Source organism: Erinaceus europaeus, unplaced genomic scaffold (assembly GCF_950295315.1).
Source record: "Erinaceus europaeus unplaced genomic scaffold, mEriEur2.1 scaffold_281, whole genome shotgun sequence".
In the NCBI taxonomy this organism is placed as follows: Eukaryota; Metazoa; Chordata; class Mammalia; order Eulipotyphla; family Erinaceidae; genus Erinaceus; species Erinaceus europaeus.
In genome coordinates, this window is record NW_026647672.1 from 1,543 (window position 1) to 70,597 (window position 69,055).

At 55.0% G+C, this 69,055-nt stretch overlaps 2 protein-coding genes across 3 annotated transcripts in view; both read left to right on the plus strand.

Annotated features, from left to right (window-relative positions):
* The first annotated feature begins 9,356 nt into the window (after positions 1–9,356).
* On the plus strand, positions 9,357–58,278 carry ZDHHC3 (zinc finger DHHC-type palmitoyltransferase 3). Of its 2 annotated transcripts, none has more exons than XM_060184227.1 (6): positions 9,357–9,706; positions 23,895–24,019; positions 29,891–29,987; positions 30,603–30,684; positions 35,347–35,477; positions 55,148–58,278. In XM_060184227.1, the coding sequence occupies exons 1-6, from the start codon at positions 9,401–9,403 to the stop codon at positions 55,400–55,402; spliced, it is 996 nt and encodes a 331-aa protein (XP_060040210.1). In that variant the 5' UTR covers positions 9,357–9,400; the 3' UTR covers positions 55,403–58,278. The 2 variants fall into 2 exon arrangements, with proteins under 2 accessions (XP_060040210.1, XP_060040211.1); XM_060184228.1 differs by lacking the exon at positions 55,148–58,278 and adding an exon at positions 37,462–39,075.
* Positions 58,279–67,340: 9,062 nt separating this feature from the next.
* LOC103128295 (zinc finger protein 197-like) overlaps positions 67,341–69,055 on the plus strand; it is a 101,052-nt gene continuing 99,337 nt past the window's right edge. The window contains 1 exon segment of the mRNA XM_060184230.1: positions 67,341–68,066. Within this exon segment, the coding sequence (XP_060040213.1) occupies positions 67,341–68,066 (726 nt within the window).

Sequence of the window (69,055 nt, forward strand, 5' to 3'; positions counted from 1 at the left end):
CTGTGGGCCTGAGAGTCAAGAAGGAAAGAACCAAGTCTGAGTTTCCCCCCTTATGCTCACCTCGGTTGAGAGAGACTCACCAAGAGGTTATCTTCTCAGACCTCCATCCAAAGATGGGGGTGGTTCTCCCTAAGCTCTATCAGGCTCACACATGTTCCCAACAGGGAACTTCACAAGTGCTGCGGGTATCTCGCCCTCTCTGTCTCCCCCTTCCCTCTCAATCTCTGTCTCCATCCAAAATTATAAATTAAAAGAAAAGAAAAAGAGTATCTGGGTCTTGGGATACTTGTGAACTGCGAGCAGTGAGCTTCAAGCTGAAGCAGATCTGTCCGTAGAGCTTGGATGTGCTGCGTGCCTTGCTTTACCCACGTAGCAAGTGTGGGCCTTTGAGCAGCTTTTTAGGCAAGTGATAGATGCCTAAGGTTTCTCCCTTATTGTTTCTCTGGATTCTGTTGTGGGTAGTCCTGTGGGCTGTGCGCTTCACCTTAGTTTTTATTTTTATTTATTTTTTATTTTTTTGAGGAAAAGGAGTCAGTGTTTGCCTTTTCGATGGGGAGGGCAGAGTGTAAAGAATGTAGTTTGTCTCAGAGTTGGTTTCTCTCACATTTCTCAGGCTTTCGGAACAAGCTCCTATTGGAACGCTCACTCCATTGCTTTGGGAGGGCCGGAATATTAAGTGCCACTCTGGCGGCACTGTTCCTTGCTTGGTTTTGACTGTTGTCTTAAGACTTTAATCATGCTGTTTGGTCAGGTGCACGCCTGACTGAGTCCTCTCCCTGGTCAGAGACTGTCATTCAACAGAGAAAGTAAATGGGACCTCTGTACACTCCTGACTGTGATACTCAAGGGTGGAGCAAGCTGGCTGACTGAGAGAGTCCCAGTCCGCCTACCTCCTAATCCTCCGTGACGCAGCGGCCGGCATCTGGAGTGTGGTCCAGGCCCCAGGAGGTGGGTCTGGGACCTCCGAGCTCATGCGTGGATGGAGTGAGCACACACAGTCCAAGTGGCCACTTTCGCCAAGCACCGGGGCTTCTGAAAAGACAGGGCTTCAGCCTCAAGGAGCGTGTGGTGGGGAAGCGGAGTACCGACAGATGCGCCTAACAAGATCTCATCTCGTTGGCCCTTCGAGCCCACAGCCAGTCAGCAGCAGCACGTGGAAGCTCCCTTGGCAGGATTGGAACTGTAGACACCCAAGGGGTCATCGCCAGGAACAGAGAAGGAAGGCGAAGGCAAAAGCCCGCACGAGGAGAACCTGTAGTTGGTGCTCCTGGCTGAGTCCGGCAGCCCAGTGAAGCTCTCTGCTCACACCCTGAGGACATCACTACCTGACGCTCAGTCACTCCAGAGAAACAGCTGGTGCACTAAGGCAGGGACTACCTGAATACTCTGCAGTGCTCTAATCTTACCTTTTTTAAATGTTTACTTATTTTCCCTTTTCTTGCCCTTGTTGGGTTTTTTTTGTTGTTGTTGTTGTTGTATTTATTGTTGTTGTTATTGATGTCATCATTGTTGGATACGACAGAGAGAAATGGAGAGAGGAGGGAAAGACAGAGAGGGGAGAGAAAGACAGACACCTGCAGGTGGGGAGCCGGGGGCTCGAAGCAGGATCCTTGCGCCGGTCCTTGCGCTTCGCGCCATGTGCGCTTAACCCGCTGTGCTGCCACCCAACTCCCCTGGCCTTTTTTTTAAATTAAGGTTTCCATCTTAACCATCCAGGTGACTGAAAGTTGTTTCTGCTTACAGAAAACCCACAACTCCCTAAGAAAACTCACTGGCTTTTTGTTCTCCATATAAAGTATTTTAACTTGTTAAAACGCATTGATTCTCTTGGAAGATTTACACAGTTAGCACAGATAAAGTCACTGCAGAATCTGTCCTCATTCTGCTCCGACCTCCTTTCACTGTTTGAGTCCTTTTTTCTTACACAGCCCCTGAGAGGCTTCCCAATCCATGTTGGGGGTCATCTTCCTTTGCCATAGTCCAAAGAATCTTAATTATTCTCAAAATCACTTTGTCTTTTGTTGTTGTTAATTTAATTTATTTATTATTGGATAGAAAGAAATTGAGATGGAAGAGGAAGAAAGGGAGACAGAGAGATGCCGGCAGACGTGCTTCAGCACTCGTGAAGCTTTGCCCCGGCAGGTAGGGACCAGGGTCTTGAACCTGGGTCCTTGCGCACTGTAGTGTGTGCCTTAACCAGGTGCATCCCTGCCCGGCCCCTCAAAGCCACTTGTCTTACTGCCACCAAAATGGATCCCAAGTCCAGACGCAAGGGTGACACTTGGGGCTCTTCTGCGCTCTAGCTGGTCTTCCCCAATGTCTGTCTGAGTGCTGCGGCTTTCCCAAGGTGAGGGGCTCAGGTGAGCAGTGGACTCCAGGGTCCTGGTAGTTACTGCGTCATCCATCATGGCGTTGTGTCATAAGGCGGCTGGAGAGCAAGAGGAGGAAACTCGCTTATGTGGAAGGGCCTGTCCCTCAGCAAAGCCACAAGTAGGAAACATAACGGATTCAGCCAAAAGAAGGAGCAGCTGTCAGAAGGTAGAAGACAGCTACTCTGCATGTACCTTGAGCAAGATTTAACCACAGGAAGTAGCCAGCTGGAAACTGCTTTGAAATTCAGTTCCACTGTCTGCACTCCCCCAAAAGAGGCTCCATCCAGCGAGTGCCATCTTGAGCCTCTTCTCAGTCGCTGTTGTTGCTCCAGAGAAGCCTTGGAACTGTCCACAGCCATGATGCCCTGCCCTCAGACTCCCTGCAGCAGAAGCCTTGTACTGTCCGTGGCCGTGATGCCCTCAGACTCCCTGCAGCAGAAGCCTTGTACTGTCCGTGGCCGTGATGCCCTCAGACTCCCTGCAGCAGAAGCCTTGTACTGTCCACGGCCGTGATGCCCTCAGACTCCCTGCAGCAGAAGCCTTGTACTGTCTGCTGCCGTGATGCTCTGCCCTCAGACTCCCTGCAGCAGAAGCCTTGGCACTGTCCACGGCCGTGATGCCCTCAGACTCCCTGCAGCAGAAGCCTTGGCACTGTCCATGGCCGTGATGCTCTGCCCTCAGACTCCCTGCAGCAGAAGCCTTGTACTGTCCGTGGCCGTGATGCCCTCAGACTCCCTGCAGCAGAAGCCTTGTACTGTCCATGGCTGTGATGCCCTCAGACTCCCTGCAGCAGAAGCCTTGTACTGTCTGCTGCCGTGATGCCCTCAGACTCCCTGCAGCAGAAGCCTTGTACTGTCCGTGGCCGTGATGCCCTGCCCTCAGACTTATTTATTTATTATTGGACAGAGATGGAGAGAAATTGAGAGGGAACGGGGAAGGGGAGAGATAGGCACCTGCAGCCCTGCTTCATCTCTTGAAGCTTCCCCCCTGCTGGTGGGAACTGAGGGCTTGAACCTAGGTCCTTGTGCACTGTAATGTGAGCACTTAACCAGGTGCGTCCCCACCTGGCCCCTACATCCTCACTGTGAGGAAATCCTGGAAGAAGCGCCAGCTGGGGGCCAGGCGGTGGCGCACCTGGTGGGCACATGTTACAGCACAGAAAGGCCCGGGTTCGAGCCCCCAGTCCCCACCTGCAGGGGATGCTTTGCAAGTGGTGAAGCAGGGCTGCAGGTGTTTCTCTGTCTCTCCCTACCACCCCTTTCTCAATTTCTGGCTGTCTATCCAGTAAATAAAATAAAGATAATAAAAAAATAATAATTTCTTTATTCAGGAGTGCTGGCCACTGTGACCTCCCCCGGGAGTGCTGGCCACCGTGACCTTCCCCGGGAGTGCTGGCCACCGTGACCTTTCCCGGGAGTGCTGGCCACCGTGACCTCCCCCGGGAGTGCTGGCCACTGTGACCTCCCCCGGGAGTGCTGGCCACCGTGACCTTTCCCGGGAGTGCTGGCCACCGTGACCTCCCCCGGGAGTGCTGGCCACTGTGACCTCCCCCGGGAGTGCTGGCCACTGTGACCTCCCCCAGGAGTGCTGGCCACCGTGACCTCCCCCGGGAGTGCTGGCCACTGTGACCTCCCCCAGGAGTGCTGGCCACTGTGACCTCCCCCGGGAGTGCTGGCCACCGTGACCTCCCCCGGGAGTGCTGGCCACCGTGACCTCCCCCGGGAGTGCTGGCCACCGTGACCTCCCCCGGGAGTGCTGGCCACCGTGACCTCCCCCGGGAGTGCTGGCCACCGTGACCTCCCCCGGGAGTGCTGGCCACCGTGACCTCCCCCGGGAGTGCTGGCCACTGTGACCTCCCCCGGGAGTGCTGGCCACTGTGACCTCCCCCGGGAGTGCTGGCCACCGTGACCTCCCCCGGGAGTGCTGGCCACTGTGACCTCCCCCGGGAGTGCTGGCCACTGTGACCTCCCCCCGGGAGTGCTGGCACTGTGACCTCCCCCGGGAGTGCTGGCCACTGTGACCTCCCCCGGGAGTGCTGGCCACCGTGACCTCCCCTGGGAGTGCTGGCCACTGTGACCTCCCCCGGGAGTGCTGGCCACTGTGACCTCCCCCGGGAGTGCTGGCCACCGTGACCTCCCCCGGGAGTGCTGGCCACTGTGACCTTTCCCAGGAGTACTGGCCACTGTGACCTCCCCCGGGAGTGCTGGCCACCGTGACCTCCCCCGGGAGTGCTGGCCACCGTGACCTCCCCCGGGAGTGCTGGCCACCGTGACCTCCCCCGGGAGTGCTGGCCACCGTGACCTCCCCCGGGAGTGCTGGCCACCGTGACCTCCCCCGGGAGTGCTGGCCACCGTGACCTCCCCCGGGAGTGCTGGCCACCGTGACCTCCCCCGGGAGTGCTGGCCACCGTGACCTCCCCCGGGAGTGCTGGCCACCGTGACCTCCCCCGGGAGTGCTGGCCACCGTGACCTCCCCCGGGAGTGCTGGCCACCGTGACCTCCCCCGGGAGTGCTGGCCACCGTGACCTCCCCCGGGAGTGCTGGCCACCGTGACCTCCCCCGGGAGTGCTGGCCACCGTGACCTCCCCCGGGAGTGCTGGCCACCGTGACCTCCCCCGGGAGTGCTGGCCACCGTGACCTCCCCCGGGAGTGCTGGCCACCGTGACCTCCCCCGGGAGTGCTGGCACTGTGACCTCCCCCGGGAGTGCTGGCCACCGTGACCTCCCCCGGGAGTGCTGGCCACCGTGACCTCCCCCGGGAGTGCTGGCCACCGTGACCTCCCCCGGGAGTGCTGGCCACCGTGACCTCCCCCGGGAGTGCTGGCCACCGTGACCTCCCCCGGGAGTGCTGGCCACCGTGACCTCCCCCGGGAGTGCTGGCCACCGTGACCTCCCCCGGGAGTGCTGGCACTGTGACCTCCCCCGGGAGTGCTGGCCACCGTGACCTCCCCCGGGAGTGCTGGCCACCGTGACCTCCCCCCGGGAGTGCTGGCCACCGTGACCTCCCCCCAGGAGTGCTGGCACTGTGACCTCCCCCGGGAGTGCTGGCCACTGTGACCTCCCCCGGGAGTGCTGGCCACTGTGACCTCCCCCGGGAGTGCTGGCCAGTGAGCTGTGCTGAACTCTGCTGCTGCCACTGGAACTACTGTTGACTCACTCCTCCCTCACCAGATCCAGGAACCAAGACTTGCTGTGGTTCTGAGCCCCTTGTAACCCGCCCCCTGTCGCAGTGTGGGGTGCTCTCCTCTGTGCAGGGTGCACGTTGCTGTCCCTGCAGCGGGAAGGGGGCTCACTTGGTGGGTCCTGCATGGCAGAGACTGGCCTGGAAAGCCCTGTACCTGCATAGCGCTGCCTCCTGTGAACACCTCTGGGGGGTCATGCCTCATTCTACAGCCATAGAGACCCTGAAGAGGAAGATAACGAGCCTTGCTAGAAGGGCTGTGGCCAGGCCGGAGTCTGAGGGTGAATGGTAACTGCAGCTCAGCCCGAAGCTGCAGACCTGTCTGATGGGAAGCCTGGGTGCTCGGCACCTACTCAGCACTGCCTGCCAAAGCCTAGGTGCTCGGTACCTACTCAGCACTGTCTGCTGAAGCCTGGGTGCTCGGCACCTACTCAGCACTGCCTGCTGAAGCCTGGGTGCTTGGCCTGGGGTGCTGGCCTATAGGGAAATTGTGAGGATGTGGTTGAGCCTGGCAGGGCTTGACCTGAGGGGACATCCATCCTGTCAGTCTCTCTCTCTCTCTCTCTCTCTCTACTGAGAGGTCGAGCGAGGAGGACACAACCCCCAAGGTTTGCCTCGTCTCAGACTCCCTGCCTCACAAAGCACCCTGCACTCCTGATATTATGGCCTGCTCCCTTATTATCTACATAATCACTGTTTTGCCTGAAAGATACCCCCCCATTTCTCTACCCATTCCATTCCTTCCATCTATCTTCTTTCTACCCTCAAGACCCTCCCTGCCTGCAGGGTATTATTAATCCTACCAGTTAAAACCCTCAAAACAGTTGCTAAGGAAGTTCCTACCTTTCCCAGCCCCTTTGCCTTTCTCCGCCCCTTTCCTAACCATGTGCGTTTCCAACTTGCCACTTCCGGGTCCAACTTTTAAAAGCCTTGGCTCTCTGATCAATAAAGAATTGAATCGCCTCACCATCACAAGCTCTGTTCCTGGGTCATCTCTCGCGTCGCTGAGTAGCAGCCCAGGCTGGCTCCGATCACGTTCTTTCCAACCCAGAGAGTACACACTGAGAAGAGGCACCCCCACGCTAGCCCGGCACTGGCCCAGTCAGCACTGCCTGCTGAAGCCTGGGTGCTTGGCCTGCCTTCAACACTGGCTCCCAGCCCCCACCGTTCGGGACAGGAATGAGTAGGACAGCTGCTCATTGGTCTTGAGCTGTTCCTCCCTAAAAACAGAAGATGGCAAACAGTTCCTATGTGATGAAAATAAGTTTGTTTTCAGTGACCGGCCAAGGCTGGAAAATCCTCCATGTGTGACCAGTCTGTAGGGTGTCCTGCTTGGGGCCAGAGGTGGATCACCCAGTAGAGTCCCTGACCACCACGTGGATAACTGCAGAAGACTAAGAAACGGCGGCGTGGTGTGGCAGTGTCTGCCCTGTCTCTCATGCTCCGCCTTAAAAAAGATGGGGGTCTGCTGGATGGCAGTGAGGGCAGGGAGCCCCGGGGTAGCCATGGTGGCTGCAGAGGGAGAGCAACTCGTCACGGTGAGATCCACCACAGGATGCAGGCGACGGCAGGTTCTGTCACCAGACACGGGTGGTATGACTTGAAACTGCCATCTCTTTCACACCAGCTGCTCTGCAGGGAGAGCATGAGTCGGGGTTGGTCTCAGTTAGTTTCTTGCCTGGAGCCAGGGCTCAGCACCCTGCTGTAAAAAAACAAGCACAGAGTCGGGGAGGGCTCAGGTCCCAGAACATGACGGCAGAGGAGGACCTAGTGGGGGTTGAACTGTTATGTGAAAAACTGGGAAATGTTACGCATGTGCAAGAAGTGACTGTCACTGTCCTGCTCTACCATTAGAATGTGAAAGCAGGTTTTGACAGTGTCTGACTGAGTCCTGTGACTGTGGTCCAGTAAAACTATGGGTTTCCAACCTAAATGGGAGTTGTAGAACCATTGAAGACAGACACACAAAGTGGGTGGCAGCAGGAGAGGCCAAGAGAATACTTGCATCTGGAAACTGTCAAAATGTTGGACTTCGGTCCAGTTTTGAATCATTATAGGATTTCAGTTTTTCTGGAATTTGTCTGGTTTTGTATGAATGGAGTTTAGAATTTATGGGTCAGGACTAGGTGGTGGCACACCTGGTTAAGCACACACACTAGAATTTATGGGGCAATTAGAAGATGACCCTGCAGAGAGAGAGAGAGAAAGGGGGAGAAGGGAGAGGCACAGGGCAGTCGCTCTGGCTCGTGCAGTGGGAAGGCTAATCTCGGCCTCTCGCCTAAGAGTCCAGGATCTCACCCGCGGCGCCATCTCCCAAGCTGCTCTGCCATTTTCAGTGTCTCTGGGTTGGCAGTGAGGAGCACAGTTTTGTTTATAAATTCTCGGAGAGTGGTTTCCTCTGCTGTAAAGTGACCTGGGTTCTCAGAAGACCGAGAGATGTCTCCTGCCTGCCGTGAACTGTGCCGCGGTGGCTTCTCCATGGGCCCTTTCTCTCCCTGGTGGTGGACTTGGGAGCTACCACACTTGGTGACTGATGGCTGGTGATGCGGCACCCGCAGGTTGTAAGACCAAACTAGAGGAGGAAGTGTGCCGTGGACAGGTGGGCTTGGACACCGCTGCCTGGTTAACTCACTGCTGTCTCCAGAGACTGGACTACAGCTGTCCAGAAGAAAGGGCACATTGCAGGGGTCGGGCGGTATGCAGCAGTTAACTTAAGCCCACATGGCACAAAGTGCAAGGATCCGGGTTTGAGCCCCCACCTCCCCACCTGCAGGGGAGTCGCTTCACAGGCGGTGAAGCAGGTCTGCAGGTGTCTGTCTTTCTCTCCCTCTCTCTGTCTTCCCCTCCTCTCTCCATTTCTCTCTGTCCTATCCAACAACAAACGACATCAACAACAACAATAATAACCATAAAAAGGCTAAAACAAGGGCAACAAAGGGGGGGGGAAGTGGCCTCCAGGAGCAGTGGATTCATGGTGCAGGCACTGAGCCCCAGCAATAACCCTGGAGGCAAAGGGGGGGCACATTGCTCAGCACTCCTTTCTGAAGGGGTGGCGTGCGTCTGTCCTGGGGAGAAGACTTGAGCACGGCCTGTGCCTTGTGCGGGGTATTACAGTGCACCTTCTGCTCCCTTGACCCTGACTCAGGAGGTGACTGGCTGGAATGTGAGAGCAGAGGGGCTCACAAAGCCCCACGACGGGTTGGTGATGAGAGTTACTTGGGCTCCTTGTTCAACATTCTCACACTTTGCCCCGTCACCCGTGAGGAGAGCTGAGCTCAGAGAGTCTCTGGTCCCTGGAGCATCAATCATTCTGGCCGTCAAGCTGGAGAGCCTGGCTTGTTGCAGGCACTTTCCGCTGCAGTGACCGTGTGATCCTTACCGTCAACTGCGGCAGCCTGGTGGCCTGGAGTGTCCTTGTGGCCCCAGCAGACACTAGCCTAGGTGACCTCTGCTTCCTTCCTGCTCACCATGTCCACCTCGGTCTCTGGTTTTGTCCATGGAATGGAGGCTGAAAAGACAGTCTGTCTGGTAGCAGCAGCCCTCATAAAAGAGCAGACCCGGGTTCTAATCCCACTTCTGAGTCAGTCTGCTCTGTGCTGCTGCTTCTGAAGGCCTCCTTGCCCTCACTTGACAGATAACTTCAGGTTATCTGCTACACAAAGGCCAAGTCAGCTCTCAGAGATGGGGGCAGGCGGGGCCCACGCTTTAAACAGCCCACCGCAAAAGGTTCACACGGAGATACAGCTCCCCTTGGAGAGGTGATCGGTCAAGTCTCCTTGATGACAGGGTGACGCCAACGTGGGGTCTTTCCTCTGTCTCTTGCAGATGCCAGTATGGACAGAATAGTCTATGATGCTCACCCCCAGCCACCACTTCCGAGACATTGAGCGCAAGCCGCAGTACCTCCAGCCAGACAGGTGCGTGCCACCTCCCCGCCTCAGTGCCGTGGGAACCATGTGGTTTATCCGCGACGGCTGCGGCATCGCCTGTGCCATCGTCACCTGGTTTCTGGTCCTCTACGCCGAGTTTGTGGTTCTCTTTGTCATGCTGATCCCATCCCATGACTACGCCTACAGCATCATCAATGGAATCGTGTTCAACCTGCTGGCCTTCTTGGCCCTGGCCTCCCACTGCCGGGCCATGCTGACGGACCCCGTGAGTATGTCTGGGCCTGTTTGACCAGCCCGCACTCTCCTCCTCTGGGGTCAGCCACCACCCCCAACCCTGACCTGGGAATGCGGAGAACGGGGGTTTGCATGGGAAGCGGAGCCCAGACCCCACTGAAGGGACACGTCTGAGCCAGAGACTCCCTGTTTTCGGTTAAGTAGTACACGCGAGTAGACATTCGAGCTGCCGTGGAAAGGGCTCAGTGTAGGGGCAACCTGACCTCCGGTTAGAGACGCAGCCATAACCATGGAGACCGGGGCCCGGTGACCAGAGCAGAAAGGGGAGGCCTGCAGCTCAGTGGACTTGAAATCCACACCATAGCCAGTTCCAGGAAGCTGCACAGAAACGGCTTTCACCGTGTTTGGGCCAAACTCACCTTTTCCTGAAAAGCTGGCCTAGCCCATTTCAGGCCGTCGCAAGTCCCCTTGGTGAGCGTCTGTGGGTAAACAGTGCTGTGCCCGGGTGACTTAGCCAGACAGCGCGCCGTGGAACACTGTGTGCCCAGCATCAGACCCTGCGTTCCTGTCTGTTACCTCGCATGGGGAAAGTGAGAGTGTGCCGTTTGATAAAGACCTAGAGCTTCAGGGTCTCGGCGTGCTGAACGCCTGTGCTTACGCTGAGAGGGACGGCAGTGCGTTTGAGGCAGTACGAGTGGGAACAGGAAGCGGCACAGAAAGGATTACAGGGGTCCAGACACTGTGATGACTTAGCCCTCGATGTGAGTGGAGAAGCTATTGAACTTAGGGGTTTTTAATATTTATTTATTCCTTTTTGTTGCCCTTTTGTTGTTGTTGTTGTTGTTGTTGTTGTTGTTGTTGTTGATGTCAGATAGGACAGACAGAAAAGGAGAGAGGAAGGGAAGATGGGGAGAGAAAGACAGACACATGCAGACCAGCTTCACCACCTGTGAAGCGACTCCCCTGCAGGTAGGGAGCTGGGGGCTCGAACCGGGATCCTTACGCCGGTCCTTGCGCTTTGCGCCACCTGCGCTTAACCTGCTGCGCCACCGCCCGACTAAACTTAGAGTTTTTTAAGACCCTGAGTTTCAAGTCTGGCTACACATTAGAATCCCTCGGGGAGCTTTGAAAAAGTGCTGATGCCCAGGCCCAGGAGAGTCTCCTCCGGTCGGCATGTGCACCCAGGTCTGAGAACTGCCTTCAGAATCGCTGACGGGAGAGTGATCCCTCAGTCGGAACTTGAGCAGAAGGGGGTTGCTAGCACTGGACCTGTGGAGTGGGGAAGTCTGAGAGGAGCAGAAGGGGGTCGCTAGCGCTGGACCTGTGGAGTGGGGAAGTCTGAGAGGAGCAGAAGGGGGTCGCTAGCGCTGGACCTGTGGAGTGGGGAAGTCTGAGAGGAGCAGAAGGGGGTCGCTAGCGCTGGACCTGTGGAGTGGGGAAGTCTGAGAGGAGCAGAAGGGGGTCGCTAGCGCTGGACCTGTGGAGTGGGGAAGTCTGAGAGGAGCAGAAGGGGGTCGCTAGCGCTGGACCTGTGGAGTGGGGAAGTCTGAGAGGAGCAGAAGGGGGTCGCTAGCGCTGGACCTGTGGAGTGGGGAAGTCTGAGAGGAGCAGAAGGGGGTCGCTAGCGCTGGACCTGTGGAGTGGGGAAGTCTGAGAGGAGCAGAAGGGGGTCGCTAGCGCTGGACCTGTGGAGTGGGGAAGTCTGAGAGGAGCAGAAGGGGGTCGCTAGCGCTGGACCTGTGGAGTGGGGAAGTCTGAGAGGAGCAGAAGGGGGTCGCTAGCGCTGGACCTGTGGAGTGGGGAAGTCTGAGAGGAGCAGAAGGGGGTCGCTAGCGCTGGACCTGTGGAGTGGGGAAGTCTGAGAGGAGCAGAAGGGGGTCGCTAGCGCTGGACCTGTGGAGTGGGGAAGTCTGAGAGGAGCAGAAGGGGGTCGCTAGCGCTGGACCTGTGGAGTGGGGAAGTCTGAGAGGAGCAGAAGGGGGTCGCTAGCGCTGGACCTGTGGAGTGGGGAAGTCTGAGAGGAGCAGAAGGGGGTCGCTAGCGCTGGACCTGTGGAGTGGGGAAGTCTGAGAGGAGCAGAAGGGGGTCGCTAGCGCTGGACCTGTGGAGTGGGGAAGTCTGAGAGGAGCAGAAGGGGGTCGCTAGCGCTGGACCTGTGGAGTGGGGAAGTCTGAGAGGAGCAGAAGGGGGTCGCTAGCGCTGGACCTGTGGAGTGGGGAAGTCTGAGAGGAGCAGAAGGGGGTCGCTAGCGCTGGACCTGTGGAGTGGGGAAGTCTGAGAGGAGCAGAAGGGGGTCGCTAGCGCTGGACCTGTGGAGTGGGGAAGTCTGAGAGGAGCAGAAGGGGGTCGCTAGCGCTGGACCTGTGGAGTGGGGAAGTCTGAGAGGAGCAGAAGGGGGTCGCTAGCGCTGGACCTGTGGAGTGGGGAAGTCTGAGAGGAGCAGAAGGGGGTCGCTAGCGCTGGACCTGTGGAGTGGGGAAGTCTGAGAGGAGCAGAAGGGGGTCGCTAGCGCTGGACCTGTGGAGTGGGGAAGTCTGAGAGGAGCAGAAGGGGGTCGCTAGCGCTGGACCTGTGGAGTGGGGAAGTCTGAGAGGAGCAGAAGGGGGTCGCTAGCGCTGGACCTGTGGAGTGGGGAAGTCTGAGAGGAGCAGAAGGGGGTCGCTAGCGCTGGACCTGTGGAGTGGGGAAGTCTGAGAGGAGCAGAAGGGGGTCGCTAGCGCTGGACCTGTGGAGTGGGGAAGTCTGAGAGGAGCAGAAGGGGGTCGCTAGCGCTGGACCTGTGGAGTGGGGAAGTCTGAGAGGAGCAGAAGGGGGTCGCTAGCGCTGGACCTGTGGAGTGGGGAAGTCTGAGAGGAGCAGAAGGGGGTCGCTAGCGCTGGACCTGTGGAGTGGGGAAGTCTGAGAGGAGCAGAAGGGGGTCGCTAGCGCTGGACCTGTGGAGTGGGGAAGTCTGAGAGGAGCAGAAGGGGGTCGCTAGCGCTGGACCTGTGGAGTGGGGAAGTCTGAGAGGAGCAGAAGGGGGTCGCTAGCGCTGGACCTGTGGAGTGGGGAAGTCTGAGAGGAGCAGAAGGGGGTCGCTAGCGCTGGACCTGTGGAGTGGGGAAGTCTGAGAGGAGCAGAAGGGGGTCGCTAGCGCTGGACCTGTGGAGTGGGGAAGTCTGAGAGGAACAGAAGGGGGTCGCTAGCGCTGGACCTGTGGAGTGGGGAAGTCTGAGAGGAGCAGAAGGGGGTCGCTAGCGCTGGACCTGTGGAGTGGGGAAGTCTGAGAGGAGCAGAAGGGGGTCGCTAGCGCTGGACCTGTGGAGTGGGGAAGTCTGAGAAGAGCAGAAGGGGGTCGCTAGCGCTGGACCTGTGGAGTGGGGAAGTCTGAGAGGAGCAGAAGGGGGTTGCTAGCGCTGGACCTGTGGAGTGGGGAAGTCTGAGAAGAGCAGATTTCAGGGCCACAGAGGCTTCGTTCTGTTCTGGCCTCCGTGTTTCTGCAGCACACAGAGACGGATGGCTGGTGAGCCGTAGATAGCCGCGCTGGGCTGGGGGAGAGGGGCTCAGGGTGGTCCTGTGGAGGGTCACTCTAGAAGGTGTGTGGTGCAGGAACTGGTACTGGGCAGAGAGGAGGTTCTGTCCTGGCCTTCCCACTGCACTCTCTCACCTCAAGTTGGTGCGTTCAGTCTCCAGGGGTCTCCTCAGCCTGACCCTTTGCAGCAGAGAGAGAGAGAGAGAGATGCTCCCTGTAAGGTGTTGACTTTTGACCCCAAGTGGGTAGGACTGTATCCTCAATGCGGCCAACTTCTCAGGCGTTTGTGTGGCGGCTCCAGAGCAAAGGGCCACGACAGAGCAGCACCCGTCCCCTAGCATGCTGAGAGGGAGCGTTGGAAGCACGTCCTGCCGGTGTGCCCGGCCCAGCACCTGTGGTGTCGCCACCTGTCTGGCCCTGCTCCCAACCCTCGAGATCGCGTGCAAAGCCCGCATGTACAGCGGACAGCGGGGCTTCAGCGGCCGGGGCTCCGGGCCACCGGGCCTACAGGCGAGTCAGGATCCTCCGTTGCACACTGGAAGCAGGTCGGTCGGGGGTTCCTTCTCGCACTGTGGGGACGTCTGCTCACAAAGCTGTCTCTGTGGGATCTTGGCACTTCACTGGTGGGGCTGCAGCGGTTTCTCTCAAGGATCCATGTTGCTATAACTGCTCAGGAAAGCCCACCTCCTCAGGCTATGCACCATGTATGAATAACGGGGTGGGCCATGTGTCGCCTTGACTGGTTAACAGTACTACTTTAGAAACAGTCTCTGGCTCCTCTAGTGACTGTGACACTGCCAGTGTTGGCGGTTGTCACTGCAAGTGTGTCCTCGGCACTTGCCACTAGCACGGCTCTGCACCCTTCAGCCCTACTCGCTCCACCTCTGAAGGGAGCGCATTCACATAGCACTTGCGCAGAGAAAGGAAGAGGTGAAGAGGCCGGGTGATAGCACATGTGTTACAGTGTGCAAGGTCCCGGGTTCAAGTCCCCGGTCCCCACCTTCAGGGGAGGAGCTTTGTGAGTGGTGAAGCAGGGTTGCAGGTGTCTCTCTCTCCCTCTGTCTCTCTATCTCCCCCTTCCCCTCGATTTCTGGCTGTCTCTGTCCAATAATAAAGATAATTTTTTTAAAAAAGGGGAAGCAGGGAAAGACTCGTAATGTGCACGCAGCCCCTTGGGATGAAATTCTCATCTAAGATGAGGGGCAGGTGTTGAGAGAGGGGGACAATGTATCAGGTGCCCAAGTCCACGTGTCAATGTAGCTCATATTGGTGACCGTAAACCCCATCGATTTGATGTGATCTGGGGCCCATATTCAGCTTAGGAAACTATGTGACTTCTGCATCCCTATGGATCTCAGCTCACATTCTGTGGTCATGAGTAGGAACGTTCCAAGCTGCCCCAATTTCAGGACCCATCTTCCTTAGGTGGAGCATAGAGTATGTTGTCCAGCCTCCCTTCAGAGGATGGAACATTCTCTACTGTTGTTGATTCAAGTTGAGGGCAAGGTCCTATGAGGGCCCACAAGGGGTCTGTTGTGTTGTTCCTGATAGAGATGGCTGGTAACATTGGAGAGAGGGATTTTAATCTTGAAGGGTTGATTCCCTTTAGAAGTTAGATCTGAGATGGTATCTATCTCATCGAAGATGCAGCCAGGAAGCTCAAAACCAAGTAGTGCAATCACAGCAACTGTGTCAACACTATAACAAGTGGTTGGCCTTTTTGGGTTTTGTTTTTCATAGCTCTTTCTTTGGGCCTAGTAATTCCCTAATCTCGTAAGTCCTCAGCTAAGATTCGCAGTGAAATGTAAGCCTACCAGCATGGCCGTTGCTAAAGGCAAAGCAAATTCATCTGTCTGCACACTGCCGCCCTCCCTCCTCGGAGTCCCACCTGGTAAACACCTCGATGGAAGCAGCCCTCTGGGCACCACTGCAGGCTGCTGGCTTTGGCTCCACCTGCCAGAACCGACCAGAGGCGGTGGCAGTGCTCCCTCCATCGTGCAGCTGGTACTGCCTTCTGGGTTCTTGGTCAGCCTATTGGTCACACCGCAGATCAGCTGACAGCTGTTCCCTTGCACCTGCAGGAACACAGAGGACGAGTAACACCGGATGCCCCCACAGCATGCTGGGTAGCAGACAGGGTGCTGGGCGCAGCCAAAGTGAGCTTTACCCGTCTTGCCTAAGGCACTATTAACAAACGCATCCCGAATCTGGTCAGGGGCTTGCCACCAGGCAACTCAAATGCCTACGGAGAAAGGCTTCTGATTCCAGGGAGAGAGAAGTGATTGATTTGGAGGCTGCCCCCCCCCCACACACACACACACACACACACACTTTTCTATAGAGGAGGCTGGTGGCCTGTGACACAGGTCTGGGACTGGTAGCTGGACTCCGAGCTCTTAGAGGGAGAGCTTCTGTCTGCCCGAATGTGTGCTGGGTACATTCCTTGACCCTGAAACACTCTTTTTTTTAAATCTCTATTTATTTATGGATAGAGACAGCCAGAAATCCAGAAGGAGGGAGTGACAGAGAGGGAGAAAACCAGAAAGGCACCTGCAATACTGCTCCACCACTTGCAAAATCCTCCCTTGCCCGTGGGGACCAGGGGACCGTGTGCACCCAAGCAGCTGTGCCACCACCCAGCCCCGACCTGAAACTCGAAGCAGACTTCCATCTTTGCTGACTTCTCTCGCTAATCGCCTCCAGGCTTGTGGCTGGCGGTGGCGGTTGGTCGGTTCCTGCACAGTGACTCCCCCCACTCGGAGATAGCTTTCTTTTGTTGTCCCTTTTCCTTTCTTCATCTTCATCTAGAGACAGAGAGAAATTGACAGGGAATTGAAGAAAAAAGAGAAGCACCTGGGGGCTGGGGAGACAGCATAATGCTTCTGCAAAAGACTGTCATGCCAGAGGCTCTGAGGTTCCAGGTTCAGTCCCCAGCACCGCCATCAGCCAGAGCTGAGCGGGGCTCTGATTTTTCTCTGTGTCTCTCATTAAAATAAAAGAAGTAAAATATTTCACAGAGAGGGACCTGCAACACTGTTTCACCACTCAAGAAGCTTCCCCTACAGGTGAGGGCTGGGGCTTGAACCCAGGTCTCGGCACATGGTCGCATGTGCTCTCGGATGTGCGCCACCACCCTTGCTGGTTCTGTGGTGAGAGCAACTGAGTGCGGGGCCGCTGCTACTTCAGGCCTTTGCTTGCACGCTGTCTACACGTTGCTTCCCTCATCGCTTGATTCAAACAGGCGGCATTGTCACACATCTGTTTCAGTCTTAATGGTAGTATGGTGGCAACGGCCGTAAGATTGATTTAACTGGGAGCCGGGCGGGGACACAGTGGGGTAAGCGCACGTGGCGTGAAGCGCAAGGACCAGCATGAGGACCCCGGTTCGAGCCCCCGGCTCCCCACCTGCAAGGGAGTCGCTTCACAAGCGGTGAAGCAGGTCTGCAGGTGTCTGTCTTTCTCTCCCGCCCCCTCCATTTCTCTCTGTCCTATCCAAACACGACAACATTAGCAACAGCAGCAGTAATAACTACACCAACAATAAAAAAAAGGGGGGCAACAAAAGGTAAAATAAATAAATATAAAAAAATTTTAAAAAAAGAAATGAAACAATTAAATCAGTCTTTGATTTCTTAAGGGGGGGGGAGTACCGTGTCAGTGTATGAAGTCCTGGGGGTGGGGCCTGGGGGCCTCAGACAGAAAAGCCCTGTCCTCCAGGGCTCATGCCCACTACATCACTCTCCCGTTGCAATTTTTGTTTTATGTCACATTTTATTTTTTTTATTATTATTATTACCCTTTTATGAGTAAGAGAATGAAAACAAAGAAGAAAAGAAATAGATCAGAACACCACTGAGCTCGGGCATGCTGCAGTGCCAGGACCAAGCCTGGGCTTCAGGCTTTAAAGCAACATTTTTACAGACCTCTTCAGGTTACTTAATAGGGATAACCAGTAAGTGCAGTTTGTAAACTATATCTGTTTTGGGACAGACAGAGGCTCTAGACTTGGATCACCTGGGTGGGAAGCTGGAGTTCCTCTGCCACCAACCAAGTTGAAGTCACTTCCATTCTCTGCTCTTATTACGTCATCTGTGAAACAAAGATCTTCAGAACTCAGTGAGGCCCTCGGAGCTGTGCCTGGCATACAAGCACTCAGTCACTGCCTGTCATGTCACCACTATTCACTCACCTGGACTTCACTGAACAGATGTTTCTTGCCAGGCCCAAGGCAGTTCACAGGCTTCGGGCTGGAAGGCACTGCCTCTGCCCCAGGAATGTGCAGCCACTCGCGAGGTGGGTGTGTGATTAGACAGCTGGTGTCCTGGGACAAGTGCTAGCCATGGTGGCGGAGGCCAAGTGGTGGGTTTCTTGGCTGTAGGCCTGAGGCCGTTAGGGAAAAGGCAGAGAAGGTGGTTCCTGGTAGCTCTGGTGAAGACCCAGAGCAAAGGAAGGACCTGGCAGCAGGGAGAGGGGAGGGGGCCCTGGAGGAAAGAAGAGGAAGACTCAGAAAGTGCGTGCCTTCTGGAGAGCCCAGGTGGTGCAGAGGGCTGCAGTGCCAAGGGAAGCATTTGTGGACTGGTGGCCCACAGCAGAGTGGTGCAGGTGCAGGATGCCTACTCAGAAGCTGAGATGCGGGGGCCGGGCGGTGGTGCACCTGGTTGAGCGCACATGTTACAATGTACAAGGACCTGGGTTCGAGCCCCCGGTCCCCACCTGCAGGGGAAAAGCTTCACAAGCAGTGAAGCAGGGCTGCAGGTGTGTCTCTCTGTCCCTCTCCCTCTCTATCTCCCCCTTCCCTCTCGACTTCTGGCTGTCTCTGCCCAATAAATAAAGATAATTTTTAAAAGTTTAAGTAGTCCAGGAGGTGGCGCAGTGATAAAGCTTTGGACTCTCAAGCAGGAGGTCCTGAGTTCGATCCCCGGCAGCACATGTGCCAGAGTGATGTCTGGTTCTTTCTCTCTCCTCCTATCTTTCTCATTAATAAATAAATATCTAAAAACAAAAATTTTAAAAAGAAGCTGAGATGCTGAGTCATGTCTGACGCTGGACATCAGCTGAGAGTCCCAACTGCCCTCCTTTATGTGAAGCTTCCTGCATCCACAGCAGGTGCGTCTCCCGGGGGTGATGGTGTCCCCTGGTGCTTTTTCCTGTATTCACGACAGTGGTGGCTTCTACTTGTGACACAGTAACCCCAGTTTCCTTGAAGGTTGCCCAAAGTCAATTACTTTGTACATTAAAGAGAAGTGAAACAATTTCCTCCGAGCTCTCGTGCTGCCTTTGCTGTCTGGGAGAGTACTCTTCCTAGGGCCTTTGGAGTACCTTCATCTGGAGGCTGGGTCTCCCCTTGCCTTTGGCAGGATTTCCAGACCCTGGTCCTTTGTGGTGCGTGTGGGAATATGGGGGTGGGGGGACAGCAGAGAGATGACAGTCACAGCTGTGAGATGACAGGCTTCAAGAAAGTTGGTCATGTCTGTCTTGGTAACACCTTCCTAAGTTAGGTAACCTTTTTTTGCTTTGCATTTCTAATGTTTTTTCTCATTGCAATATCCATGTGTTCAAACTAGAACATTTGAGCAATAAAGTCCCAAAACCACCCAACCACCCATCCTCCTATTACATGCACAACCATTATACGGTGTGTGTGTGCGTGCGCGTGTGTGCGTGTGAAATCTGCCGCAGTAAGTCCGAGTCGGATGACAGATCTGCTCTCCCCAATAAGAATCCATCGTAGTAGTTTCCGGTGTTAAGAGCTGTGTACTGTTATGACCTAGTCAATGACAGTTAATGTTAAGAGCTGTATCCTAAATGAAATTTCTTTGCCTACTGAAGTTTGTTTTATCTGTTTATTTAATCATACAAGATAGCCCAAGAATCCTAGTTCGAGTCCCCGGCTCCCCATCTTTCTCTCCCTCCTTATCTTCCCCTCCCCTCTCAATTTCTCTCTGTTCTATCCAAAAAAGAGAGAGGGAGAGAATGGCCAAGCCCTGGATAATCCTGGAAACAATTAAACAAAAACATACAAGGTAGAGGGAAGGAACCAGAGCATCACTCTAGCACATGTGCTCCAGGCTCAGACTCAGGACCTCAAGCTTCCAGATTCAGTGCCCAACTCACTGCACCACCTCCTGGGTCCTGCCTTTAATATTCCTGCCATAGGCTTTTCTGGCATCTATGTATTTCAGACCAGAACTTTTTTTCCTACGCTTAAACTTCTAGAAATAATCCTTTTTTTAAATCGTTTTATTATCTTTATTTATTTATTGGATAGAGACAGCCAGAAATTGAGAGGGAAGGGGGAAAATAGAGAGGGAGAGAGACAGAGAGACACCTGCAGCCCTGCTTCACCACTCGCAAAGCTGTCCCCCTGCAGGCGGGGACCGGGGGCTAGAACCTGGGTCCTTGTGCGCTGTAACATGTGCACTCAACCAGGTGCGCCACTACCCGGCCCCCCTAGAAATTATCTTAATGAAACATTTAAGACAACTAAAAGGACATCCCATCTAGTGTAAATGGGACATTCCACAGATAGTTTCCGCCTTTATAATGCACCTGCCACTTCGTTCTGCCTTGGCCATCACTGTTAAGGTGACTTATTCTGAGTCGCATTTGTCTTGGAGTAGTGTGTGTGTGTGTGTGTGTGTGTGTGTGTGTGTGTGTGTGTGTATATGTACACCCACTTCTAGAAGTATCTTCTTGGGGGTGTCATCTTCATTACATAAAATCCTGCCCCTCTTCCAGTGAGCTGAACATTCCTAGGGAGAAGGGGGCTTTGGAAGGATAAAACTCAGGGCCGGGTGGTGGTGCACCTGGTTGCAGCACATGTTACAGTGCGCAGGGACCCAGATTTGAGCCTCCAGTCCCCACCTGCAGGGGAGAAGCTTTTCGAGTGGTGAAGCACGGCTGCAGAGGTCTTCTCTCTCCCTCTCTATCTTGCCCTTCCCCTCAACTGATCTGTCTCTATTAAATAAATCAAATATATATATATATATATATATATTTTTTTTTTTAAATGGCTAAGTTCCTTCCTCAAGCATCTTTGCCCCCATGACAGATTGGCCCAGGGCTGTCCGTCCCAAGAGTGGAGGGTTCCCACCCAGATAGGAGAGAGGGCTAAGGAGCTGTCCAGCCTGGTTGAGGCAGAGCAAAGAGCCACAGGGAGGACAGGCAGGGGCCGGGGAAGAGCCCAGGGCAAGTGGCCTGTACGTGCACCCTTTCTGGACCCCCCCCATGGGGAGCCCCAAACTTCTGAGATAAATCGAAAGTCTTTCCAAAGTCTTTTGGACTTTAGATTTTTTTTCCGTCCACTGCTGAGGACACACCCTTGCACAAGCCCTGATTCGCCAGCTCTCCTGCCCCACCCCATTTCCCGAGGGTCACCCACAGACACCCCCCCCCCATAGCTGTCTGCCCTGGCCGAGGCCACCAGTCCATCTTCGGCCCTCTGACCTGCCACGGGGTCTGCTCACCCTGCCGGCTGGGCTCCCAGCTCTGCTTTGCTCCCCACTCCTGCACGGTGTAGGCTTTGCAGAGAGCTCGAGAGCTTGTCTTGTGGTTCCCTCGATGGAATCATCATCCACTGTGACTTGTTTTCCCAGCTAAGGCAAAGCCTGCACCATGCTCTTGCATTCTTAGCTTCAAATCCTTTTTCTGTTCTTGACTGGCTCCTCCTGCCCCAGAATTCTCCTTTTAGCAGAAACATCTGCGGCCCAGTTCACAAGCCTTCTGTTCTGGGAACCCTTCATTTGCCCTGCCTTGTCTCCCAGCTCCACTTTGGGACAATGTTTGGCTGTGAGAATAAAAAAATTCCTCTAGAGAGTCGGGCGGTAGCGCAGCAGGTTAAGCACAGGTGGCGCAAAGCGCAAGGACTGGCGTGAGGATCCCGGTTCGAGCCCCTGGCTCCCCACCTGCAGGTGGGGAGTCACTTCACAAGCGGTGAAGCAGGTCTGCAGGTGTCTGTCTTTCTCTCCCCATCTCTGTCTTCCCCTCCTCTCCATTTCTCTCTGTCCTATCCAACAACAACAGTAACAACAATAACTACAACAATAAAAAAACAAGAGCAACAAAATGGAAAATAAATATAAATATCTTCTCAGCCCAGATTGTCAGGTGACTGGAAGCTTTTAGGAAACTGCCGTCTTGCTGTGGCTGAAGGGAGACTAACGTCGGACCGAATGTCACTGCCAGTGGTCCTAGGGGCGAGGGAGCCAGGACGGTGAAGCGAGGGGAAAGTCAGAGCTCTGAGTGAAAGGAGTTACCCCTCTGAGGGTGTGAAAGGACTGTGAGCACCAGGAAGCTTTCCCTGTTCAGTAGCTGGGAAATGGTGACACCCTTAGCTATCGGGGGGACACGAGAGACACTGAACCAGGGAAAAGAGATGCCCAGTCCACAGCTTGGATATGCCAAGTCTGAGGTGTCCGTGAGGCAACCCCAGGATGGTGTCAGCTGGCTGGGGATACGGGCCCAAGACGCAAAGGAAGAACAGCCAGTCACACCTGGTTCCAGAGCCTGCCAGCCCTGCTGTGAGTCTGAGCTCCACATCTCCAAGTGGTGCAGAAGGTAGAGTGCTGGACTTGCACGTCTCAGGTCCCAAGTTCAGTTCCAGCAAGTGCATCATTTATCAGAGCAATGTTCTGGTTCCCTTCCTTTCGAGGCCGGGTGTTTGAACCAGGATCCTTAAGCCGGTCCTCGCACTTCACGCCACGTGGGCTTAACCCACTGCGCAACCACCCAACTCCCTAGAGGAATTTATTTATTCTTTTTTTTTTTTTTTCTTTTTTATCTGATAGGATGGGAGGGGAAGACAAAGAAGGAAAAAGACAGAGACACACCTGCAGATCTGTTTCACCACTTGTGAAGCTTCTCCCCTACCAGTGGAGAGCAGGGGCTTGAACCTGGCTCCTCACACGTGGCCATGATGTGCACTTAACTCATACAGCACCGCCCAGCCTCATGTGTATATGACTTAACAGTGATTTCACAAGATCGTATGATAATAGGAGTAGAACTCCAGGCCTGTGTACTGCCGGTTTTCCTTCCATCTGGGTCAGTGCAAACCTGAGTATTCTGGTGGCTCTGGGATTCTGCTGTTGACTCCACCTAAAAGTGCAGATGGATAGAGTAAGGATGAGAATAATACAAGCACCTTAGTCAGCTGGAATAACAAAGCAGAGGGCCTTCTGATCAGAGAGCAAGTCAAGTGTCTGAGAGCAGTGACTCCCAGACTCACTGGCAGCTAAGCTTAGGCTACTATCTTGTATAACAGCAGCACTGGGAGTTCAGGGCTGCAGATCTTAGTATCTGGAAACAGGACTACTAGGTTACCCGGTAATGAAGACTCAAACAAAGGCCAAAGCCATTCTTGGAAGAATCAATGTAGAGATTCCAGCCTGACCTCCCTGGGCAAGCGACCTCGCCAGTGTGACCTGGAACCCCCCCCCACCCCAGAGCCCTGCCCCACTAGGGAAAGACAGACAGGCTGGGGGTGTGGACCCACCTGCCAACACCCATGTCCAGCGGCGAGGCAATGACAGAAGCCGGAACTCCCACCTTCTGCTCCCCATAAAGAATTTTGGTCCAAACGCCCAAATGACCCCAGGGCTGTGAACCCCAACCCCACCAGGACCTGGAATATTTGTAACAAGGTAAATAGGTTTTTATTCCATCACCAAGAGGAAAAACACCAGAGGAAGTCAGGCACTGTTTCTCTTATCTGAGAAGGGAACTAGTAGTAGGTGTGGGTGTGGCTTAAAGAAGAAGTGAAGGCAGGGCTGCAGAAGTGAATAAAAATGGGCAAGAGGGGGCCGGGCAGTTGAGCAGCGGGCTAAGCACAGGTGGCGCGAAGCACAAGGACCGGCATGAGGATCCCAGTTTGAGCCCCCGGCTCCCCACCTGCAGGGGAGTCGCTTCACAAGTGGTGAAGCAGGTCTGCAGGTGTCTGTCTTTCTCTCCCCCTCTCTGTCTTCCCCTCCTCTCTCCATTTCTCTGTCCTATCCAACAACGATGACATAATTACAATGATAACAAGGGCAACAAAGGGAATAAATAATTTTTTTTAAAAAAAAAAGAATTATACCCCTATTGTCTTGTAGTTTTGTAAATCACTATTAAGTCACTAATTTTAAAAAGATAAGCTTTAAAATAACTAAAGAGAATTTGTGGTCCGGAAGGTGGCACAGTGATAAAGCTTTGGACTCTCAAACATGAGTTCCCAAGTTCGATCCCCGGAAGCACATGTTACCAGAGTGATCTCTGGTTCTTTCTCTCTTCTCATAAATAAATAAAATCTTTAAAAAGGAAAAAAAAAAACTAAAGAGAATTCTATGTAGACCAAAAATGACTGTGCCGGGGAGGTAGCAGAATGACTGTGCAAAAAGACTTCCATGCGGCCTTTTCTTCTTTTCCTTTTAAAGCCATCGATGAACCCAATCCTTCCTGCAGTGTTTATATAGCGGAGAATAGATTCGATGAGAGAAAATTCAGTAAGATGGAAATAATCGGCAGGAACAATGGCCTATTCAACATAGGAAGTCAACCAAGGGCGTCAGATTCTGTGTCGGTAGCTGCTTGGCCGTGCACAGCACGCGCGTGTGGAGCTGAAAATGCCCGGCCTGCATATGTGGCTGTGGCTTCCCTTGGCCGTCTCCACCGTGGAGTGTCAGAACTGCAGACACCCCTGGCCCCACCCTGACGCCTCTCCCTTCTCTCACAGGGGGCGGTGCCCAAAGGAAACGCCACGAAGGAATTTATCGAGAGTTTACAGCTGAAGCCTGGGCAGGTGGTGTACAAGTGCCCCAAATGCTGCAGCATCAAGCCCGACCGAGCCCACCACTGCAGGTACACATGAGCCAGCTGGCCAGCCTCGCCTCCCTCCCCACCCGCCAGCAGCAAGGCTTCTGAATGTCCCCTCCTCTAGACGCAGAGGCCACTGTGACTCTCCCTCCCCAAGCCCTGGACTCCACTAGCTTGGGCAGGGCAGTGGGTTTGGACTTGAGACACCTGTCCTGGGGCTTGACCGGGCCACACCCAACATCAGGCCCTACGCTCATCCTGGACTGTCTCTGCCTTTGTTCCCGTCTTTACACTTGGAGGGGTTCCTGCCTCACGGCTTTGTTATTCTTACTGAGGAAACATGAGTCAGAACTTTATTTATCAACAGAGCCCTGCTCAGCTCTGGCTTATGGTGGTGCAGGGGATTGAACCTGGGACTTCAGAGCCTCGGAAATGAGAGTCTCTTTGCAGAACCATCACGTTCTCTCTTAGACCCCGGTCACTTTAAATCGTAGGAGGGTTGGTAATAAGTCCACCTGGACAGTGTGCTGCTTTGTCACGTGTCAGCCCAGGTTCAGGGTCTGCGCTAGAGGGAGCTGGAGCTGGGACTTCTTTCCGCCTTTCTCTGTGCCTCTTTAAAAAAAATATGGGGGAGTCGGGCGGTGGCACAGTGGGTTAAGCACATGGCACAAAGAGCAAGGACTGGCACAAGAATCTGGGTTCGAGCCTCTTGACTCCCCACCTGCAGGGGGCTTGCTTCACAAGTGGTGAAGCAGGTCTGCAGGTGTCTGTCTTTCTCTCTCCCTCTGTCTTCCCCATCTCTCTCCATTTCTCTGTCCTATCCAACAACAACAACGTCAACAATGACAATAATAATAAGGGCAACAGAATGGGAAAAATGGCCTCCAGGAGCAGTGGATTCGTAGTGCAGGCACCAAGCCCCAGCAATAACCCTGGAGGCAAAAAAATAATAATAATAAAATAATAAATAAATAAAATGTAGAGAGAAATGAAAGGATTGTCCTTGAATGAAAACTTTTCTTTAAAGCTTAAAATTTAGCCCCCGCCCCTCCCAAAAAAAAGAAGCTACTTTCCTTTCTTATTTGTGATTTTTTTCTTCCCTTTGGTTTTCAGCTTTCTTTGTTGTTTTGATTCTTCTCCACAAAACATAAAAATTACACTTTTATCATTGCAAGTATGCTTTAAATGCCAAATCACAGAGCTACAAACATGCCCCTCAGCCTCGTTTCCAGGCTGATGCTCATTCGCACAGGACTGTTTAGCCATCTTTGTTCTGTCATAAAAAGAAGCAGCTGATTCAGGGCTTGCTGCTTGGACCTGAGATGCAGGCGTCTGTGTAGCATGTTCCTGTCAGCCCAGCGCTGCCTGTGAGTCCCAGCCTTGAAGCTGGAGAGGCCAGCGCTGTCCCCGCCACACTGGACTGTCGGTGGACCCGCTGCTGCTCAGCTTGCGCAGCTCTTCCTCCCAAGCCTGTGGTGTGGGTTCCGCTGGAATAACTGGGAGTCCTTCTCAGCAAGAGGAGGCTGCTTGGTCGCTCAGCAGAGCATGCTCCTTGGGCATGTGCTGGCTTATACAGGCTGCAGGCAGGCCAGCGTGGACTTAGTGGGTAGAAACGAGGTGACTGCTGGGGTCCTTCCCTTTCTCTACCCCTGCGGTTTTCCTCCCCACGCCCCCCCCCCTCCCCAAGAAAACCCAAGCGAGGGATTCTTAAATCAGTTTGAGCAAAACAGAGGCTGCTGATTCAAATGATGAGTCATGGTGGCCCTACCCAGCCCTCACTGACCCTGCCACGCCACGCCGCGCCACGTCACGCAGAGCCACGCAGTGCCAGTTCGTGGCGCTTGGAGCTCAGAGGCCTGCCTCCCAGGTGGACACGGCTGGCGTCGGCTGGCTGCTCCTGCAGTGAGCACCTGACTCCTCCGACGACTCCTCGAGTCCCAGCCGCCTGTATCTTCTGAGCTCTGCTGGGTGGCGCAGATCCTGCCAGACCTGAACCTCTAGGCGCGTGGCTGCTCTTCCTTCTTTGCTTCTGAAGGGAGGCTTAGATGTGAGGCTGCTGTTACCTGGGCATAGACTCCGCTGTCTGTCCGTGAGAGCACAAGAGATGGCAGCACGTTGGACTTTTATAGGTGCCAGTGTGGACAGTCAGCTTGCCATCTTGCACTGTTCTGTCACTTTTTTTTTTTTCTTAGAGCACTGCTCAGCTCTGGCTTATGGTGGTGTGGGGGATTGAATGTGGGACTTTGGAGCCTCGGCCATGAGAGTCTCCTTGCAGAACCATTATGCTCTCTCTCCCACCCCAAGTAGCTCCATGTAAGACCTTGTATCTCTCCAGTGGCCATCATGGCACCTTCAGGGCATGCCCCTTGCTCTCAGTGCCTGTGCCCAGGAGCCTGGCCGCCCACTGCACTGTGCACATGAGATGCTGAGCCAGCACGAGAGAGAGGTGTGGGAGAGGCCCCTGGGACCTGTTAGGGAGCCTGCCTTGGTGTCTGGGCCTGAGCTGCCCCACTGTGACTGGAGAGGGGACACCAAGCGCCCGGCTGCCTTGCTCTTTGTAACTGACTCCCTAGCGGTGTGTTGGGTGATGGTGGGGAGGGAACCTGCATCTGTTGATTTTCCCTTGTGATAGAAGGTGCAAAACTAGCAGGCAGGCAGGTGGACAGTCACCGCCTCGGCCTGGAACATGTCAGCTGTCCCATTTAAGGCCCCACCTCCAGACCTTGCCAAGCTCCAGCTCTCGCCAGGCTCCAGCTGCTAAGCTGTTCAGACTGGGAAGGGCTCAGTCTCTGAGCAGTGCCCCGCTCCCACCCCATCCCCCAGCACCACTGCTCCCTGGCCCAGGAACCTGCCTCCCAGCAGCTCTATAAGCGAGAGGGGGGGGGGGCATCCTGGAATGTGTCCTCGTTGCAAACAGGAGCTCTGAGACCAGCCAGCAGCACTGGCCTCTGCAGCTCCCAGTGTGCCCGGCATTGAGTCTTGGAAAGTGGGAGTTGGAAGGGAACCGGGTCCTGAACAGTTTCCACTCAAAATCACTAGCACTGACTGTTTCCAGTCAGTGTAATACGGACACTTGAGCAGAGGGGCCTCACCAGAGGACCTGCTCTTCCCCTTTCTTCACCCCTTGAAGAGAGTGTTTTCCTGATTTGACTGCCCAGTGAGAGCCTATTGTGAAACCCCACTTCCTGGCATCATACCTGGTCTCTGCAGAGAGGCTGCCGGGAAACAGAGGCAGAATTTGCTGTGAGAACTTGTTTAAGGCCACTTGGCATATCTCTGCAGCTGAGCAGTGTCCGGCACACACTTGAAGGCCCTTTCAGAGTAACTGGTGGAAGACAAGCCACTCAGGAGCTGGAGCAGGGAGCCGGTGCCCCTCGAGAGTTTGTTGCCCAGCCAGGAGAAAATCAAGCCACAGGACATCTCTGTGGAGGCTGTGCAGGGCCTGCTGACGGAGGCCCAGGGTGCAGGAAGCAACTTACTCTCAACTGTCTCTGCGTTTAAAAGTGAGGGGCAGGGCCCGGGGTCACCGGTTAGTCTGCATCCATCGGTGCTTGTAGATTGCCGCCACAGAGAGGCCACGTAAAGCAGCTACGGACACGGGACTTCCTTGGTTTTCCCGCCTCTCTTGGGCCTCCCTTTCTTCCTCTGAGCGCCTGTCTGTGTTGTGCCCGTCAGTGTGAGTCTCTGGAGCTGTGGAGAAGGACAAGGGGAAGGTGGGTGTGACCCCACCGCTCGCCTGAACCACGACCCCGTGGGACAACGCGCGTGCGTGCCTGCGCGTGAGCCGTTCGAGGCTTGGAGTCGAGCCGGTCCACAGGCTCAGGTCTGCCCTGACCCCAAAGAGCGAGCCAGGGCTGGGAAGCTAGCGCAGTGGCTCCGCCGAAGACGCTCTTGCCTGAGGCTCTGAAGTCCCAGGCTGAGTGGCTTCCCCAGTAAGAAAAACACACACACACTCACACACACACTCACACACACACACACACTCACACACACACACACACACACACACACACACACACTCACACACACACACACACACAAGCACACACACTCACACACACTCACACACACACTCACACACACACTCACACACACACTCACACACACACACACTCACACACACACACTCACACACACACTCACACACACTCACACACACACACACAAGCACACACACTCACACACACACACACACTCACACACACACACACACTCACACACACACAAGCACACACTCACACACACTCACACACACACTCACACACACTCACACACACACACACACACACACACACTCACAAACACACACACACACACACAAACAAACACACACACACACACAAACACACGCACACACACACTCACATACACACACACAAACGTGCACACACACACACACACACACTATGCTTAGGAAAGGTCATGCTGGGGCCAGGTGGTGGTGCACCTGGCTGAGTGCACACATAACAGTTTGTAAGGACCAGGGTTCAAGCCCTCAGTCCCCACCTGCAGGGGGGAAGATTCATGAGGGGTGAAACAGGGTCACAGGTGTGTCCCTCTCTCCTCCTCTATTTCCCTTTTCCCTCTCAACCTCTCTCTGTCTCTATCCAAAATAAATAAAAAGAGAAAACTATACCTACTCCCGGGTGTGGCTGAGCCCCGCAGCCTTCACAGTCATCTGTGCCCTGGCCTGGCGTTGGGGAACGGCTCACACCCCCGCACCCACCAGCTCCTCCAATGCCTTTCCATCATCACTGGTGAGCAGAGCTCAGCAAACACCATCCACCCTGCCCTGCCCACTGCCATAGCCCACTGGACTTGCTGTTGAAAAAGCTAATGTGGGTTCGGGGAGATAGCATGGTGGTTATAAAACAGACTCTCGTGCCCGAGGCCCAGGTTCAGTCCCCCCGTACCCACCCTAAGGCAGAGCTGAGCAGTGCACTGGTAAAAATAAAGTAAATAAATAAAAAATCAAGTTCTGGGGGTCAGGCGGTGGCTCAGTAGGGACTGACGTAAGAATCCCGGTTCGAGCCCCCAGCTCCCCACCTGCAGGGGAGTCACTTCACAGGCGGTGAAGCAGGTCTGCAGGTGTCTATCTTTCTCTCTCCCCTCTCTGTCTTCCCCTCCTCTCTCCATTTCTCTCTGTCCTATCCAACAATAAACAATATCAACAATGGCAATAATAATAACCACAACAAGGCTACAACAAAAAGGGGGGAAAAATGGCTTCCAGGAGCGATGGATTCATGGTGCAGGCACCGAGCCCAGCAATAACCCTGGAGGAAAAAAAAAAAAATCAAGTTCTATCCTAAAAAAAAAACAAAAAAAAAAACCTAATGCTGTGGCCTGCAAAGCAGAGCAGTGGGTGAACTGTGGGCCTCTTGGGTGTGAGGTCCTGGTGCTGTGACCAGAAGCGGTGCTCTGGCTCTCTCTCTCATTGATCATTTGTTTTGGTTTGTTTATTTATTTTCCCTTTTGTTACCCTTGTTTTTTAATTTTGTTGTTGTAGTTGTTGTTATTTATGTCATCATTGTTGGATAGGACACACACACACACACACACACACCCCATGCTTGAAGCAGAAAAACCTGTTTCTGCAGGAAGCCCCTCCTGGGAAAATCAGAACTGTATTTCATCTCTTCCGGGCATGGTTCTCACACTCTTCCTGTCCTCCGTGCTCCCTCACCCTCAGCCGGTCGTCATCAGTTCTGTCTTAACTTTCATGTGAGATGAGATGAGATGCTGTGAAGGTGGAGGACTGTCCCTCTGTCTGAGGGCCTGTGGCCCTGGGGGTCCTGTCAGCACACCCCCAGCAAAGCCTCAGGCAGGGCGAGGTCCTTGCTAAGGAGTAGAGCTGGGGGGTGGGCTCTGTGTTCCTGGGGCCCCCCTGACAGTCTGCCTTGTGGGTTCCCGCAGTGTTTGTAAGCGGTGCATTCGGAAGATGGACCACCACTGCCCTTGGGTTAATAACTGCGTTGGTGAGAACAACCAGAAGTACTTTGTCCTGTTTACAGTAAGTCAGCTTCCAGCTCTGCCCTCCCCCATCTTTCCCTCTCCCCCCCTCCCCCCACTCCGGGAAGCAGCCAGACTTTGTTCCTTTGAGAAGTCTCCATTCTCATAGTGGTCTTTTCTGCTGTTCAGTTCACTGTCAGGCTGTGTAGCTCTCATCCTTCCGGCTAACTCTCTTCCCAAGCCCTTTGAATGTTTGGAGACTGACTAGCTCTGGGCCCCCATTCCTAATGTCCAGTTTGGTGGTGGCTGCAGGCAGGTGGGGCTGGGGCGTGTTGAGGACCCTTAGGGTGGGCCGCAGGCCCGAACACTCAGGGCCCACGTTCTCAGGTGGGAGAAGCAGCAGGGCCTGGCCACGCCTTGCTCACTAGGGCAGCCCACACTGAGCCCAGGTCACAGCGCGGGGGCTGTTTCTGCCTTGTTCCACAGCCTCCCGTTGAAGGGCCACTCCCTCCAGACCCATAGTCGAGTGCAGGGGCCAGTGGCAGGAGGCTTGGGGTCCCTCCTGGTGAGCCCTGAGGCTGACTGTGTTTGAGTAGGAAGGTCCAAGTCCCCTGTTCACACATCTGCATGTCCGGAAGGTTGTCACAACAATGTCTGCACTGCTCTCCTGTTTCAGATGTACATAGCTCTCATTTCCTTCCACGCCCTCGTCATGGTGGGATTCCACTTCCTGTATTGCTTTGAAGAAGACTGGACAAGTGAGTATAAGCCAGGCCTCCCTTCCTACTCCAGGGGTCTGTGTGAGGGCCCAAGCGGGTGGGCCCTTGTTCTAGCATGGTGCCTGGGGCCAACCTCATTTTAAAATATTTATATGTGTTTATTTTTTTGCATAAAACTGTTTTATTGATTTACTTTTCTTTATTTGGGGATTAATGGTTTACAGTTGACAATAAAATACAGCCGTTGGTACATGTGTAACACTTCTCAGTTTTCTGCATAATGATCTAACCCCCACCTAGCTTCTCGTCTGCCTTCGTGTTCCAGGGCCTGAACACTTCCCCCACCCCAGAGTCCTTGACTTTGGTGCAGTACATCAGTATATATTGATTTATTTAAGAACAGGAGGAAGAGAACCCAGGCACCACTCTGATTTACGCACTGCCAAGGATCAGACTTAGGACCCCAGGATTAAGGTCCAGGGCTTCATTTGTGGAAGTTTTCACGCCTACATGATAGCACCTGTGGACTCTTTTTCTCTCTGTTGTAAATCTGAGACAGAGGCAAGACAGACCAGAGCCTGGATTGCACGGTGCTCCCCATGGTACTTGACGATCAGCCAGGGTCCTTGCCGCTGGCAATGTGACTCTACCTGTTGCTGCCTCCCGGGCCTTGAGGAGAAGCACCGTCCTCCCACCTTCTCCCTTTCCCCGTGGGCCCCCCCCCCCCATTCATGTCATCACCTCCCCAAGCTTTGCTCTTCCTGTTTGCGCTGGTTCTTGGGCCTTGTGCTGCTGCACAAGGCCAGTCCGTTCAGTGCTGAGGCCCCGTGCCCGTGCCCGTAGTCTTTGCCGCCTCTACACTTGGTGCCCTGCTCTTCTGACTTAAGCTCACCCACAGGAAGGCGAGTGCGTGTTCCTAGTCAGCGCAGGCTGTGGCGCTGAAACTCCACATTCAGGCGCTGGCAAGCCTCAGCATTGCCTTCTCGGTCCTGAGGGCGGGAAGGTGTCAAGATCAGGGTGCTGACCACCGTGGTTTCTAGTGAGAGGCTTAGACACAGCTGCCATCTCCTGTGTCCTTGTGGGACACACAGGCTCTTTAGGGAAGAGCCTCCAACCTCACAGGCTGACTTTCGCAAAGACCCTGGCCACAAAAAAAAAAAAACGAAAACTAAAAACCTCACCTTGGGGGAGGACCAGTGGCACGGTTTGGTCCCTAGCACCTGGTGGCCGCCTAGCTTTGTAGGACTACAGTCCTGGTTCATAGCAGAGAGAGGAGGTCAAGCCAGTGTGGTAGGCAGGTGGGCTTCAGACTGGCCTGGCTGGCTGGCTGTGAGCAGCAAGTTCCCTGGGGGACTTTCTGAAAAACGCCTTGATAGTGTTCTGACGGGGACATCAGAGCCGCCACCAGCCGCAGTCAGGTTCGTGGGCGTGGGCAACAGTGAGCGATACTGGTGAGGAGGCAGAGTGTCTCTGTCTAGAAGTGGAGCTGAAGGACGGGCTGTGGGTGACGCACCTGGTTGAGCTTGCACACTACAGTGCACAAGGACCCGGGTTCAAGGCCCCAGCCCCCACCTGCAGGAGGAAAGCTTTGCGAGTGGTGAAGCAGGGCTGCAGGTGTCTCTCTGCCTCTCTCCCTCTCTGCCTCCCCTTACCTCTTCATTTCTGACTGTCTCTATCCAGTAAAGAAAATAAAAAGAAATTTAGCAAAAAAAAAAAAAAAAAAAAAAAGGAGCTGGGGGTCGTTGACTAGCACCCACTAAGAACTAAGCTCGACGCTCCGGCTGCCTGAGCAGTGCCGCATTTGCCTGCTAACACAGCGACGAGAAGGTGGGTGCTTCCCCTTGTGCAGAAGGCAGAAGCCGGGCTCACAGGGGCAAACATGTCCTCAGTCTCACAGCTCAGAGGCACTGTGGCTCGAGCCCCGGTCTGGAGTTGGGATGTCCGGCCCTGCCCAGGTGAGTCTAGTGTCCCGGATCCCCCCATGTCAGGAGTTGTGATAGAGACTGAGAGTACCCAGCCCCTGTGGCAACAGGGCTGAGCCAGGACAGTCCCCAAAGGAGAGGCCAGGGAGCTGACCAGTCACTCCATCACTGCTCGGGCCTAGACCGCTTGCACGGCCAGGCCCTGCAGACACTAGGGAGGGCTGTCGCCTCACCCGGGATGAGTGAGTGAGGACACTGTGAGGAGGAGCTGGCTCCGTGTTCCCTGAGTCTGGCTCCTGCCTCCCCAGAACTCGACTTGTACTGTTAGGGTGGGTGCAGGCACAGACGGCTGTGGAAGGCTGGAGGAAGCCACAGCCCTGGGCCCACTCCAGCCCTGGAGAGCAGAGGCCGCAGCTCAGGGAAGCCCAGGACTCGCATGCCCGAGGCTGCGGACACAGTGCCCGTACTGCACATGAGAGTCGTGGTCTGACTTCTGTTCCTCGTGAAATAACTAAGCCTTAAAATAAAATTTAAGAGGACTGATCAGCTCACACATTGTTCTTCCACTGCGTAGCAGAGACAGTGGAGCCAGATGCCTTGCCCGGATTCCACTATTGAGGGCAAGGGTAGACAGCGTAAGGGTTCTGCAAAAAGAAGCTCATACCTGAGGCTCCGAAGTTCCAGGTTCAGTCCCCCGTACCACCATAAACCAGAGCTGAGCAGTGCTCTGGTGGAAAGATGGGGGGAGGGGGAATTCGACTATTGTCAGGCTCTCCAGTGTAGTGTAGCTATAGCACAGCGGTGCCCTCCTGGCACCAGCGGCAGAGACAGACAGGTGTTGGGCCAAGATGGGAGGAGAGGGCTGAACAGGAAAGACGCAGGGCCAGAACAGCTGAGGCCAGGATTCGTGCCCTGCCATGTCTACCTTGTCCCCCTCATCACTGAGCGCTCAGAGACCAGGTAGGCAGCTGCCCTGCCCTCCCCACTGGAGGCCAGACTGGGAGTCTCCCAGGCCCACAGTTGAGTTCCAAGGGGATGTGAAGAGAGGTAAGCTGTTCTTTTTTTTTTTTTTTTTCCTTGTTTTTGCCCTTGATGATATTGTTGGACAGGACAGAGAGAAATCGAGAGAGGAAGGGAGAGGAAGCTAGACACCTGCAGACCTGCTTCACCACCTGTGAAGCGACACCCCCCCCCCCCCCCCCGCAGATAGAGCCAGGGGCTCGAACCGAGATCCATACGCAGGTCCTTGCGCTTTGTGCCATGTGCGCTTAACCCGCTGCACTACCGCCCACCCCCCGAGAGGTGCGCTTTCTTATCTAGCCACCCACACGGCGCCAGGTGTCCAGGTAGGTCCTCCTTGTCCCTTGTGATGTCTGCAAAAGGACCCTAGCAGGGCTGCTGTCACGGGCGCTCCCTGAATCGGTCCCAGGCCCAGTGGATCATAACCACACCTCCAGAACTGGGCTGTTCCAGCCGGAGAGATGGGCCCGAGCAGGCCTGGTGACTGGGCGAGCACAGGCGTGCTTGGGGAATCTGTGCCAGCCAAGCCTCTTCCCTGTGCACGTGTCTCACGGGTCTCTGGAAGCTGCTCTCAGATGGGGGACCAGAGGGGGGCTCCCTGTATGCACCCACCACCTCCACAGCACCTGCCTCCTGCCTTTCTCTTCAGTGGGTCGGGCTGCTTTTGTTGCTTGTGTTTTGTTTTTTCGGGCATATGTTTGTTTTGTTCTGAGAGGCCAGTCAGTGGCTTGCAGTAGAGGTGCTGGCACGTAGGCACGATTCTTCATCTCCCAAGATGGGTCACAGGAGGACACTCGCTTCACAGTGAGCCTGTCATAGGGGCCAGGACCTGAAAGCCTCAACCCCCTCCCTCCCAGAGTCAGCTTCTGTCCGTGAGTGGGATCATCCCACATTCATCCTTCTCTTTCGGGCTCATCCCACTTTACGATTCCTTTGAGCTCCGTCCATGAGAAGGTGAAGAAGGTGGAGTCACCGTTCTTCCTAGCTGAGTAGTATTCCACTGTGTGTCCAGACCACTGACTTTACTCGCACCTGAGGCCCTCCCACTTCAGACCACACTCCCAGAGAGACCAGCTGCTCAGCAGCAGAGGAACCGGGGCCCAGAAAGGGACAAGGACTTGCCTTGGGCTCTCAAGACACCAGGTCAGGGCCATCTCATACTGGGGAACGACAGCAAAAGTGCCGTCAGACCAAACAACTCTGTCCACTCCCTGACTTCAGGACAGACTCGCTGAGACAGGGATTCTCAGGAGCGGGCAGTGACTCTAACCGGGCTCAGGACTGGCTGCAATTCCTAGAGCGGCCCAGCGTTCCGCTACACCTGTCCGCTACACCTGTCCCCTACACCTGTCCGCTACACCTGTCCGCTACACCTGTCCCCTACACCTGTGCCCTACACCTGTCCCCTACACCTGTCCGCTACACCTGTCCCCTACACCTGTCCGCTACACCTGTCCCCTACACCTGTCCGCTACACCTGTCCCCTACACCTGTTCCCCTGCTCACTGAGCAGAGAGGCGGCACCCGCAGCGGGAATGCCCCAGCCCCTCGTGTCTGGAAGCCGCACAAGCCCTCCTGGGGCAGGAAAGGTGTCTGTGGGGTCTCCCCACATGCCAGGCCCCGTGCTTGGTGTCAGGGCAGTGGAGTTGGTTGCCTGTAGGCGTGTTGGGCAGAGGCGGCCTCCCTGAAGACAGCGTGTCAGAGTTGGGGGGGCACCAGACAGTGGTGGCTGCCCCAGCCCCGCGCCCCTCTCTTGCAGAATGCAGCTCCTTCTCGCCGCCCACCACGGTGATCCTACTCATCCTGCTGTGCTTCGAGGGGCTGCTCTTCCTCATCTTCACGTCCGTCATGTTCGGGACCCAGGTGCACTCCATCTGCACAGATGAGACGGTGAGAGAGCGGCGGCATGTCGGGCTGGGCGCCCAGTGGACGGGCACGGGGCGGGGGTGTGGGATCGCCCCCTTTGCGGTGACCCCGGGTCTCCCCACACACACACACGTCCACGCACTGAGCTGGGCAGCAGAAAGGGGCCCAGCAGCCTTGGTGAGGGGCGCCTTTGGCCACAGGTCCTCCCGTATTGTCTTGGACACCCTGCTGGGCACCGAGGCACCTTTTCACTCCTGGGCAGAGCGTGGGTGTAGAGATCGGGTGGTGGGCCAAGCAGACAGGCAGTGATGCTTCCCAGGGTGACTGTACACCTGGTTGTCCGGGCGGGCCTGGGCCTGGGCCTGGGCCTGGTGTAAGCAGTGGGATTTTGCATTTCTTCTCCCCTCCTACCCACAGCTCCTCTGGGGTCTTCACAGCTGCGGGCTGGGCCAGACTTGAGCCCGTTGCTGTGATGTGGGCATTTCTCTTTAGATGTTTGGGGTCAGGTAGCAGGACTAGAAGGGAGGGGTGGCACTCAGCTCTGGCATGAGGGTCAGAGTGGTAAATGTCCGTCTTTGCACTGATACAGCTGCCTCCCTCAGGCTCCCTTGCGGGGCAGCGCCCATCTAGCGGCCTGTCGGAGGGACAAAGCCCCCAGCACCCTCTCCCTGTGGGTGAAGGACACCAGCAGGCAGAGAGAATGGCACTTAACCCACTGCCAAGCCACCGACATGGGCATCCCCAGCACCTTAGAAGGTGGAAGAAGCCTTGGCCGCCAAAGCGCTCTGCCTGCCAGTGGTGTAGACTGAGCTGTGTTCCAGCAGCGACTGGCCAGCTTGTCCGTTAAGCCCGCAGGGTCACAGGTCGTGGGTGAGGAGAATTCTCCAGGGCCTAGCCTTGCTTCTTTCCCCTTGAGGCCATTTCTGAAGGGAATTGTGCTGGGAAGGAGGAAGGGAGACATGGCAGGCTCCACAGCTCCTGGGGACGGATGGGTATCTTTTCCTTGACCCGAATCCTTCCCCGGTCCCTGGGCTGCAGGCAGACTGACTGACTATCCTCTCAGACCCCATCCCTGCTCCCCCACTTCCTCAGAGACCACAGCAGACAGACCCTTGCCCCTCTGCCTATGGGCACATTCTCCAGCCCTGCCCCGACTTGCTCCGTCTAAAGAAGAGAAAGGAGAGAGGAAGGAGCCATCTCGCTCCCCTGGCCTGTTTGTCCTGGGAGACTTAGTAGGGCAGCAGCTCGGGCCCCAAGAGGGTCACACTGCCGCTTTCTCCCCAAAGGAGCACTAGGAGGCCCCTGGCCACGACTGAGGCTGACTGGTCTGTCCCTGTGCCCTCTAACCTGTACTAACACCTCCTCCTCGCTCTGGTGACTTCTGCCCTCACCACAGTCTCTTCCCCCCCCCTCAGGTGTGTCTTGCCAGCGTCACTAAGCAAGGTGCTTCCTGAGCTCCCAGGCTGGCAAGGCTAACCACACCACACCACACCACACCACACACCACACCACACCACACCACACCACACCACACCACACCACACCACACCACACCACACCAGTGTTTGCTTTGTTCCTCTCCGCCCCCCCCCCCCCCCGGTCTGCACAGTGGTCACAGTAGTGTGAGACTTCTGTGAACCTCTCCCAGAACAGGAGCTGCCCACCAGCCCCAAGGCTTCTCATGCCAGAGCTTCCCTAAGACTCCCTCACCAGGCAGCATGAGCCACGGCGCCCCGGCACGCCCCAGGAAGCACTCAGGTCTGCGTAGATGGACACCGGGCCTGCACACACAGTCACAGCCGAGGGCCCCGAACCACCGCCCCTATATGCACACGCACACAGATGCAGTGTTTTCAGTTTGAACACTTTTTGTGAGAGAAGAGAACTGTTCTGTAGGTAGTTTTGTGCCATTCAGAAGGAATTGTTGAGTCCGTTCACTTCAAGCTAATGGACATCCCTCCCCACCAGTACAGCGCCTGACTGAAAGTGTGATTGTTCTTGTTTTCAGGGAATAGAACAATTGAAAAAGGAAGAGAGAAGATGGGCTAAAAAAACAAAGTGGATGAACATGAAAGCCGTTTTTGGCCACCCCTTTTCTCTCGGCTGGGCCAGTCCCTTTGCCACACCAGACCAAGGGAAGGCAGACCCATACCAGTATGTGGTCTGACGGACCCCTGACCAGCACTGCCACCCAGACACAGGCCACTCACAGCACGACCTCCCGCCTGGTCTGTTCTCATGAGTGCCACAACTGAAAAAGCAAGTCAGCTGCTCTAAAACTTCTTTTACTGTCTCAAGTAAAATGGCTGAGCATTGCAGAAGAAAAAAAAAAAATGGATCCCTCCTTTTTTTAAAGATCATCCTATCTCCATTCACACCCCCCCTTTTTTTTTTTGTAACCAAAGCAACTTTTCTTTTTTCCTTTTGAAACTCACTTCTCTGGCCTCTGGTTTCCTCTCTGCTGTCTAACTGGCCTGTCTAACCTGGGGGTGCGGTCACCAGGCCGCGCCCACATCTGCTGAGTACATGGATGACGACGACAGTGACGTGGGACACCTGTAGGGGAGGCCTAGGAGTGCGGGAGGGCCTGTGACTGGCACTGCCCAGTGGCGGGCAGCTTGTGAAGACGGACGCTTGCCCCTCGAGGCCTGTGTGGGGCAGGATGAGGGCTGGAGCCTTCAGAAGGAGGCCCTGGACACAGCAGCCCTGGCCCCCGCAGAGACACAGTCTGCGTCTGACTCATGGAGTCAGTTGCCTGCCTCTGACTTTATCGGCTCTGGGGTGGGAGTAGAATGACTTTGAGGGGGTGGGGTGGGGAGAGAGCTGAAAAGGGACTGATTTGTATTCTGAGTCACCAACTGCACTCCCTCTGATCATTTGGACATTGTGAAAGAAAGGGGTCTTCCCAGTTCAGAATGCCTTACACAATCAGAAGAGCTCTCTCAGTCTGAAGCAAGCGCATTTTAGGTCCTGTCATGTGCTCGCTCTGCGCCGCACCCCTCCCTCCCGCTCCTCCTTGGCGCCAGGAGTGTGGATGCTGAGTGCCATGGGCAGCCCTGCCACCACCCCATCTCGTAAACCTCTCAAGTGGGCTCTCTGGCTGGTACTGTAGACTCATAAAGTGCACACGCCCTGTCTTACCCCCATGTTAACCTGGGAGACCTGTCCCGGCAGAGCTGCCTTCACGCAAGGGAGTTGTTGTAACCCCCAGCGATTTTCTTGTTTTGAGTTGGTGGCCATCAGCGACTAAGTGGGACCAGCAGCTCTACGGCACTGAGACAGAACCACTTTCCCATTTGGACATCCTTCCTGTGTTATCTCGTTAGAAAGAGGAAGATTGAAGGGGTGGGGTCATCCGTTTTTACAGATGCAGAACTGGCAGAAATGGAATACTGACCATCTGAATTCCTGTACGCTATCTTGGATCTGTTTCCTTTTTTAGCTTTTGCTTGGGATGGGGGTGGGGCTAAACTTGATTAAATCCAACCCTGGATAAGGGAGAAAATGAATCTAGCCATGTGATTTTTTTTTTTTTTCCGGAAAAGTGGAACGTGCTGCCTCTTTTTGACTTTGTCAGTGCTTCCACGTGGAGACAAAATGCAATAAAACTCTTCCAAAAGCTGTTCTGGCTGAGCTCCGCCTTCTCCCAGCTCATCCCGGAGGAGAGCGCTGCCCCAGTTCACGTCCGTAGGCTCTGGCTTTGATTTCCCCGCTCTAAAGGGTCTTATTCACGCTCACTCTCTTGAATGAGACTTCCCTCCTGTATGTTCTCCTGCCTCTTGATGGTCCATGATGCCCAGTGAGGTTGTCAGTCCAGTAAAAGGAAGCTATTAATCCCCCAATAAAGAAATTTAAAAAAAAAAAAAAAAAAAAGGAAGCTTACATGGTGGGGACAGGTCACTCTACCGTTTCTTTAGCTCTCTGGGCTGCACAGCTGATCTGGAGCCAAGCTCTGCGCACGCGCTCAACCTGTCAGTGGGGTTCTCAACAAGCGCCCCAGCCCTGGGACCCACAGGGATCTCAGATTCACTGGCGCGCTCATGCTGCATCGTCACCGCTAGGAACCAGAAGTGGGTTTGGAGCACAGCCTAGGAACCTGGCACTGGCCTCTTTTTTGCAGATACACACTCGAGGAGCTTGGCCAACACATTCTCGAGCACCACCACGGTGCTGCAGAAAGAGGGCAGGAAACATTGGTTGTGCTGTTTTCAAAGGGCGTTTATGCCCCGGCGGGCCTCTCTCCTCTGGCTCTCTGCAGCCAAGGCTGCTGCTCCCGTGTGGCTGGGCTGCCACTAGGGCAGAGGTCAAGTCCTTGGAGTTCCTCCGGGAGCCCAGACCCAGTGTCCACCCACCTACAGAGGGTAAAGTTGAGCCAGAGGAAATGGTTGGAAACTTTCACAAGCCACTTGAGAGCATCATTTGTGAAGCTCTCTTCACCACCCTTCCCATGTTTTGTTTTAAGATTTGTTTCTTAACACAAGAGAGCAGAGTTAAAAGAGAAGACAGTCAGCTGAATGTGATGCTGGAGTTTGAACTTAAGCCTCCTCTCACCCCCTCCTCTCTCATTTTCTTTTTTTTAACTTTGTATTGAGGGGTTAATGGATTACAGTATAGTCTTTTTATTTTTCTCACCACTCCTGTCACCAGAGGTCTGTGTCCTCACCCCACCCCCACAGCCACTGTAGTTCCCCCATAGTCTTAGCCAGAGGTTGACATTTGGTTTTCACTTTCTGTGCTCAGCTCTCTCTATTCTGCATATGGGTGAAGCCATCCTGCAGTGTCCTGCACCTCCTGACTGGCTTCCCTGAACATCATCTCCGGTCCCATCCACTTTATCCCAAAGGACGCAAATTTATTTTTTTTATTGCTGCATAAGACTCTGTTGATATGTCCCATAACTTTTTTATCCAGTCATCTGTCAAAGGGCATTTTGGTTGTTTCCAGAGGCTTCACTCTTTTAATTCCAAAACTGTAGCCACTGTGCCACCTCCCAGGCTGCAACCCACTAATCTTACCAAAGACCTTTATTTTATTTTATTTTATTTTATTTTATTTTATTTTATTTTATTTTTATGAGCGACAGGTCTGTTGGATAAGAGGGGTACAATTCCAAACAGTCCCCACCACCAGAGTTCTTCATCCCATCCCCTCCATTGGAAGCTTCCCTATTCTTTATCCTTCTGGGAGTATGGATCAAGTTCTTAATGGGGAGCAGAAGGTGGGAGGGAGTTCTGGCTTCTGTCACTGCATCTCCACTAAACATGGGCGTTGGTGGGTCGATCCACACCCCCAGCCTGTCTCTGTCTTTCCCTAGTGGGGCAGGGGAGGTTCCAGGACTCTGCCAAAGACCTTTTCTAAGTCACTGGCCTTTGACTTGCCTCAGCTGTGCTATTTAACAATGGGGGGGCGAGCGATAACCAGAGCATCATTCTGGCCCACGCAATGCCAGGAGTCGAACTCAGGACCTCTTGCTTAAGAGTCAAAAGCCTTAATCACTGCGCCCTCTCTCAGGCTGGTTTCTAATGCTGAAGGATCTTCTTGCACATGGTCGCTAGGTGAGTAGTGTCACCTGGGAACTTGTTCAAAATGTGCCTTCTCTGACTGCACTCGGCCTGCTGAGGGCCGCCCAGCAATCTGTTCTGACACCAGTGCCACGTTTATGCACATGTGAGTCTAAGAATCCACCTGGAGCACGAACGGGGGCCCTGCGGCCCACTGCTCCTAGGGTCCTGGTAGTGCTAAGTGGGGCGCTGGCTACGAGCCCCCCTCACCCCATAACCCACAGCCCCCAGCAGACCGATGCTGAACACAGCAAAGGAAGCTGCTTGAAGGGTGCCCAAACAAGCAGTCGGCCTGGTGGTCTTCCTGACTCAAGTCTGAACCAAGAGGACCTTAAGAGCCATCAGAAAGGGAAGGGAGGAGTGAAGCAGGGCTCCCAAATGACAGTGTTGCCCAGGGGGTAGAGTCAGAGCAGGCACGGCACAGTCCTGGCCTCTGACTTCAGTACCCACAGTTTCTCCTAGTGTCTTAATACCTCCCCCCCCAAGTAATTCACAGTGAAACAGACAAACTGTCGGCAAGTCTCCTGTCTCAGACTGAAAACCTCATCCCCAGGTTCCATCCCCACACCACCATAAGCCAGAGGTGAGGCCTGGGAGGTGCCTTCACAGATAGAAAGTGTTGCGCTGTCAAGCAGGAAGTGACAGGTGTAATCCCCAGCACCCTGCGTGCTCTGGTTCTCTCACTGATGAGCAAACGCATCGAAGATGGCTCACGCCGTAGCCTACGCCGCTCCGTGTTTTATTTGACTGGCTGCTAACTCACGTCCGTGCCTTGGTTGCTGTTGGAGAGTCTCTCCCCTCCCCCAGGCGTCTGAAGAGCATGACGGTGAGTGAGCTTCCTCTCCTCTCCTGGCAGCAGGGCTCCTGCCTGCTGTTCATGCTGCTTCCTGCTCTGTCCTTTGGGGCTCAGAATCCACCTTGTCTAGTCGCCCTGGGGGCAGACGTTGGGGACCTGGAGGTGGCACAGTGCATAAGGTTGGACTCTCAAGCATGAGGTCCTGAGTTCCACCCCTGGCATTACATATGCCAGAGTGATGTCTAGTTCTCCTGCTCTCTCTCCTCTCCCTCTCTTTCTCATTAGAAAATAAATATTTAGGGAGTCGGGTAGTAGTGTGGTGGGTTAAGCGCACGTGGTGCGAAGTGCAAGGACAGGCATAAGGATCCAGGTTCGAGCCCCCAGCTCTCCACCAGCAGGGGAGTCGCTTCACAGGCAGTGAAGCAGGTCTGCAGGTGTCTGTCTTTCTCTCCCCCTCTCTGTCTTCCCCTCCTCTCTCCATTTCTCTCCATCCTATCCAACAACAATAAGGCAACAAAAGGAAATTAATATTTTTAAAAATCTAAAAAAAAAAAAAGAAAAATCTGAGGCTTCATGTACTTCAACGTATTGAAGAATATAAAACATGGGAGAGTTGAGCGGTAGCGCAGTGGGATAAGCACACACAGCGCAAAGCTCAAGGACCAGCCTATGGATCCCGGTCTAAGGATCCCAGTTCCTCACCTGCAGAGGAGTCACTTCACAGGCAGTGAAACAGGTCTGCAGGTGTCTGTCTTTCTCTCCCCCTCTGTCTTCCCTTGCTCTCTCCATTTCTCTCTGTCCTATCTGACAACGATGACATCAATAACAACAACAATAGAAAGACAACAAGGGCAACAAAAGGTAAAATAAATATTTAAAAAAAAAAAAAAAAGAATACAGTGGTTTGAGAGGTGGCACAGTGGATAAAGCATTGGAATCTCAAGCATGAGGTCCTGAATTCAATCCCCGGCAGCACATGTACCAGAGTGATGTCTGGTTCTTTCCTTTCATTAATAAATCAAATATATTTTTTTAAAAAATGCAAAACATGGGCTGAGGAGACAGCAACACGGTTCTGCAAGAGACTTTAATGCCTGAGGCACTGAGGTCCCAGGTTCAATCCCCTGCACTACCATAAGCCAAAGCTGAGCAGGGTTCTGGTCATCTCTATCTTTCTCTCTTGATTCTATCTCATTAAAAGTAAGTAAATAGGGAGTCAGGCGGTAGCGCAGCGGGTTAAGCGCAGGTGGCACAAAGCGCAAGGACTGGCCTAAGGATCCCGGTTCGAGTCCCTGGCTCCCCACCTGCAGGGGAGTCGCTTCACAGGTGGTGAAGCAGGTCTGCAGGTGTCTGTCTTTCCCCCTCTCTGTCTTCCCTCCTCTCTCCATTTCTCTCTGTCCTATCCAACAACAACAACATCAATAACAACAACAATAAAACAACAAGGGCAACAAAAGGAAATGTTTTTTAAAGTCCCTTAAGCATCACCGCCAACCAAAGATGGGGCTAATGCGAGTCAAATGGAATAATGGATACTGACTCTGTGCTCTGAAACCTGGTGCTGTGGTGTCAGTAAGATCTGACTCTGAGCTGCGCTTTGCAAACCCCGCGAGTCACAGCTACCTGTGGCGAGTGAGATCGGCGTGTGGCCAGCAGCAGCACTAAGGAGAGAAGGACTCGCACACTGTAGAGCAGTGTCACTCCCCGAGACGCGGCAGACTTGAATGTGTGTGTGCAGAGCTGCGACAGGAAAGATGGAGGAGGCCAGGAAAGGTGAAGAGAGTGACGGGAAGACGGGAAGGCCGGGGCTCACTCAGCACACCACGTGGCTGCCGCATCTGTGGCCTGACGACTTGAAGGAAGAGCCAGCCGGGGGCTGGGCAGACGGCGCACATGGGTTGCCACACACAAAGACTCAGGTTCGAGCCCTAACTCCCACCTGCGAAGGGAAGGCTTCACGATGGTGAAGCAGTTCTGCAGATATCTGTCTTTCTCCCTCTCTATCACCCCCGCCCCTCTCAATTTCTCTGTCCTATCAAATAAAAGAAAAAAATGTCTGTCGTGAGTGGTGGGTCCGTTGTGCAAGCACCGAGGCCCAGTGATAGCCCTGGAGGCAATAAAAAAGAAAATTTAAGAAATTTAAGGTTGTCGCTGGGGCTCAGTACCTGCACTAGGAATCCACTGCTCCCGGAGGCCATTGTTTCCATTTTTGTTGCCCTTGTTATTGTTGTAATTGCTAGATAGGACAGAGAGAGATGGAGAGAGGAGGGGAAGACAGGGAGAGAGAGCGATAAGACACCCGCAGACCTGCTTCACCGCTTGTGAAGCGACCCCCTTGGCAATTGGGAAGCTGGGGGCTCGAACCGGGATCCCTACGCCAGTCCTTGCACTTCGGGCCACATGCGCTTAACCCACTGCGCTACCGCCTGGCCCCCACCGCTGCTGCTTCTGCAACTTTCCCTCCAGGACCCTTGTATTTATACTCACAGAGAACCTACATACAGCCTGAGAGGTGGTGCAGTGGCTAGAGCGCTGGCCTGGAAGCATCAAGTCCCAAGTGTCATCCCCTCTGTCTCTCCTTCAGTTACTCTTTCTCCACTGTTCACAAGTAAATCTGACAGAAAATACACACAAAAGTCAAAATTGTGTCCTCCCATGGGGGCCAGAAAAAAAAAAACAAAAAAAACACCTGCCATGGCCACGCAGAGCGGCTCTCCCTCCATTCAGTCGATCCTCACAGCCGCCTCCACTGAGGGGAGTTGCAAGGACAGTCGCAGGTTTGGTGAACCCCGTCCAATGTGGCCATGGCCAGCCTGGCCCCTCGGCCACTCCCTGCAACCATGGGCGAGACATGGCGGTTGTACAAGAGACTCTCCTGCCTGAGGTTGAGGCCCCAGATTCAATTCCAGCAACACCACAAGCCAGAGCTGAGCGGGGCTCTGATCTGTCTCTGCGTCTCTCTCATTAAGATAAACTAAATAGGGGAGTCCGGGGTAGCGCAGCGGGTTAAGCGGCGCCAAGCGCAGGGACTGGTGTAAGGATCCCGGTTCGAGCCCCCGGCTCCCCACCTGCAGGCAGGTCCCTTCACAGGCGGTGAAGCAGGTCTGCAGGTGTCTGTCTTTCTCTCCCCCTCTCTGTCTGCCCCTCCTCTCTCCATTTCTCTCTGTCCTATCCAACAACAATGACATCAATAACAACAACGATAAAAAAAGAGCAACAAAAGGTAAAATAAATATGAAAAATAAAAAAGATAGAATAAATAGGGCAGCTGGGCAGTGGCATAGTCAGTTGAGTGCACACATTACCATGCACAAGGACCCAGGTTCTAGCCCCGGGCAGGGGGGATGCTTCATAAGTGACAGAGCAGGTCTGCAAGTGTCTCTCATTCTGTTTCTATCTCTCCCACCCTCCCAATTTCTCTCTGTCCTCTCAAATAAAATAGAAAGAAAGGAAAAAGAAAAGAAAGGGGGAAAATGGCCTCCAGGAGCTGTGGATTCATAGTGCCAGCACCAACCCCCAACAGTAACCCTGGAGAAGAAAGAAAAAAAAAGATAATAAAAATATTTTAAGAAAATGGAGGTGGTCGGCTGGTGGCAAAGCCAGTTAAGAACACATATTACCAAGAATAAGGACCCGGCTTTGACTCCCGCTCCCCACAAGTGGTGAAGCAGTGTTATTTTTCTCTCCTTCTCTATCTCCCCATCCTCTCTCAAGTTCTCTCTATCCTATCTGATAACTAAAAGAAATTAAAAGAAAAAAAGGTGGGCCAAGTGGTGGTGCCCCTGGTTAAGTGCCTGTGTTACCGCGCACAAGGACCCAGGTTCAAGCCCCTGGTCCCCACCTGCCAGAGGAAAACTTGACAAGCAGTGAAGCAGGACTGCAAGTGTCTGTCTCCTTCACGGTCTCCCTCTCAATTTCTCTCTGTCTTATACAGTAAATAAAGTTAAAAATATACATGTAGAAACTTTACTTATTCATATATATTTTTTTCTTTTAAGAAAAGGTGTTGCAGGTACCACCTTGGAAAGGCAGGTCACCTGACTGTGCTCTGGGGTTAGGGGCCCCGGTGAAAGACCGGTCCTTGGCTGCTGTCCTCCTGACCCCCGAGAGACTGCTGAGAACTGTCAGCTGGGTTGTAAAAGGACCGTCTGCTTATGGAAGGTCTGGAGCGTGTGAGGGCTACAAAAGTAAAATCAGTCAGTGAAATTCCAAGGCCAAAGATGCCAGCAGTCCCATGCGATGTCACTCATGGTCATGCTTTCTTCCATTCAGACCACAGACTTAAGAGGCTAGAACTGTCCAGTGTGGGGAAAACTTCATGCAGACCATTTTTTAAAAAACAGTTTTGGGAGTCGGGCTGTAGTGCAGTGGGTTAAGCACACATGGCACGAAGCACAAGGACCGGCGTAAGGATCCTGGTTCGAGCCTCTGGCTCCCCACCTGCAGGGGAGTCGCTTCACAAGCGGTGAAGCAGGTCTGCAGGTGTCTGTCTTTCTCTCCCCGTCTCTGTCTTCCCTTCCTCTCTCCATTTCTCTCTGTCCTATCCAACAATGACATTAATAACAATAATAACAAGGGCAACAAAAATGGGGGAGAAAAATAACTTCCGGGAGCAGTGGATTCGCAGTGCCGGCACCGAGTCCTAGCAATAACCCTGGAGGCAAAAAAAAAAAAAGTTTTATGTGGTCCGGGAGGTGGTGCAGTGGTAAAGCTTTGGACTCTCAAGTTCGATCCCTGGCAGCACATGTGCCAGACTGATGTCTGGTTCCCTCTCTCCTATCTTTCTCATAAATAAATAAAATCTTTAAAAAATAGTTTTATTATTTATTGGATAGAGCCAGAAATTGAGAGGGATGGGGGAGATAGAGACAGCTACAGCCCTGCTTCACCACTGATGAACTTCCCCCTGCAGTTGGGGAGTGGAGGTTTGAACCCGGGTCCTCGCACACTGTGATGTGCGCACTCAACCAGGTGTGCCACCACCTGGCCCATCACTTTAAATGTTGCGCAGTGATCTGCTCTGTATAGGGGTTTATGTAGCTATCATGGATGCCTTGATAGCCATCAGTTTTATCCTTAGAATCCAGTTCAGAGGGAGTCGGGTGGTAGCATGGCGGGTTAAGCGCACATGCGCAAAGCACAAGGACCGGCATAGGGAACCCCATTCGAGCCCTTGGCTCCCCACCTGCAAGGAGGTCACTTCACAGGCAGTGAAGCAGGTCTGCAGGTGTCTGTCTTTCTCTCCCCCTTTCTGTCTTCCCCTCCTCTCTCCATTTCTCTCTGTCCTGTCCAAAAAAAAAAAAAAAAAAAGCCAGTTCAGAATTGTGCTGTATGTGTTTTTTTAATTATTATTTCTTTATTGGGGAATTAATGTTTTACATTCAACAGTAAATACAATAGTTTGTACATGCATAATTCCCCAGTTTCCCATATAACAATCTAACCCCCACTAGGTCCTCTGTCATCCTTCATGGACCTGTATTCTCCCAGAGTCTTTTACTTTGTTGAGATACGCCAATTCCATTTCAGGTTCTACTTGTGTTTTCTTTACTGATCTTGTTTTTCAACTTCTGCCTTAGAGTGAGATCATCCCATATTCATCCTTCTGTTTCTGACTTATTTCACTCAACATGAATTTTTCAAGGTCCATCCAAGATCAGCTGAAAACGGTGAAGTCACCATTTTTTACAGCTGAGTAGTATTCCATTGTGTATCTAGACCACAACTTGCTCAGCCACTCATCTGTTGTTGGGACACCTGGGTTGCTTCCAGGTTTTGGCTATTACACATTGTGCTGCTATGAACATTTGTGTACACAGATCTTTTTGGATGGATGTGTTGGGTTCCTTAGGATATATCCCCAGGAGAGGAATTGCAGGGTCATAGGGTAGGTCCATTTCTAGCCTCCAGACTGTTCTCCACAGAGGTTGGACCAGTTGACATTCCCACCCGCAGTGTAGGAGGGTTCCTTTGACCCCACACCCTCTCCAGCATTTGCTGCTGTTCCCTTTTCTGATGTCTGACATTCTCACAGGAAGTGAAGTGGTATCTCATTCTTGTCTTTATTTGCATTTCTCTGACTATCAGAGACTTGGAACATTTTTTTCATGTGTTTCTCGGCCTTTTGGATCTCTTCTGTGGTGAATATTCTGTCCATGTCCTCCCCCCATTTTTGGATGGGGTTATTTGTTGTCTTGTTGTTGAGTTTGGCAAGCTCTTTATATATGTTGGTTATTAAACTCTTATCTGATGTATGGCATGTAAAGATCTTCTCCCATTCTGTGAGGGGTCTCTTGGTTTGGGTAGTGGTTTCTTTTGCTGTGCAGAAGCTTTTTAATTTGATGTAGTCCCATAGGTTTATGCTTGCCTTAGTCTTCTTTGTAATTGGATTTGTTTCATTGAACATATCTTTAAATTTCATGCGGAAAAGAGTTCTGCCAATATTTTCCTCTAAGTATCTGATAGTTTGTGGTCTAACATCCAAGTCCTTGATCCACTTGGAATTTACTTTTGTATTTGGTGAAATACAGGGGTTCCGTTTCATTCTTCTGCATGTTTCAACCCATTGTTTCCAACACCATTTGTTGAAGAGACTCTGCTTTCCTCTTTTAATAGTCTGGGCCCCTTTGTCAAAGATTAGATGTCCATAGGTGTGGGGGCTCACTTCTGGGCTCTCAATTCTATTCCACTGGTCAGTGTGTCTATTCATGTTCCAGTACCAAGCAGTTTTGATGACAATGGCCCTATAATACAGTTTGAAATCTGGGAGTGTGATGCCTTCGGTTCTGTTCTTTTTTCTCAAGGTTGTTTTGACAATTCTAGGTCTTTTCTGGTTCCAGATAAACATTTGTAGCATTTGTTCTATTCTCCTAAAAAATGTGCTTGAGATCTTGATGGGGATAGCATTAAATTTGTAGATTGCTCTAGGTAGTATATTTGTTTTGATGATGTTAATTCTTCCAACCCATGAACATGGAATATCTTTCCACTTCTTTGTGTCTTTTTCAATTTCTTTGAGTAGTGACACATAATTTTCAGTATACAAGTCTTTCACTTGTTTGGTTAGTGTTGGTATCTTCTAATTCTGCTTTTAAAAACCCCTTCTGTTTCATTTGGTTTAAATCCCCCCTGCTTAACACTGCATTCTATTTACATAACCACTGTATTCTATTTACATAACCACTGCCGTCTATTTACATAAATCACTTTTACATTTACATAAAGCACCACCTTCCCTCCAGGGCATTGGTGGTTTAGTGGTAGAATTCTCACCTGCTCCACCCCCTCTCCTTGTCACACCCTGATCCTCTCCTTGTCACACCCTGATTTTCACCAGTCACTTTTCTCTCCACCCTCTCTGCATCACATCCTGTTCACACCCTACTTGGGAAGTATATATAAAGACAACATTGTTCGTTTTAGTTAGTTGTTAGTTTAGTCTAGCTTGGTATAGATTGTGCTGCGTCCTGCATGAATAAAGAGATACTGCGTACAGCTCAACCGTGAGTCCCTGGTCGTCTATCTCCCGTCAGTGAAGCTCAGCCCGACAGGTTAGGTTTACTCCTAGATATTTTATGGTTTTTGTTGCTATAGTAAAAGGAATTGACTTCTGGATTTCAATTTCTTCTAACTTAGTATTTGCATAGAGGAATGCCACTGATTTTGAATGTTAAATTTATAGCCTGATACCTTACTGTATTGCCTGATGATTTCCGAAAGCTTCTTGCTGGATTCCTTAGGTCTTTCCATGTATATATACTATCATGTCATCTGCAAATAGGGAGAGTTTGACTTCTTCTCTTCCAATCTGTATCCCTTGAATTCCGTGCTCCTGCCTGATTGCTATGGCAAGAGCTTCCAACATTATGTTGAATAGTAATGGTGATAGTGGGCAGCCCTGTCTAGTACCTGATCTGAGTGGAAATGCTTCCAGTTTTTCACCACTGAATATGATATTGGCTGTAGGTTTGCTATATATAGACTCCACTATCTTCAGGAATTTTCCATCTATTCCCATTTTTTGTAGTGTTTGGATCATAAAGGGATGTTGGATTTTGTCAAAGGCTTTCTCTGCATCTGTTGATATGGCCATGTGGTTTTTGGTCTTGCTTTTGTTGATGTGGTGGATCACACTGATTGATTTACATATATTAAACCAACCTTCATGCCTGGGATAAACCCCACTTGGTCATGATGAACAACCTTTTTGATATGCTGCTGTATCCGGTTGGCTAGAATTTTGTTCAATATTTTCGCATCTATGTTCATTAGAGATATTGGTCTGTAGTTTTCTTTTTTGGTTGTGTCCCTGTCTGCTTTTGGTATCAGGGTGATGTTATCTTCATAGAAGCTGGCAGGGAGTATTCCAGTGTCTTCAATCTTCTGGAAGACTTTTAAAAGTAGAGGTATTAGTTCTTCTTTGAAGGTTTTGTAGAATTCATTTGTAAAACCATCTGGTCCAGGACTTTTATTTTTGGGGAGATTTTTGATAACTGTTTCAATTTCATTAGCTGTGATGGGCCTGTTCATGTTATCCACTTCCTCTTTACTTAGTTTTGGAAGTTGGTAGGTATCTAGGAAATCGTCCATTTCTTCCAGGTTCTTTAGCTTGGTGGCATATAGTTATTCATAGAAGCCTTGCATGATATGTTGAATTTCTGCAGTGTCTGTTGTGATATCTCCTCTTTCATTTACTATCCGATTTATTTGGGTCTTCTCCCTTTTTTGTTTTGTGAGTCTGGCTAAAGGTTTGTCGATTTTGTACACTCTTTTGAAGAACCAACATTTACTTTCATTGATCTTTTGTATGGTTTTCCTATTCTCAATGTTATTTATTTCTGCCCTAACTTTAGTGATTTCTGTCCTTCTGGTTGCTTTAGGATTCCTTTGTTCTTCTTCTTCTAGGTCTTTAAGATGTGCAATCAGGCTGTTTATTTGTGCTTTTTCTTGTTTCCTAATGTGTGCTTGTATAGCTATGAACTTCCCTCTCAGTACTGCCTTAGCTGTGTCCCAAATATTTTGATAGCTTGTGTCTTCATTTTCATTGAAGTCTCGAAACATTTTGATTTCTTCCGTGGTTTCCTCTTTGACCCAGAAGTTGTTAAGAAGTGTACTGTTGAGCTTCCACATTTTGGGACTGTTACTAATCTTTTGTTGATTGTTAAGTGTTAGTTTAATTCCACTGTGGTCTGAGAAGATGCTTGGGATGATTTCAATGCTCTTGAATTTTCTGATGCTGTCTTTGTGGCCTAACTTATGGTCTATCCTTGAGAATGACCCATGTGGATGTGAGTAAACTGTGTATTCCAGTTTCTTGGGATGAATGACTCTGAAAATGTCCAATAGTTCTAGTTTATCTATCTCTTCATTTAGCTCCCTTATGTCTTTATTGATTTTCTGCCTGGATGATCTGTCAAGTTGAGAGAGTGGGGTGCTGAAGTCCCCTACTATGACTGTGTTGCTGTTAATATATTGCTGTAGCTCTTTCAGTAAAAGTTTGATGTATTTAGATGGCTTCTCATTGGGTGCATAGATGTTAATAATTGTTAAGTCCTCTTGATTGACTGATCCTCTGAGCATTAAGTAGTGTCCATTCCTATCTTTTTTAATCTTATCTATTTTAAAGTCTGTCGTGTCAGATATGAGAATAGCTGTCCCTGCCCTTTTTTGTGGGCCACTGGCTTGTATGATAGTTTTCCATCCTTTCACTTTAAGTCTGTGTTTGTCTTGTTGAGTTAGGTGGGTTTCCTGTAGACAGCATATTGTTGGGTTGTGTTTTCTGATCCATCTTCCTACTCTGTGTCTTTTAATAGGTGAATTCAGGCCACTGACATTTATTGATATCAAAGATTGAAGATATTTTAATGCCATTCTTGTAGAGTTTTAAGAGTGTTCTGATATATGTCCTATTTATGGTGGTCTGATTGTTTATAGGAGACCTTTTAGAACATCTTTCAGGGCAGGCTTGGTGATAGTTGATTCCTTCAACTGTTGCTTGTCTGAGAAGGATTTTTATGCCTCCATCTAGTCTGAATGACAGTCTAGCAGGATATAGTATTCTTGGTTGAAAGCCTTTCTTGTTGAGCACTCAATAGATATCTTGCCATTCTCTTCTGGCCTGTAGTGTTTTTGTTTTTTTTAATATTTATTTTATTTATTTATTTATTCCCTTTTGTTGCCCTTGTTGTTTTATTGTTGTAGTTATTATTGTTGTTGTCGTTGTTGGATAGGACAGAGAGAAAATGGAGAGAGGAGGGGAAGACAGAGAGGAGGAGAGAAAGATAGACACCTGCAGACCTGCTTCACCGCCTGTGAAGCGAATCCCCTGCTGGTGGGGAGCCGGGGTTCGAACTGGGATCCTTATGCCAGTCCTTGTGCTTTGTGCCACCTGTGCTTAACCTGCCGTGCTACAGCTCGACTCCCTGGCCTGTAGTGTTTGTGTGGAGAAGTCTGCTGCTAATCTTATGGGTTTTCCTTTGTAGGTGACTCTTTGTTTTTCTCTTGCAGCCTTGAGGATCCTTTCTTTATCCTTATTCCTTTCCATTCTAAGTATGATATGTCTTGGTGTCTTTAGGTCTGGGTTAATTTTGTTTGGGACCCTCTGCGCTTCTTGAATCTTTATGTCTTTGATGTTGTCTAGGCTAGAGAAGTTTTCAGCTATTATGGCCTGGAGAATGCTTTCTTCCTCTCCTTCTCTTTCTTCCTCTGGTATGCCAATAATGTGTATATTGTTTCTTTTGAAGTCATCCCATAGGACTCTGTTGTTGTTTTTAGCATCTCTTAGTCTCTTTTTGAGATCTCTTACTTCTTTTTTAGTTGTCTCTAATTCATCCTCAATCTTGCTAATTCTGTCTTCAGCCTCATAGATTCTATTCTCTCTGCCCTCTACTGTTTTCTGGAGTTCATCTATTTTGTTGCCCTGCTCTGATACTGTTTTAGCTTGTTCAGCTAGTTGCCTTCTTAGCTCAGTGATTTCAGCTTTCAGCTCTCTAATAACCATGAGATTATTAGTATTTTCTTCCATAGTCTCATTTGTTGTTCCTGTATTTCTGATTACAATTTTTTCAAATTCTTTACTCACTCCTGTGATTATTTCCTTAGCTAGTGTTTGGCTGTTGAACTCGTTATTTTGTGCTTCACCCTCTGGGAAACTTTTAGCTGAGCTCTTGTCCTGGTTCATTTCTCCAATATTTCTTCTTGTTGTTTTAACCATTTTATATATTATGTTATGAGTTGCCTCTCTCAGTACTTTTCAAATTACTGATCACTATTGCCTGGATTGACTTGTGTCTAAGTAAGTTAATTAAAGGGTTCACAGTGGTGGAAGTTAACAGTTGTTTCACTATTATTTTAATCCCTGAGTTGGAGCTCAGTGGTTTAAAAGCCTTTTTTTTTTTTTTTCTTCCCTGTAGGCTATGGTAGCCTGAGGGCTTCTAAACTATCAATAGGCTTCTTAGCTTAATCACTGACTCCTGACCAAGAGATAAAGCAGAGTGTGGCAGAAATAATCCAGTGGTTATGCAAAGAGACTTTCACAGCCCCTCAGCTATGCCACTGAAGTATAGGTCTTCTCCTGAGTTTCCTAGTTAGATCTCTGTCCCCTGGTGTCCCTCCCTGCCGCTGCTCCAGATTCTGAGGGCAGTAGCAATGGAGACTCAGAGTTGCACTTGGTGAGTCTCTGGGGAGTCCTCTCCTCCCTTCAGCTGTCCCCTTGTTGGTGGAGCAGACTGGAGGTGGTGTCTCCACTGATGAACTGCTGAACTGTTAGCAGTCACTTAGTCTCTCCTTAGGCTCCTCTCTGTCATCAGTCACGTGTGTTTGTACTCACCAGTGATTTACTGGGTTCCTGTGGTCATTCTAGTCCTGTCTTGTTTCGGTCCCGGGTGGTCTCCTTTGGTGTTCCTAGTTGATCCGGGAGAGGAGAGGAGAGGAGAGGAGAGGAGAGGAGAGGAGAGGAGGGAAACAGATCTGCTGCTGCTCATAGCTCCGCTTCTGGAAGTCTCCCCAGAATGGTGCTGTATGTATTTGTAACGCCACTTTTAATGTTTTTAAGTAGCTTCAGACTGACAACAACCTGGTTAAATGGTCAGAAGGGGGAGCCGGGCAGTGGTGCAGTGGGTTAAGCGCACATGGCACAAAGGACAAGGACTGTCTTAAGGATCCTGGTTCGAGCCCCCGGCTCCACACCTACAGGGGAGTCGCTTCACAGGTGGTGAAGCAGGTCTGCAGGTGTCTTATCTTTCTCTCCCTCTCTCTGTCTTCCCCTCCTCTCTCCATTTCTCTCTGTCCTATCCAACAAGAATGACAGCAACAACAACAATAACTACAACAATAAAAAAGGACAACAAAAGGGAAAATAAAATAAAAATAAATAAATATAAATGGTCAGAAGGAGTGCTCAGCACTTGAGCACCAGACTTGCAAGTCCAAGGCGCCCAGGTGTGGGCACCAGCACTGCGCTAGGCCTGAGCCGAGTCATGTTCTGGCCTTTCATAGAAGTGACGGACTCTTCTTTTGCTTTGCCATGGCTTCTTGCAAGTGCACTTTCACCACTGCTAGCGGACTCTATCTTATCTAATAAAAAGCCGAAAGAAAGAAGGAAACGTGGCCGCCAGGAGTGGTGGATTCGTCGTGCCAGCATCAAGCCCCAGCAGTGACCCTGGAGGCAGTAAAAAAATAAAATAAAATAAAAGGCTTTTATGCCTGAGGCTCTCAAGTCCCGGGTGCAGTCCCCAGTACCATGATCAGCCAGACCTGAGCAGGGCTGTTGGGTAAATAGCTAGGACTTTGTTTTAAAAATCCCCTTGGCTTCCAGAAGCGACGGAGAAGGGGGTGCTGGGGAGGACTGACCGGGCTGGACCTTTGCCCTTACTGGGCTCCCCCTGCCCAACACCCCTTTCTGTCACCTGGCTGCTGAGTCTCGCCAACTCCCAGAGGCAGCTGAGTGGGAGCATGGGCAAGGCCTCGGCTGTGTTCAGCGTGCTGCGTGCCGGGCCTGCCCTCGCCTCCCCACGCCCTGTCCCCGCAAGCTGCATGGACACCCTCTGCCTGCCTGTGTCGTTTCTGCCCTGATGCCCATCCTGCTCCATTCACTGCCTCTTGGGGCAGGGAGAGGACACTGAGTGAGGGTCCCTTCCCAGGGCACAGCTGGAGAGGCCTGGGCATCGCCCACCCTTACCCTTGGCTGCTGGTCCTCCATACTGAGCTTGGGCTCCTCCCTGGGGTGGGGGCCTGGGTGACAGGTGGGAGCCAGGTCTGCCCCCTGCTTGCTGGGCCCCTCCACATCGCCCTGCAGGTGACAGCCCGGCCCGCTGACCGTCCCTCCGTGTCCTCCCCAGAGCATCGAGCGCCTCCAGCGGAAGCACCAGCCGCGGCAGCAGACCATCGACTGTGCCAAGTTCAGGGAGGCCTGCGGGGGCGACTTCTCCCTGAACTGGTGCAACCCCTTCTCGGGACCGTGGGAGCAGAGGCCCGTCAACCAAGGCGAGTGGGTGCGGCAGGCGTCCTCGCGGTCAGACAGCAGCACAGAGACAACGGAGGAGCCGTCAGAGGACAGGAAGGAAGAGGACTCCGTGGAGGTGACCGACGAGTGACACTGCCACAGGGAGCAGGACGGACCCCGGGAGGTGCCGTTACCCTGTGGGCCAGCAGGGGCCACCCACGGCACTGCCGTCCTTGCCACAGCTCCTCCCTCCCTCTCCATGTTCGGTCGGGGCTGGCAGAGAGACTCTGAGTTGTGTGAAGAGCCCACCCTCTGTGGCCGGCGTCTGCAGCAGGCCCAACCTGGCACAGGGCAGCTCACCTGCTGCAGGGTGGGTTGGGCACAGAGGAGATTTTGCTTTGAGCTGTTCTTGGGCGGCCTCTTTCCTCGGGCTCCTGGTTCCTGAGAAGTGTTAAGAATATGATGGGTGGGCAGGGCAGGGAAACAGCAGCTGCCAGGGCTGCAGGCCACCCAGCTGGTCCGGAAGGGGCTTCCCCTGCTGCCCGCCAAATGAAGGAGAGAGGCAGGGCCAGTCGGCTGGCTTTAAGAGAGGACCCCAACCCAGGGCTAGAGGCCAGGAGACAAGACCAAGTCAGGAACCAGCCTGAGTTGCCTGGACCTGGCTCCCACAGCTCTGTGCCAGTGGTACCAGAATCTTCACCGAGTCTGTCACCCTGCCTGTCCCTTGACCTGCGGGGTGGGGGCAAGGACTGATCAGAGCTACTGGGACTCTGATATCCCATGAGAAATGAAATTTCACTTTCCTCCTGGTGAGTCTTACAGTCTTCCTGATAACCAGGCAGAAGCCCCGCCTGTGTTTTAGACCAGTTCTGCCCAAGACCTGCACACTGATCAGACAGACAGACACTGAGCAACCACACGCACGCGCGCACACACACACACACACACACACACGGTCCACTTAAAGCCTGAGGTGTTTCTTACCTGAGGTAGGGTAGTTGGGCCCTGGAAGCCTAACTCTGGCAGCTGCAGCGTCCACACCAAATCCAATAGGAGGGTCCCCGCCCCAGCTTGGCGTAAGAATGGAGCCCCTGGGGGGTCGGGCGGTAGCGCAGCAGGTTAAGCGCACGTGGTGCAAAGCGCAAGGACCAGCGTAAGGATCCCGGTTCGAGCCCCCGGCTCCCCACCTGCAGGGGAGTCGCTTCACAGGCGGTGAAGCAGGTCTGCAGGTGTCTGTCTTTCTCTCCCCCTCTCTGCCTTCCCCTCCTCTCTCCATTTCTCTCTGTCCTATCCAACAACGAAGGACATTAACAACAACAACAATAATAACCACAACAAGGCTACAACAAGGGCAACAGAAGGGGGAGAAAAACAGCCTCCAGGAGCAGTGGATTCATGGTGCAGGCACCAAGCCCCACCGATAACCCTGGAGGCAAAAAAAAAAAAAATGGAACCCCCACCCCCTGCCTGCTTCCTGGCCTTGTTCTTCTCTGGTGGAGTGAGGCACCGAGGCACAGCCGGCCCAGGCAAGGTCCCAGTTCTGGGCAGAAGAGTGAGGGTCCTGGCCCACGGGCACCTAGAGCCCCAGCACAGTGGGGAAAGGTCAGCGTTCGGAGCTGCCACCCAGGACACTTGGGAAGGGCAGATTCTGTCAGACCCTCCACTGCAGCTGGGGCAAGTGGGGTTGACAAAGCCGCCAGCCCTGCCCCTGCTTGGGGCTTCTCCAGGTCCTGGGGAGGAGGACTCTGTCCCGTGCGAAGGCCTCGACAGACAGGCTCTGGGGGATTTCTCTGTCCACATGAGCTCTATTTATTTTGGCTGGTTGGTTGGTTTGTTGGTTGGTTCTGCCACCAGGATTATTGCTGGGACTTGGTGAATGAATCCACCACTCCCAGTGGCCATTTGTCCTTTTATTTACTTTTTATAGGACAGATAGAAATTGAGAGGGGGAGTCGGGCGGTAGCGCAGCGGGTTAAGCGCACGAGGTGCCAAGCGCAGGGACCGGCGTAAGGATCCCGGTTCGAGCCCCCGGCTCCCCACCTGCAGGGGACTCGCTTCACAGGCGGTGAAGCAGGTCTGCAGGTGTCTGTCTTTCTCTCCTCCCCTCTGCCTTCCCCTCCTCTCTCTCCATTTCTCTCTGTCCTATCCAACAATGAACGACATCAACAATAATAACCACAAGACTACAACAACAAGGGCAACAAAAGGGGGAAAATGACCTCCAGGAGCAGTGGCTTCATGGTGCAGGCACCGAGCCCCAGCAATAACCCTGGAGGCGAAAAGAAAAGAAAAGAAAAGAAAAGAAAAGAAAAGAAAAGAAATAGGAGAAGGGGAGAAAGAGATGCCTGCAGCCCTGCCTCACCACTCGTGAAGCCTCCCCGCTGCGGGCCCTCAGGCACAGTGATGGCCGCAGCTCAGCTTTACTATAAACCCAGCCACCAGCTCAGTTTTAATATCTGTGAGCCACAATGTTGAGAGCCTATGTCCTCTCTGAAACCCTCTGCCACCTCCCGGCCAGGGAGCGAATGCACACCGTGCAGAGACAGGGTTCCTCTCTGACCACGCTGACCCAGAGGGCAGTCCTGGAGTGCTCAGGGCGGGTCTGATACCCCAGCAGGGAGCGACTTGGTGTCACCCACGGGAGTCGGCCAGGGGGCAGCGGTTAGAATAAGAAAGCCTACGCATAGGTCACCGAGAAGAGCAGCCTCCACAGCCGTCAGGGCTGCTCAGACCACGTGCCCCTGAGAACCCACCTGGTGCAGCCAGGAACGGCTTGTCTCCATTCAGCTGTTTCCACGTTGGCTGAGCCCAGCTCAGGCTCTCGGCACCGAGACCCCAGTCTCAGGAGCTGGACTGGGCCCCGCTAGGCTCATGTGGGGAGTGAGCCCACCCTGCGCCCCAGGTCTTCCCCCGCCCAGGGCTGCAGCATCCTTCCAAGACTCTGCTTAGCCTCGAACCAGCAGCGCCTCAGTGATGGTAACACTGGAAGGGGCTGGCACACTGCTCGAATAAATGCTCTTTGTTTGGCTTCAGTGTCTGGAGTCTGGCTTTCCCTAGGGGACCCAGAGCCATGGACCTTGTCCTTCTGTTTGGGTCAGTTCAGGACACCCTGAAACTGACCCACGTCAGTGCCACTCGGGCGGCACCAGCAGAATGAGTGGCTTGAACCCAGGGCCCTGCACTTGGTGACAGCTCCACCGCCTGGCCCCTTGAGTCCCCTCTGAGGACTGTGCACAGTGAGCAAGCCTGGGTCACACCTGGGCCCGGTGCCCAGCACCCACCAGCTCCTCCCCCTGCCCAGATACAGGTGGGCAGGGCCGGGCCTGCTGCTGGGGGAGGGGGCTGGGGGGCCGGGGAAGGGGGCCACAGGGGGAGGGCGGCTCACTGACCTGGGGGCCAGGAGGGGGTTGGGGGCTGAGGGACGCAGGGAGGGGCCTTGCTGACCTGTGGGAGGGGGCTGGGGGCCGTGGAGAGGGGCCCCCGGGGAGGGGACTTGTTGGACAGGGAAAGGGGGGCTCGGCTTCTGGTGCCCACGCGGGGACCCCCACACACCCCAGAGCCACCTCTTTCTCCCTTTCCCCCCCTCTCCCTCTCTGTCTATCCCTCTCTGTCCCTTTTTGTCCCTCTGTCCCTCTCTGTCCCTCTATCCCTCTCTGTCCCTCTGTCCCTCTCTGTCCCTTTTTGTCCCTCTGTCCCTCTCTGTCCCTCTATCCCTCTCTGTCCCTCTGTCCCTCTCTGTTCCTCTGTCGCTCTCTGTCCCTCTGTCCCTCTCTGTCCCTCTATCCCTCTCTGTCCCTCTGTCCCTCTCTGTCCCTCTGTCCCTCTCTGTCCCTCTGTCGCTCTCTGTCCCTCTGTCCCTCTCTGTCGCTCTCTGTCCCTCTGTCCCTCTCTGTTCCTCTGTCGCTCTCTGTCCCTCTATCCCTCTCTGTCCCTCTGTCCCTCTCTGTCCCTCTGTCCCTCTCTGTCGCTCTCTGTCCCTCTGTCCCTCTCTGTCCCTCTGTCCCTCTCTGTCCCTCTGTCCCTCTCTGTCCCTCTGTCCCTCTCTGTCCCTCTGTCCCTCTCTGTCCCTCTGTCCCTCTCTGTCCCTCTGTCGCTCTATCCCTCTCTGTCCCTCTGTCGCTCTCTGTCCCTCTGTCCCTCTCTGTTCCTCTGTCGCTCTCTGTCCCTCTATCCCTCTCTGTCCCTCTGTCCCTCTCTGTCCCTCTGTCCCTCTCTGTCGCTCTCTGTCCCTCTGTCCCTCTCTGTCCCTCTATCCCTCTCTGTCCCTCTGTCCCTCTCTGTCCCTCTGTCCCTCTCTGTCCCTCTGTCGCTCTCTGTCCCTCTCTGTCCCTCTGTCCCTCTCTGTCCCTCTGTCCCTCTCTGTCCCTCTATCCCTCTCTGTCCCTCTGTCCCTCTCTGTCCCTCTGTCCCTCTCTGTCCCTCTATCCCTCTCTGTCCCTCTGTCCCTCTCTGTCCCTCTGTCCCTCTCTGTCCCTCTGTCCCTCTCTGTTCCTCTGTCGCTCTCTGTCCCTCTGTCCCTCTCTGTCCCTCTGTCCCTCTGTCCCTCTCTGTCGCTCTCTGTCCCTCTGTCCCTCTCTGTCCCTCTGTCGCTCTCTGTCCCTCTGTCGCTCTCTGTCCCTCTGTCCCTCTCTGTTCCTCTGTCGCTCTCTGTCCCTCTATCCCTCTCTGTCCCTCTGTCCCTCTGTCCCTCTCTGTCCCTCTGTCCCTCTCTGTCCCTCTGTCGCTCTCTGTCCCTCTGTCCCTCTATCCCTCTCTGTCCCTCTGTCCCTCTCTGTCCCTCTGTCCCTCTCTGTCGCTCTCTGTCCCTCTGTCCCTCTCTGTCCCTCTATCCCTCTCTGTCCCTCTGTCCCTCTCTGTCCCTCTGTCCCTCTCTGTCCCTCTGTCGCTCTCTGTCCCTCTGTCCCTCTATCCCTCTCTGTCCCTCTGTCCCTCTCTGTCCCTCTGTCCCTCTCTGTCGCTCTCTGTCCCTCTGTCCCTCTCTGTCCCTCTATCCCTCTCTGTCCCTCTGTCCCTCTCTGTCCCTCTGTCCCTCTCTGTCCCTCTGTCGCTCTCTGTCCCTCTGTCCCTCTATCCCTCTCTGTCCCTCTGTCCCTCTCTGTCCCTCTGTCCCTCTCTGTCCCTCTGTCGCTCTCTGTCCCTCTATCCCTCTCTGTCCCTCTGTCCCTCTCTGTCCCTCTGTCCCTCTCTGTCCCTCTGTCGCTCTCTGTCCCTCTGTCCCTTGGCAAGCATCGACCAGCCGGCCCGCACCTGCAGCAGTGAGTGGGGCAGACGGACCAGGCGGGACAGGGTCCCCCTTCCTCAGGGTGATGCCCAAGAACTGCAGAATCTCCCCCCAGCCTCGGGTCCCAGGTTTGGTCCTGGCAGCACCACAGGCCGAGCTGGTCGGGGCTCTGCAAACAGCAATTACCCGAGACGAGACTTAACCTGGAAGGCGACACCAACGGCGAGTGTCACGAGCGGCTCAGACTGTCAGACAGTGGGGGCGGGAAATGACCTGATGTCCCCCGTGAGCTCCGTGAGAGCAGAATTCAGATTGTTTTGCGTTATCGCCGCAGAGGTTACGTTGGGACTTGGTGCTACTCTTGATGCCCATTTTTCTTTCTTTTTAATATTTATTTATTTACTCTCTTTTGCTGCCCTTGTTGTTTTATTGGTGTAGTTATTGTTGTTGTTATTATTGCTGTCATTGTTGTTGGCTAGGACAGAGAGACATGGAGAGAGGAGGGGAAGACAGAGAGGGGAAGAGAAAGACAGACACCTGCCGACCTGCTTCACCGCCTGGGAAGCGACTCCCCTGCAGGTGGGGAGCCGGGGGCTCGAACCGGGATCCTTACACCGGTCCCTGCGCTTCGTGTCACCTGCGCTCAGCCCCCCCGCGACTTTTTCCTCCGAAAGGCGAGTCTGAGGGACGGCGAGCGGTGCGCAGCGCGGCGGCCCCACAGGCTCCATCTCGGCCCGGCGTTGCCCACAGTCGGCAGCCGGCTGGGCGGGAAGCCCCGTGGTCACCCGCGCAGAAACGGCCCCGCTGCCCGCGGCCTGCACCCTCCCGTGTGGGCGGAAGCCCTGGTCTGGGCGTCTGTGCCGGGACAGACAGACGGACAAGAAGACACGCGTCCGCGGCACCGGCTCTCGACCGGAGCCCGGCTCGGGGGCGTTTCGCCGCCCCCCCCCCAGCTGGCAGGCGCAGCAGGGACGTCATGGGGCCCCTCACCTCCCGCACTGGCAACAGGGCCGCACGCGACCGCCTGAGCGCTCCGGGTGGGAGGAGGCGCGTCCTAGAGGGGCACCACCGGGGCCATAGAGGCGGCGCGTCCTAGAGGGGCGGGCACCACCGGGGACCATAGAGGAGGCGCGTCCTAGAGGGGCGGAAACCGGGGCCATAGAGGAGGCGCGTCCTAGGGGGACGGGCACCGGGGCCATAGAGGCGGCGCGTCCTAGAGGGGCGGGCACCACCGGGGACCATAGAGGAGGCGCGTCCTAGAGGGGCGGGCACCGGGGCCATAGAGGAGGCGCGTCCTAGAGGGGCACCACCGGGGCCATAGAGGCGGCGCGTCCTAGAGGGGCGGGCACCGGGGCCATAGAGGAGGCGCGTCCTAGAGGGGCACCACCGGGGCCATAGAGGCGGCGCGTCCTAGAGGGGCGGGCACCGGGGCCATAGAGGCGGCGCGTCCTAGAGGGGCACCACCGGGGCCATAGAGGCGGCGCGTCCTAGAGGGGCGGGCACCGGGGCCATAGAGGAGGCGCGTCCTAGAGGGGCACCACCGGGGCCATAGAGGCGGCGCGTCCTAGAGGGGCGGGCACCGGGGACCATAGAGGCGGCGCGTCCTAGAGGGGCGGGCACCGGGGCCATAGAGGAGGCGCGTCCTAGAGGGGCACCACCGGGGCCATAGAGGCGGCGCGTCCTAGAGGGGCGGGCACCGGGGACCATAGAGGCGGCGCGTCCTAGAGGGGCGGGCACCGGGGCCATAGAGGAGGCGCGTCCTAGAGGGGCACCACCGGGGCCATAGAGGCGGCGCGTCCTAGAGGGGCGGGCACCGGGGCCATAGAGGAGGCGCGTCCTAGAGGGGCACCACCGGGGCCATAGAGGCGGCGCGTCCTAGAGGGGCACCACCGGGGACCATAGAGGCGGCGCGTCCTAGAGGGGCACCACCGGGGCCATAGAGGCGGCGCGTCCTAGAGGGGCGGGCACCGGGGCCATAGAGGCGGCGCGTCCTAGAGGGGCGGGCACCGGGGCCATAGAGGCGGCGCGTCCTAGAGGGGCGGGCACCGGGGCCATAGAGGAGGCGCGTCCTAGGGGGACGGGACGCCGGGGCTTAAGAGAAGGCGCTTCCTGGAGGGGCGGCTTCGGGTTCCCGAGCTCAATCCCCGGCAGAGGATGTACCAGAGTGATGTCTGGTTCTTTCTTTCCTATCATTTCTCATCATAAAACCTAAAAGAAAGTACCCTAGTGGGGCCGGCACCGGGGCCATAGAGGAGGCGTTTCCTAGAGGGGCGGCCACCTGGGCTCCAGCGCCTCGGCCAGGACCATAGAGAAAGGGCCTCCTAGAGGGGCGGGGCGGGGCCAGCAGCCGGAAGTCGCCCCTCTTGGCCCCGCCGTGGTTCTGAGTCTGGGCCGCCGCGGCGTCCGTTTCCGCGTGGTCTCCCCGGGGTCCGCAGTCCCCGCCGTGGCGCAGGTGCCCGGCAGTTCGGGGGGCGTCGGGGGGACGCGGCACCCGCTGCCCCTGCGGGTGGGTCTAGGGCTCGAGGAGAGAGACCCGGTCACCCTGGGGCTCGTGCGGCCTGTCGCTTGAGAGTCCGGTGCGCTGCCCACTGCGCCGCCTTTATCTCCAGTTTGCTTTGTCATTTCGCCCAGAGCCCTGCCCGGCCCGGCCCGGCGCTGGCGGACGGGTGCGGGGGGCTGTCCGCAGAGCCTGTGCGGTGCCCCTGGCCGCGGCCTGCGCGGCTTATTCCGGCTCTGGGCGTGTGAGCGACCGCCCGCTGCCGCCGCTGCCCGAGCTCCTCCCGCGGAGCCGGCCGAGCGATGCTAAGGAGCCATTCTGGTGCGGTGTCCGCCGCCAGGCTCCTAGAGTGCCCCTTCAGCCAATCCTGGCCCCACACGTCACGCCGCGCGAAACCCTAGAGTGCCCCTTCAGCCAATCCTGGCCCCACACGTCACCCCTGCTTGTCGCCCAATAAAAAGCCCCCCCCCCCCCCCCCCCCCCCCCCCGGCTCTCGGCTCCCCTCTCTGAGGTCTCGCCCCTGCTCTCCCCCGTGGGCAGGTAGTGGGACGGCCACTGCCGGCTGGCTCCACGTGGTCTGAACCAAACCTCCCCCCCATCCTATAATAAAGATCTGTGCACCCCTCTGCTCGGGACGTCCGCTCTCTTCTCCGCGGGGCAGCCCGATGCCAGACGGCCGCAACAACAGCAGAGTCTGTGCCGGGCAGAGTCTGTGCTGGGCAGAGTCCGTGCTGGGCAGAGTCCGTGCTGGGCAGAGTCTGTGCTGGGCAGAGTCCGTGCTGGGCAGAGTCTGTGCCGGGCAGAGTCTGTGCTGGGCAGAGTCCGTGCTGGGCAGAGTCCGTGCTGGGCAGAGTCCGTGCTGGGCAGAGTCCGTGCTGGGCAGAGTCCGTGCCGGGCAGAGCCTGTGCTGGGCAGAGTCCGTGCTGGGCAGAGTCTGTGCTGGGCAGAGTCCGTGCTGGGCAGAGTCTGTGCCGGGCAGAGCCTGTGCTGGGCAGAGTCCGTGCTGGGCAGAGCCTGTGCTGGGCAGAGTCCGTGCTGGGCAGAGTCCGTGCCGGGCAGAGTCCGTGCCGGGCAGAGTCCGTGCTGGGCAGAGTCCGTGCTGGGCAGAGTCTGTGCTGGGCAGAGTCTGTGCCGGGCAGAGTCCGTGCTGGGCAGAGTCCGTGCTGGGCAGAGTCCGTGCTGGGCAGAGTCTGTGCTGGGCAGAGTCTGTGCCGGGCAGAGTCCGTGCTGGGCAGAGCCTGTGCCGGGCAGAGTCTGTGCCGGGCAGAGTCCGTGCTGGGCAGAGCCCGTGCCGGGCAGAGCCTGTGCTGGGCAGAGCCTGTGCCGGGCAGAGCCTGTGCTGGGCAGAGTCCGTGCTGGGCAGAGCCTGTGCTGGGCAGAGTCTGTGCCGGGCAGAGTCCGTGCTGGGCAGAGCCCGTGCCGGGCAGAGCCTGTGCCGGGCAGAGCCTGTGCTGGGCAGAGTCCGTGCTGGGCAGAGTCCGTGCTGGGCAGAGTCCGTGCTGGGCAGAGTCCGTGCCGGGCAGAGCCTGTGCCGGGCAGAGTCTGTGCCGGGCAGAGCCTGTGCCGGGCAGAGTCTGTGCTGGGCAGAGTCCGTGCTGGGCAGAGTCCGTGCTGGGCAGAGTCCGTGCTGGGCAGAGTCCGTGCTGGGCAGAGCCTGTGCCGGGCAGAGCCTGTGCCGGGCAGAGCCTGTGCTGGGCAGAGTCTGTGCTGGGCAGAGTCCGTGCTGGGCAGAGTCCGTGCTGGGCAGAGTCCGTGCTGGGCAGAGCCTGTGCTGGGCAGAGTCTGTGCCGGGCAGAGTCCGTGCTGGGCAGAGCCCGTGCCGGGCAGAGCCTGTGCCGGGCAGAGCCTGTGCTGGGCAGAGTCCGTGCCGGGCAGAGCCCGTGCCGGGCAGAGCCTGTGCCGGGCAGAGCCTGTGCTGGGCAGAGTCCGTGCTGGGCAGAGTCCGTGCTGGGCAGAGTCTGTGCTGGGCAGAGTCTGTGCTGGGCAGAGCCTGTGCCGGGCAGAGCCTGTGCCGGGCAGAGCCTGTGCTGGGCAGAGTCTGTGCCGGGCAGAGTCCGTGCCGGGCAGAGCCTGTGCCGGGCAGAGTCTGTGCTGGGCAGAGTCCGTGCTGGGCAGAGCCTGTGCTGGGCAGAGTCTGTGCCGGGCAGAGTCCGTGCCGGGCAGAGCCTGTGCCGGGCAGAGTCCGTGCTGGGCAGAGTCTGTGCCGGGCAGAGTCCGTGCCGGGCAGAGCCTGTGCCGGGCAGAGCCTGTGCTGGGCAGAGTCTGTGCCGGGCAGAGTCCGTGCCGGGCAGAGCCTGTGCCGGGCAGAGCCTGTGCCGGGCAGAGCCTGTGCTGGGCAGAGTCTGTGCTGGGCAGAGTCCGTGCTGGGCAGAGTCTGTGCTGGGCAGAGCCTGTGCTGGGCAGAGTCCGTGCTGGGCAGAGCCTGTGCCGGGCAGAGTCTGTGCCGGGCAGAGTCCGTGCCGGGCAGAGCCCGTGCCGGGCAGAGCCCGTGCTGGGCAGAGCCTGTGCCGGGCAGAGCCTGTGCCGGGCAGAGCCTGTGCTGGGCAGAGTCCGTGCTGGGCAGAGCCTGTGCCGGGCAGAGCCTGTGCTGGGCAGAGTCCGTGCTGGGCAGAGTCCGTGCTGGGCAGAGTCCGTGCTGGGCAGAGTCCGTGCCGGGCAGAGCCTGTGCCGGGCAGAGTCTGTGCCGGGCAGAGCCTGTGCCGGGCAGAGTCTGTGCTGGGCAGAGTCCGTGCTGGGCAGAGTCCGTGCTGGGCAGAGTCCGTGCTGGGCAGAGTCCGTGCTGGGCAGAGCCTGTGCCGGGCAGAGCCTGTGCCGGGCAGAGCCTGTGCTGGGCAGAGTCTGTGCTGGGCAGAGTCCGTGCTGGGCAGAGTCCGTGCTGGGCAGAGTCCGTGCTGGGCAGAGCCTGTGCTGGGCAGAGTCTGTGCCGGGCAGAGTCCGTGCTGGGCAGAGCCCGTGCCGGGCAGAGCCTGTGCCGGGCAGAGCCTGTGCTGGGCAGAGTCCGTGCTGGGCAGAGTCCGTGCTGGGCAGAGTCCGTGCCGGGCAGAGTCCGTGCCGGGCAGAGCCTGTGCCGGGCAGAGCCTGTGCCGGGCAGAGCCTGTGCTGGGCAGAGTCCGTGCTGGGCAGAGTCTGTGCTGGGCAGAGCCTGTGCTGGGCAGAGTCTGTGCCGGGCAGAGTCCGTGCCGGGCAGAGCCTGTGCCGGGCAGAGCCTGTGCCGGGCAGAGCCTGTGCCGGGCAGAGCCTGTGCCGGGCAGAGCCTGTGCTGGGCAGAGTCCGTGCTGGGCAGAGCCTGTGCCGGGCAGAGTCTGTGCCGGGCAGAGTCCGTGCTGGGCAGAGCCCGTGCCGGGCAGAGCCTGTGCCGGGCAGAGCCTGTGCTGGGCAGAGTCCGTGCTGGGCAGAGTCCGTGCTGGGCAGAGTCCGTGCTGGGCAGAGTCCGTGCCGGGCAGAGCCTGTGCCGGGCAGAGTCTGTGCCGGGCAGAGCCTGTGCCGGGCAGAGTCTGTGCCGGGCAGAGTCCGTGCTGGGCAGAGTCCGTGCTGGGCAGAGTCCGTGCTGGGCAGAGTCCGTGCTGGGCAGAGCCTGTGCCGGGCAGAGCCTGTGCCGGGCAGAGTCTGTGCTGGGCAGAGTCCGTGCTGGGCAGAGTCCGTGCTGGGCAGAGCCTGTGCCGGGCAGAGCCTGTGCCGGGCAGAGCCTGTGCTGGGCAGAGTCCGTGCCGGGCAGAGTCTGTGCCGGGCAGAGTCTGTGCCGGGCAGAGCCTGTGCCGGGCAGAGTTTGTGCCGGGCAGAGCCTGTGCCGGGCAGAGTCCGTGCTGGGCAGAGCCTGTGCCGGGCAGAGTCCGTGCTGGGCAGAGTCTGTGCTGGGCAGAGTCTGTGCCGGGCAGAGCCTGTGCCAGGCAGAGTCTGTGCTGGGCAGAGTCCGTGCTGGGCAGAGTCCGTGCTGGGCAGAATCCGTGCTGGGCAGAGTCCGTGCTGGGCAGAGTCTGTGCTGGGCAGAGTCCGTGCTGGGCAGAGTCTGTGCCGGGCAGAGTCTGTGCTGGGCAGAGTCTGTGCCGGGCAGAGTCCGTGCTGGGCAGAGCCTGTGCCGGGCAGAGCCTGTGCCGGGCAGAGCCTGTGCTGGGCAGAGCCTGTGCCGGGCAGAGTCTGTGCTGGGCAGAGCCCGTGCTGGGCAGAGTCTGTGCTGGGCAGATCCCGTGCCGGGCAGAGTCTGTGCTGGGCAGAGCCCGTGCTGGTCAGAGTCTGTGCTGGGCAGAGTCTGTGCCAGGCAGAGCCCATGCTGGGCAGAGTCTGTGCTGGGCAGAGCCGTGTGCCTGCGGGCAGAGCCGTGTGCGGGCCAGGCCGCCGACTACCTGCTTTTCTTCCTTTGCAGGTGTTGTGCCCATGGCAGGAGCAGCCTTTGCCCGCGGAGTCCCGAGGCTACAGGGGCTCAGCGGGCAGGACGGGTGGCAGGTTCACGGCTCCCTGGCTGAGGCCTCACACCTGTGCTTCCGGCGGCTGCGCTACAGCGACACGGCGGGGCCCCATGAGGCGCTGGACCGGCTACGGGAGCTGTGCCGCGGGTGGCTGCAGCCCAAGTCGCGCACGAAGGCGCAGATCCTGGAGCTGCTGGTGCTGGAGCGGTTCCTCAGCATCCTGCCCGCCGAGCTCCGCGCCTGGGTGCAGCTGCACCGGCCCGGCAGTGGCGAGGAGGCCGCGGCGCTGCTGGAGGAGCTGCAGGTCCGAGGGGAGGCCGCCGCGTGGGTGCTGTCTGTCTGTCCTGTGCCTGTCTCCTGCCCTTTCGTGGCTGTTCCCCTCGAGCCCCGCGTGTCACTGTCATACGACCCAGATGCGGCAGCCCTCCTTCACCGCGCGGAGCTTCCCCTGGGCTGGGGCCTGGCCCGTCCCCCGCCCTCCGAGTCCGAGTCCCCCCAGGATGGAGTTGCGCAGGTGGGGCGCCCGTGGGACCCGGCCAGGTGGGTGAGGCCGAGCAGCGTCCAGCCGGGAGGAGAGGGCACCGCGGAGGACGCGGTCCGGCCACCGGCCAGGAAGCGGGAGGCCTGCGGCGACTTGGCCCAGGGCACTGAGCCTGCGGCCTGGCCTTTGTCGGCTTTCATGAGCACCTGCGTTGTCAGTCTGTCTGTCTGTCTGTCTGTCGTGAGTAAGCAAGCCTGGAGCATAAGGCGTAGCAAGAAAGGGAAAAGAAGCTTCCAGGGGCCGGGTGGTGGTGCACCTGGTTGAGCGCACATGTTACAGCGTGCAAGGACCCAGGTTCGAGTCCCCAGTGCCCCACCTGCAGGGGGAAGCTTTGCGAGTGGAGCAGGGCTGCAGGTGTGTCTCTGTCTCTCTCCCTGTCTCCCACACCCCTCTGAATTTCTGGCTGTCTCTATCCAATAAGTAAATAACAGTAATAGAAAAGTAAGAAGAAAAAAAAAGAAGCTTCTGGAGTCTGGCCAGGCCTCGACGGGGCCTGTGAGCCGGGCTGGGTCGCCGGGCCTCTTCGAGACTGGACGCGTTTGGCCAGCTAGTCGGGACCCTGCCTGGCTGCAGGCCGCTCGCTGCCGCCTCCGCTCAGCCCGGGACTTGCCTGCGGCACCTGGGCGCCGGCTTGAGCCGGTCCCGGTAGCACTGACAAGAAACTGGTGCTGTGGAAGGGCTGTCTCTGTCTCTCTGTCTCTGTCTCTCGGAAATGGTTGACCTGAAGTGGGGTAACTGGTAACAACAAAAAGAGTCACAAACCCAGGGCCAGGTGGCGGCACTCACGGTGCTCAGGGGCCCGGGTTCCAGCATCTCCCCTCCGCTCTCGATATCTGGCTGTCTCTATCAGACAAATAAAGATTAAAAAAAAAAAAAGACCACAAGCCCACCTTCTCTTTCATGAAATAAGAAAATGGAGTCCAGGGGCCAGACAGCGGTGCCGGTGGTGGAGCGCACACGTTACAGTGCACAAGGACCGGGTTCGAGCCCTCAGTTCCTGCCTGCAGGAGGAAGGCTTCGTGAGAGGTGGAGAAGGGCTGCATGTGTCTTCCTCTCCCTTCTTCACCCATCTCAATTTCTCTCTGTTTCTATCTAGTAAATAAATAAAGATAACAATTTTAAAGATTTAAAAAAGAAAATGG

What these genes read in the sequence shown, in the direction of transcription:
- ZDHHC3 (XM_060184227.1), top strand. Translation starts at nt 9,401, where the DNA reads ATGATGCTCACCCCCAGCCACCACTTCCGAGACATTGAGCGCAAGCCG. An exon ending in GGGCCATGCTGACGGACCCC is followed by an intron (nt 9,707 to 23,894) that starts GTGAGTATGTCT and finishes CTTCTCTCACAG; the next exon opens with GGGGCGGTGCCCAAAGGAAA. An exon ending in AGTACTTTGTCCTGTTTACA is followed by an intron (nt 29,988 to 30,602) that starts GTAAGTCAGCTT and finishes CTCCTGTTTCAG; the next exon opens with ATGTACATAGCTCTCATTTC.